Source organism: Varroa destructor, unplaced genomic scaffold (genome assembly GCF_002443255.2).
Source record: "Varroa destructor unplaced genomic scaffold, Vdes_3.0 BEIS01000003.1, whole genome shotgun sequence".
NCBI classification, from domain to species: Eukaryota; Metazoa; Arthropoda; class Arachnida; order Mesostigmata; family Varroidae; genus Varroa; species Varroa destructor.
The window spans coordinates 21047446-21118202 of NW_019211456.1; the positions used below are offsets into that span (position 1 = coordinate 21047446).

At 39.4% G+C, this 70757-nt stretch overlaps 6 protein-coding genes across 14 annotated transcripts in view; 3 read left to right on the plus strand and 3 right to left on the minus strand.

The window, feature by feature from the left end:
* Window positions 1-4160: 4160 nt before the first annotated feature.
* On the minus strand, window positions 4161-7560 carry LOC111247207 (uncharacterized). 2 transcript variants are annotated; one of them, XM_022797870.2, is made up of 4 exons: window positions 7028-7560; window positions 5791-5914; window positions 4784-5509; window positions 4161-4362 (listed from the first exon to the last, which is right to left on the minus strand). In XM_022797870.2, exons 1-3 carry the CDS (start codon window positions 7075-7077, stop codon window positions 4895-4897), a joined length of 789 nt encoding a protein of 262 aa, XP_022653605.1. In that variant the 5' UTR covers window positions 7078-7560; the 3' UTR covers window positions 4161-4362; window positions 4784-4894. The 2 variants fall into 2 exon arrangements, with proteins under 2 accessions (XP_022653605.1, XP_022653606.1); XM_022797871.1 differs by lacking the exon at window positions 7028-7560 and adding an exon at window positions 6741-7017.
* A 16737-nt stretch (window positions 7561-24297) lies between these two features.
* Window positions 24298-32041, minus strand: LOC111247027 (uncharacterized). 2 transcript variants are annotated; one of them, XM_086985250.1, is made up of 8 exons: window positions 31882-32041; window positions 30353-30480; window positions 29907-30003; window positions 28442-28597; window positions 26393-26516; window positions 25930-26023; window positions 25644-25807; window positions 24298-25447 (listed from the first exon to the last, which is right to left on the minus strand). In XM_086985250.1, the coding sequence occupies exons 5-8, from the start codon at window positions 26514-26516 to the stop codon at window positions 24951-24953; spliced, it is 879 nt and encodes a 292-aa protein (XP_086841376.1). In that variant the 5' UTR covers window positions 28442-28597; window positions 29907-30003; window positions 30353-30480; window positions 31882-32041; the 3' UTR covers window positions 24298-24950. The 2 variants fall into 2 exon arrangements, with proteins under 2 accessions (XP_086841376.1, XP_086841377.1); XM_086985251.1 differs by lacking the exon at window positions 31882-32041 and adding an exon at window positions 31613-31768.
* Window positions 32042-32383: 342 nt separating this feature from the next.
* Window positions 32384-40521, plus strand: LOC111247028 (uncharacterized). 4 transcript variants are annotated; one of them, XM_022797555.2, is made up of 8 exons: window positions 32384-32642; window positions 36059-36256; window positions 36505-36573; window positions 36904-37011; window positions 37123-37213; window positions 37485-37538; window positions 38003-38107; window positions 38496-39119. In XM_022797555.2, the coding sequence occupies exons 2-8, from the start codon at window positions 36168-36170 to the stop codon at window positions 38499-38501; spliced, it is 522 nt and encodes a 173-aa protein (XP_022653290.1). In that variant the 5' UTR covers window positions 32384-32642; window positions 36059-36167; the 3' UTR covers window positions 38502-39119. The 4 variants fall into 4 exon arrangements, with proteins under 4 accessions (XP_022653290.1, XP_022653287.1, XP_022653286.1 ...); XM_022797552.2 differs by lacking the exon at window positions 38496-39119 and adding an exon at window positions 39136-40521 and having other exon boundaries at window positions 32386-32713; XM_022797551.2 differs by lacking the exon at window positions 38496-39119 and adding an exon at window positions 39136-40521 and having other exon boundaries at window positions 32386-32642.
* Window positions 40522-43536: 3015 nt separating this feature from the next.
* RpS4 (ribosomal protein S4) lies at window positions 43537-47563 on the plus strand. Its single transcript, XM_086982786.1, has 6 exons — window positions 43537-43581; window positions 44280-44372; window positions 44624-44701; window positions 45091-45369; window positions 46607-46908; window positions 47359-47563. Exons 1-6 carry the CDS (start codon window positions 43537-43539, stop codon window positions 47483-47485), a joined length of 924 nt encoding a protein of 307 aa, XP_086838912.1. The 3' UTR covers window positions 47486-47563.
* A 3371-nt stretch (window positions 47564-50934) lies between these two features.
* Cdc37 (cell division cycle protein 37) lies at window positions 50935-63741 on the plus strand. The gene is made up of 7 exons (XM_022797995.2): window positions 50935-51079; window positions 53094-53277; window positions 53577-53674; window positions 53948-54204; window positions 54734-54893; window positions 55120-55370; window positions 61959-63741. The coding sequence occupies exons 1-7, from the start codon at window positions 51047-51049 to the stop codon at window positions 62200-62202; spliced, it is 1227 nt and encodes a 408-aa protein (XP_022653730.1). The 5' UTR covers window positions 50935-51046; the 3' UTR covers window positions 62203-63741.
* A 2412-nt stretch (window positions 63742-66153) lies between these two features.
* The window catches only part of LOC111246499 (uncharacterized), a 119814-nt gene continuing 115210 nt past the window's right edge, over window positions 66154-70757 (minus strand). For all 4 annotated transcript variants that reach the window (XM_086985248.1, XM_022796191.2, XM_086985249.1 and 1 more), the window contains one exon: window positions 66154-70757. This exon is cut by the window's right edge and continues 447 nt beyond it. In XM_086985248.1, the coding sequence (XP_086841374.1) occupies window positions 70735-70757 (23 nt within the window). In that variant the 3' untranslated portion in view covers window positions 66154-70734.

The window sequence follows — 70757 nt, forward strand, 5'->3', positions numbered from 1 at the left end:
CTCATAACCGACGCATTTCAGAGCTCATGCAAATATGCTCGAACTCAGGCTCCCGCATCGAGGCAAGACTTTCCTTATGGAAAATGTCACGATTAATCATGGCAACTGCTTTCACGGTATCTAAACGAACTTTAACCCAATGAGTTTCGACACTATACCCGCATGAACGCCTTGATCTTCACATTTTTTTTTTCTTCACATCAATATGTCAGGTGTCATTGAAACAAGCACACGCCCTGTGACAAACCGTCAGGAAAACATCAAACGAACATCGTTAGGACACACAACTACAGTAATCATACCTACATGTCCTAGGGGAAAAGTTGCTTAGTTCGTTGCCCAATTGAGGGCACGTACTAAACAGTTAGGTTGTATAGAAGAGGCCATTGAGCATTAACGTCACATATGTGTCATCAGGAAACCGAGTAGGAAAAGCGTGAGTAGATCTATTAACTCCCGCCGGAGATGGGTGATCGACTTTATCTGGCCTTCCTCACGCAGCCCATACTAAGGATTAGATGCTCATATGATTTTGTACGATCGAAGTCTCTTCCGTAGGCAGAGTGAATAATCGCTTGGTTCAAGGGTTAGTCGAACAGCGCCACGAAGTGGTGGATCAGCTTTCGAGCTTTAGTGAGCACAGCGAATCTTATTATAAAATAATTCAACTTTTAATTAAAGTTCGAAACACGTAACTAACCAACTTGTTACTTTCTGTGAAAGTAACAAAGAAAAACAAGCGTATGAAAGCCATCAGCTTTCCAATGAACAACAAGCTACTCCCGAACTATATTTTTATTTGCTTGCCACATACTATAAAAATCTATTTATCTCATATATACATAGAGTATAATTGAACTGACCTCGATGGCTTAAACAAATCAAATCAAAGCGCCTTACCCACAGAATTTCTCACCACAACCAGCAGAGCTTCGTAATCGTGCGTTTTATCACGCTATGCACCATATATTTCTTATTATATCATTATAACATTTAATTTACTAGCCGAGGGGATACCTAGGTTCGATAGTAACAAGTGGAAAAACGGTCTCCCACACAATAAACCGTACTCAATATTATATACGAGTTAGGTTCGTGGACCCGCTCAACGACATGTTTATTCAATCGTACTTGTCGTGCAGTGTACGTCGATGGCGGGGTTTGAACCTACTACTTAGCCATCTCGAAGAGTGTAGTGGCTGCGGATGCACTGGCAATTAATACTATTACAGACGGATATTGCCTACAAGACCAACAATCTACTAGTTGTACGAAAAGCGTAATGTCTTTCTTTTTGGCTGAGTCGGTAGATTTAGAGCAAGCCCATATTTTTGCATGCCTTTCGGAACGTGCTTGGGTGCTAACACACCTTTACGCCCCTAACACACACTCTACAACAATAGTTGTCACACATTTTCTAAACTTCGCGCGAATCGATGCCCTTTGGTTTTATTATAACGTGACTGGCTACGAACACTTAAATGTGAGATTATTTCTGCTTATACCGTTTCGCTAATAACGTGTACGAAGATATTTGTACATTTAGGTTATTTCAGCGCTCGTTGACTCATTTGTCACAAGCAGCAGCACCTGTATCTAGCTACGCAGTGTTCATTCGACGTCGCTAAACGCTGCATCTTCGTTGATGTTCCACTGCCTACCTGATATATCTAACGACTCGTTCGAATACGTCTAGCAAATGAGTAAAGCTTTAGAGCTCTCTATTTCTCTGTATAACGTTATGCTTGTAACAGGGAATTGAACGATCGAAAGCAGCCTGAGCGAATTTTCGTTTTGCTGCTGACTCAGCGTGGCCTGATACAGCATCAACTTGAAACAAGTGGCCGACAAATAACCTTCGCTTAGGTGGAGCGACCTTGTAGCAGAGAAAGTTGCTTCCGCTCTAATAGACATGGACGCACCACTTCCGCGAATCCGTGGTGTATCCCCGCTTCGCTCGGACATCTGGCGGGCTCATTTAAAAATTGTCATCGTCGTCGTTGAGGACTCGCGCGGGACAAGAGGCAAAAAAGGGTTAGAAGGCGAGAAACCTCAGCGCAGCTCAAGACCGGCGGATGGTATATATGCTTCTTGTTCGCGGTAGAAGGCGATTAGGAGAAGTGGTCATTCTGCTGAAAAATTCATGGCGTGGAAAAACAGGCTAAGTAACATGATGATCGAGCACTAATGCAATAGGCGGGGACCGCCGATGCGGCCGAAGTCATGAAGTGTGGTCACGAATTATCCAAGTAAGCAATTCGCTTTGTGATCTCAACTTTTTGCCGAACTATCGCACATGACAGGGCAAAGAGAAAAAAACGAGATCTGTACATATGAGGAAACACAGCAAGGAACAAACTTGTATGGGAAGCAGGCCGGTTCCGCGAAACTCGACCGATCCATCCGTGCATATATATATATATATATATATGTGTGTGTTGTAGTGCGATATTTGAGATAAATGTAGAAAAGGTTATGTCCTGCCTTCTGCACCTTCATTAGTAGCCTATAAAGGTGTAACTGCTTTGTTTTAATTGTCGTTTACAATGGTTGTAGCACGTATATACTGACGAATCGGATCGTGAGGCCAAAAGCCCTTTGACTATGCTACCATTTTATCGCTGGAATCGTAGGTATGGTCACGAGCTAATTTAAAACTTAACTGGAACAATTAAATCTACTTTTACAAGGAGGCCTTTTTTTTTTCCTTTTTTTTTTTATTTCTTTTTTTTCTTCCTTTTTCCCTTTTTTATTTCCTGTGTTTTTTTACATTCTAAATTGCCTTTGCCAAATAGATTTCTAGGAGTTCTTAGTCAATCCAAATTCGCCTATTAAATTTTTTTTAGTTGTTGTAAGAGAATCCGCCGATATTTAATAAATTGGTAAAATTTGGCTGGTAGTCTAGGAACTTGTGAGTGAAAACCGGCTGAATTTACTCCCGAAGAAGTTTTGAAGAAAAGATCAACGCTTGGGTTCAAACTGTTGGTGCTCGAAGGCCACAGCACTATAGAAATTTGTTGAAGATTGATGAAGAGATGTTAAATGAAAGCACAGTACTTCACTAGTGCACACGTTTGAAGAATCGAGGGTGGAGTGTTGACCAGCAAAAACGGTATTAGATGGCGGAGCTCGATTGAAAAGACTTTTCACGAAAACACACAACTGGCATTTTACATGCAACTTATGACAAAACCCGAATTAACCAAACCGAACCGAACCCCGAAGGAAAACAGGAATGCTGTTAAGTTCGAAAACTGAATAAAAATGAATCCCCGTATATTGACCCCGGCGTAGTTGAAGGTGCGTGTGGTGTATTCCATATGCAAGTTGCGAAACCTGAGTCAACAAAAAAACCCGTCTGGGGCGTACGATCGCTATAGACGAGACATGGTTCAGTCTCTACCACCAGGACCATCGAAGCAATACCGGACGAAACAATAGCACCACCCTATAGAGAAATTAAATTCGGGGTTTGTATAGAGTAGCTCTGGACGTAAAGCGATATTGTACTTGCAATGGACATTAGAGGCGTCTGCTTCTGTGAGTGTCTGCGGAAAAAAAGTTATGAATGCAGCCCCTATCTCATGTTTTTCAAGAGATTCCTAGATAGCTTGCACGGTAATTGTTAAGACCCAGCCTGGTTACCTGGTGACAGGAACAAATCTCATGGTCGTGCTTATATTGCTTCTCGGATCGAGTAAATATCCAAAGTCCGCTTCAACCCACTCGAGTTCAACCCTAGAAAGAGTAACTAATAAGCACGCATATATAACTACGAATTTACTTCGAGGTGACGTAAATAGAAAAATTATGTGTGATAATGGTAGACATCTGGCTAATTGAAGACTGCCAGAGCGCCGGGACATGCGTGTAAAAATTTGAATATCCGTGACGCATTTAAAAAAATTACCATTTTAGTTTTACTAATCTTAAAATTCTTCAGCTTTGCAGTCCGCCGGATTCGTTTTTAACGGTCTAATGGTAATAAAGAAAAGTTTGAAGAAGCAGTGTGCCCGCCATGCGGTCGCCAAACATAAGTCAAGTACTTGACGAAGGAATCGCCCTTAGAGCAAGACTAAGCATATTTCCTTGATGCAATTTATGTTATTATTATATCGTTATTTTTTTTGGAAGTGATTTATGGATTTAGTAGATTATCGTCCGGCGTGACATACGTATGTTTATTTTCTGTGCAATTTTGTGCAACCAAACTTTCGAACGCTTAGTCGGAACAACAATTTTGCCAATCAATTGTATTAATTTTGATTTTGTCCGATTATTTTACTCTGTTGGAAAGTCATCCGTTAACCGATATCCGCGCTAGTTACCAACGTACGATTCCATCCTCGTAAATGAGCCTCTCTGGGGACAAAAAAAGTCAGCTTTACTAACAATTCTAGAAACTGACACTTTTTACATCTGTTAGATAATTTCTAAGATTCTGCCCTACGTTCGCCCGCCTGCGTTTCATCCTGCCTATGTGTTTCTTCTATTAGTAATAATGTTCTAATGATACCAAGACGATAGAATTCAGGCTTATTTAAGCCTGAATGATCCCGAGTCCGATGTTTATTCGAATATTGGACTTGGGAATCGTTTCAAGGATCAAACACCCCCTCAAGAATAGAGCGTCTCAAGTATATCAAATTCCCATAAAAATGACATGAATCCTATTATCAAACGGACAGTTGCAAACATCCTAAACAGGTGTCTCATTTGGTGTACAAGAGCCTTTTGCACATCTGTGTACATACATTTTCCTGCGAACGGAAAAAATGCGTACCTCTTCCCATTAGCCACCAGACTTTTCGTTTACAGAAGTAACTCCAAAATGGGGACGAAGACGTTTGAAAATAATAGGTCCCTGTAGAGGTTTCCTGATCTGGCATTATATTTAGCAGAGCTCCTCCTCCGTTCCAGGGTTATGACTAGTGAAGTTGCTATCATGGGCCATAACCGCACCTGTATAGTACACCGTATGACGCTTCGCTGTTGCTGTTGGTCGTTGTGCTAATGCGAACGGCGTCGATTGAGGTGGCGGTAAAAGCGTGGCGGATCGAGCCTGCAGTGGAAGTGTAGTTAAAGGCACATAGGGAACCACTGCAGTACATGTGGTCTCTGCAGGTGCTCCGGACGGATTGACTGCTGTGAATGGCTGAACAGGTCGAGGTAACGGTGGCAGAGTGGGAAAACCCGAGATATTAATAGGCGAAATGCTTGAAGCGCGAAGCGCCTCAAAATTAGGCACCATAAACTTGTTCTTTTGCGCCCTTCTGCGAAGATACATAAGGGCTCGCCTTCGCTGTTTCAGCTCGAGCGCCGCCCTATCCATCCGTTTAATAAGCGAGCCCGTATATTCGATAAGGACATCAATATCGAATCGACTTGTTACCAAATTGTCGTTAGGCTTCCAATGCTCAATTGCTCTTATGTAGAATAGGCGTTCTGCACAGTATGTGCGGTAGCCGCTGCAGTTCCTTCGGTGCACTGGTCGATCGCGCACAAAGTACTAATTTGAAAAGAATGCTTTTGTAGAGATTACGGCATTATTCATTTTATATCAATAGAGATCGTGTTTAGTCAGCTTGTGTCGAACACACAATATGTGTGTACGTGAGATAAAATAGCATGGCTAACACGTGTTCAAAAAGGAAGTTATGTGTTGTAAGTTCTCTTTTCACTAAACGTTCCCTGCGATAATGGAGGCAATGTCGACAGTAATACGTTTGACAACTGAACTATGTGAGTATTACGAATTCTTGGGCATACTCATAGACGTAGTGACTTTACCTTATTTTCGCAGAACATACAGGTTTCCTGCGAATTGCCACACATGACCGTGTGCACCTTCATCAATTCGGGTATGAATAGTCGTGTGCATGCTGGACAAGCTAATGGAGGGCATATACATTCACTGTAAACGAGTGGAAGAGAAATAAAAGATTAGTTTGCCACCTTTTCATGGGTGCATAGTATTTTTAATACGTCATTGATATTTCGATTCGAAAGCGCAAAGTTAACACAAGTGATCTTATCGCTTTGAGAAATTTTGCTTTAGGTTTTGAAGGTTAGCATCCGACACGTGTCAGTCTTTTTTTGCCCATGTTTTGCGACTATGTAGTAACATCTAAATAACACTTGGTCTGGGCCTAATTGTAGAAAGGACGCGAAGTAGATTAGTGCGAAATGCTCTTTCATTCTAATTCTAACGACTGCAGTTATTACTAAAAGCAACTCGTAGGGGTTAGAACCCGATTATCCTTTTTAATAAATAAAGATAGAGCCAACGAGGATGTCGAAAGCTTATTGTCCAAGAAATACCGCACAATTTTCAGAAGATCTGTGTAGTATCGTAATAGAGAGCAGTGTTTTTTTTTAGGGAACTGAAGCCGATGCGTGCGGAGTTATAAGTGTGATAGACATTATCCTGTTGTAGTACCTTTACGGGGAACATATGCAGTGGGCAAGTACTGCATACTTTCTTAGGACATTATAATATAGATAGACAGAGCTAATTAAAATTGCTTTCGTTAACTGTCGTCGCTCGTTGACATTCGTGAAAAAGCGAACTGCAAATGAAGCCCTGTACTGCTAGACATTTTTATGAACCATAAACGATGTAAGCTTCATATGCTTCTATAGTCACTGAGTGTCGTCAAACAAAAAAATGTTTAGTCTTGAAGAAGAAATACATGTGGGATGGGTACAGCCGACACGCAAATGTTTGTCCTACAACGTACAAGGAAAGCTTGGGCGTTATCAAAGTCGAGATTCAGTTGTATAAACGAGATGACGATCGATAGAAATCCTCGACCTGCTGGGTTCCTCTTGACTGCGCGAAGATCAACCGCACATACTCCGTATGTGGTACACAAAAACCCTCATATGATCTTATCATTAACAAATCATTTATTTTTTTTGACTCAGGCTCCGCTGAAAATACTAGTCATGTCGCCTACATACGGCGAAACGCCGCTCACATATACAGGTATGATAAAGGCACGTTCTATCATGGCGTTCCTCATACCTGATTTCTTTTTGACAGTTCTCACACTCAATTTTGTCAGTCCCATCCATTTTGGCATCACGTCGTTGTTTTTCAGTTCATAACAGATTCACACGCTCGAAAATGATCTCGTTATTTCCGTTCAGTAAACGGTAGCTCAATTCCATTTATCCAAATGAAAAAATGAAAATGCGCACTTGGCTTATTCCGAGCCTCTTGCTTCACGACTTACGCATTATAAAGGCCTCTGGACACTATTACCGCTATAGAGGTTGTTAACTGCGCGTTGTAGGCTCTGCAGTGGCGCCACATTTGCATCTATGCGTACGTTGGGCGTTGTAGCTATGTCGTCGGCGTTCCTCTTCTGCGGAAAATACTTCCCTCTTCTTCGGCGGTGTTCCACCGATCTGGTAGCATACTTAGGTAGTGGCAATCATTTTGTGTTAGTCGTTCACCACATTAACTTATAAATACCATAATTTTTTCAAGTTAAGTGCCCAAACACAAGGTCGATTTCTTTTATCTTGTATTTCATCTTAGCAGTCGTTTACGGTGTGACAAAGGGATCCCCCCAGACAAACTTTATTCGTTCTGTTATTCAGGATAACATATCGTTTCAATACATACATGCGTGTGTATATATCGTTTTGGAATCTATGTAGAACTGAAGCGTGCCTCGCTCGGCTGTGGCTCTGTGTACTGTGTTAGGCTATTACAGGCGAGCCCGGCAAATTTTGAAATTATGATTTTCAGCCTCCTAGCAAATGGAATCTAACTGTTCTTCTAGCAACCAGTGAATGAAAACCGGTTGAGTTTGCTGAAGGAAAAATCTTATAGCGTCGAAAATCGATGCTCAATAGTCAAGCTCTTGTTCCTCCAAAGCCACAGCGCCGCGGGAATCAATCGAAGATAGGCGAAGACATTAGGCAAGGAGGCCTTAAGCGAAAGCACAGCACGTGAATAGTGCAAACGCTTCAAGAACCGAGAGTGGACTGTTGAAAACCAACGAGAAAGTGAGCAAATATCGGAGGACACATTGCCACAATCGTCAGGGAAGCTTTTGGCGATAGCAGACCTACAGTCTAAGGGCTTCGTCGGCGAAGACTAGTGTTTCATAAGTCATGTGTTCCAGCTGCCTGGAATATGCGGTCGCTATATGTGAGGCATAGTTCAATTTCTATTGTCAGCCAGAGGGGGACCAGGTGAAGGAATGGGGGCGCCCTGGAGAGAAATACAATTGGGCGCCAATGTCAAGTGGGTTTGTAGGTAAAATGATGGTAGTACTTTCAATGCACATTAGGGCCATCTGCTACTTGACAAAAATGCAACAATCAATGCAGCCGGCTGTCTCGAGTTTCTTAGGATACTGATCTAAATCGGTGTGACTATGGGGCTTTTTCTGTGGAGGAAAAAAGGGCAACTACTTAGCGTACTTACTCCACTTCTCGATTTACTTAGAAAAGCTATATATATATATATATATATATATATATATGTATGCAAGTGGGAAGTATAATGATAGTATGAGCTAGGTAAGTATATAGTATAGAAAAGTACATAGGAAAGAACACGCTTAAAGTCGTCATTTCTAGTTATTTGCCTGTTACTCCAGCGTAATTTCAGGGCTAGTTCACCACCCATCATGGCGACAGTGGTGTACCTCGTGCCCTACAAGTATAAAAAACAACACCGTCAGAGAATCGTGTAATTTGCAAGTGAAGACTTAATTCCACGATATAATACGTTAGCTATGAACCACAGCAGAATTAGAGTTTCTGGCTAATTTATGGATGTGTTGTGTGTTACGTTGTAAATTATTTATATTATTGCAGATAGATAAGAATTTCCAGTAATATGAGTTTGCTGAAAAACTCATATTACTGGAATTATAAAAATGCTTGATAGACTGCTTCAGAAGCAGTGAACTCTAAAAGAACGCTCAGAATCTTCATAACACACTTAATGCTACTACTCAGTTGCGCTGAGGACGCTGATTTGGAAATCTATCCTTATCGTCACTATGAGACTTGATTGTGTTTTATATCTTTCATATACACATCGATCTGTTGTGGCCTTATGCTATGGTTTACAGATAGTATGTTTTTATTTTATCCAAGTTAGCCACACATACAGCGGCTGTACTCAATATAAGAAAATTTCAAGTTGCCTTTAGTACACTAGACAGATTTACAAATAGCTTTTACTTCGTTCGTCATTATTTCTTTTAAATTAAGTTACTCTATTATAAGTTAACTTGGCGATTTGTTCTTCAGATATTTTATAGTTAAAAAAAAATCCTATCCTATTCTGCTAGTTTTAAGTACAATACTGCGAGACCGTAAACAGCTATTTTCGGCTTTGGTACAAGCTGCGCTAGATATTGCAGGAGTGACTATATTGAATATTTTGCATTCATCGCGACAAAGTAACTTATTGTTAACTGTATAGATGCTAGCTAATAACTTATTCGTTTGTTATCATTACAACAATGTTTTGTTTCATGGAGCAGACATAGTGCGCGTAACTGGCCTATAAGCATGATCACGGAAGTTCCATGCAACCATATTGGGTAGAGACACCGACCGTCCCCCATATACGGCTTCCATACGAATGTACGTCGAACTGCATACACTACAGCTAGCTGAAGGTACTCCTGGTGATGTTTTGTTGACGTGGCCACGCGTCTGTCGACGTGCTATCGATGTGAGCAGACGACACCAGTGTCTGCGTAAGGAACAGCATGCCATAGTGGCTAGAATAGTAACCGTGACAATGGTAAGAACAAAGTAGCCCCGATGTGTGACCAGGCCGAGGAAGGTTCCCATCACGCTGACCGCACCTCCGAAACCGATGCATAGTAGATTGCTAATCGTTCGACTGGGAGAGCCTCGCGACGAGACCGTGCGCCGACCTCCACCTACAGCAAACATGTTTTTTTTTCTTTTAGTGTGCAGATGGCAAGCGGTATCACGGACTTAGCTTCGCTTTTATTTTATGACCAAGCTGCTGTTGCTACATAATGTAGTGGGCTGACATCATCGAACATAAGAATAATGACGTAGGGAATCTTGGAGCAATCGTAATCGTGCAATAGTTTATCTGTGGTAGACTCTCGTCTAGCTTGCTTTGCTGTTGGATATAACAGCATGCTTTAACCAGTACTAAAGTTGCCATGAATCTCCGTTTAGATGAATGTTTTTTGGTCTAATATTGGGGGTTTGATGTCGCTGGCGAGATGGCGATCGGTGATCCTAATAACATCAGTTATTGGACTGCTATACCGCCTCTTGATGTTCCAGCTGAAACAAAGTTTAAATCGGAACTTTTTATGTTATTGCATTTATGCGAACCGACGCGTGACCTACAACAACACCAAAAAACCTGTCATAGTTGGACCTCAGGAATTAATGACTGCGTAAGGCGTAAGGCAATGACTTAATTGCCTCCAAAGATAGACTGGCTAAGACGCTTATCCTTTTACCGAAAGATATCTGTCTCTACTTTCACACAAACGTACCGATGTTTTTAGTGCTTAAAGTGCGGTGACGTTAAACAGCTTGATCTATAGTACTCTCAGCAAACCGTGAGGGTCCTTGAAATTCACAAACAACCTGACAAATAAACACAGAAAACGGTTTTAGATTCCGGTTAAACGCCGTAATTTTTAGGAAGGAATTCTATTTAGAGAGTATCGCCTGGTGACCCTGCTGACGCGGTTGATCCATACGTAACTACTGTAAAAACTTTCCGTACCATACTCGATAAGGAGCTATATAAATAGTTTTTGTTGGTACTTAAAATCTCTTAATGCCAACATCAGGAGGTTGATCCTTGATAGTAGGCCGAAGAATCTTCCAACATATTTAATTATGACATATCTAGGATGTTTCATTGAACGTTGAGATGATAGAATAGCTAATACAAGCTTTTAGTTATGAACTGGATTCCGTTAGCGTTCGAATGCACGAGTATATATACTTTGGTACCAGACAGAGAAAAGCACGTCAACGACGGTTTTTATGCAAGTGAATAAAAGCTACTTAGGAATAAGTACACCACAAAATGCCTAGTATTGTTTATCAAGTAATTATTATACGGCCTTATAGTTGGCTGTCTATTGGCAAAATTCACGTGTTTTACTGAAAGAGTTAGTCGAGCATTTTGAGCCTGTCTTGGTGCCGTTAGTAAGGCGCACGAAAATCACAATTCATTGTCACCTTTGCATATTAAAATTACTTAAGGCCCTACCTTCAATAAAGAACACTCCATTGCAAAACCATGCATGAGATTTTCTTACCTGTATATCATAGGAAGGTGCATTGTTTTAGTTTGTCTTTGTTTATATAACGCTCGCACAATCGGTGCACGTGTATAAACTCGATATATGAGAAAAGCAACTTTTGTCTACCGGTTCAAAAATATATTGACGTAAAGTTATCGCAATAGAAGAGGCGCGTAAATGATTTGACAGGATCCACGATAATAAATTAGTAATTTCCTCAGCTAACTATAGTGATCCAGCCAGTGAGCTAAAAAACAGGATCAACTTGGCTGCCTCCGCTGATCAATGCCAGTATCCACGTTGCAACAATTCATTGACCGATGAAGCTGCCAGTGACATCAACAATTCTTGGTTCACGCCGCTTAATCACGGTACATAGATCCGATATGGACGATCGGACAAGAACGATTAGAATGAGCATCTTCGTTTGCGTTAGCCTATTTAGGCAATACGATCTTTGCTTCCCTATGGTCAGCTGCCTTCTGTTGGCAGAGATGCACATATCAGTTGGGGTCAATACAACAAGAATGATTAGGCCAGTCATTCTTCGATCGTTTTATTATAGCGAGTTAACTCTTTGCACCGCCAGCAAAGAGGTCCAGCAGCTGATAAGCAGCATCGCAAGCAAATCGACTAACGGAAAACCTTTGGTCCGAGCGCGTAGGCTCGTTTATATTGTACTAATACATCAAGCTAAAAATCGGTGAGGCAGCTTGAATCCTTGAAAAGGATTATTCATTCGTAGTTAATCATTTAGTATCCTTTTATTGAATTTTATAGTTAGAAATATGAGCGATAACACATGAACCTCATTTGCGTTTCCAAAAAGCACCGTTTCGAGCAGTCACTGTGTTTACTTCGCTTGCTATCCACTGAATGATCAAATCAGTAATGGATTTGTTTTTTCCTCTCCGACATAGTAAGAAAATCACTTAAGCTTGCGCACCCGTTCGCGCCGGGCCACAGAAGCTATTTCAAACAGCCTATTTTCACCGAGGCCAATAGCTGCGGTCCTGCGAGACTCCTTTAGCAAACCAGCATACTCACGTCCCAGCTTCCAGAAAACAGACGTTGAGAACAGCACCCACTACGAGGTTACTCGACTATAGTCGTACGTGCCAAAAAAAACTACATACATCTTTGCTTTGGTATAAGATAATCAGATTTTCACACCAACTATCAGACAGCAGAAAATACGACCTCTCCGAGATAGCGGATGCCAGTGGATTCTCTCTCAGCTTTCGATCAGTAAGTAAGTAAGGGACACGTCGGAAATGCTAAACGCATTTGATATGTCCCGTGAAAGGGATGCCAATTGAGTACCATATCTTCTAAAAGCCTATCCGATACACATATTTTTATCAGAAGCTACCCTTTCCAAGCATACACTACCTTTTATCTAGGTACCAATTGCCATTTGATATTAGATATGAAAAAAAATGATTCATACGATAGATATGAAGAACCATTTTTGCCCTAAACTACTGTTTCACTAGCGTACGTTTTGAATAACTTTTTCCATTATTTGCGTAGATATTGGAAAGATATCAGTCTTAGCCATACACATGACAGCAAAGAGAATTTAAAAATAACTAACGAAATTTATCAAAGCATAATATCCTGAGAAAAAGTCCACTTTGTCAATCGTGTATTCTTGCGTTTTGCCGCGACCACCACCTAGACATTCAACGAACTGGTAGATTGCACGAGCCATACAATACACTGACTTTAACGCACGCACTAGGGTGGCTGAGTAAGTGGAGATGCTGGCGTGTGGCCATCCGACTGCGACTGCTCATGGGTACTCCTGAGAGGACGAACTTGCATGTCTCGTCCCGCACGGTGAAGCAGTTATAGTGTGCACCGGTCTGAGTGGCTCCACCGCGTTCAGGAGCGCACGTTGCACGTAACAATTCTCGGCCGGAAACGTGGCTCTTCACCGAATGATATGGTCCAGGTTAGAAAAAGAAAAACAGTTTTTGCTGAAGGTGGCGGTGGTAGACGACGCAGAAGGAAAAAGCAAGGGAAAAGCAATCTATACTTCAAAGGAACCCTCTGAAGGCCGGCCTCCTCCACCGCGCTGGCCTATATTAGTGCTACGAGCAGCGTCGCTTGGCTTCGCGCGACGTTTACGATAACGACCAACTCAGGCTAGTTTTGACGCGGACTCTCTCGCTGGCAGCAGTACCGTTCGAGTGAATACCAGGAACAGCCCCGGAAAAACATTGGTTATCTGCTCGCTTCGTAGATCCAGGCAAATATCGGCGAACACGCGTACACAAGGTAGCTACACATCGATCAACCCACCGGGCCTAGAAGAATCTGGCTTACTTGTTCATAGACATAGCGGGGACGATTGGCTTGGTAAGCTCCAAAAAACACATGACTTCTAAAAGTCCAGTGTTGTACAGGATGGCGATCGCTGAGCGATACGATACAGTTACTGAGCATAGCCATCCAAGTTGCTGATCTGGAACAATCGAAGGCAAGTAAAAATAAGGAGTGGATTTTAGTTATGATTCGCGACAAGTAACTAAATAGGCAAGCAAGTAAGCAAGTTAAGTTGGCCACAAGAAATCAGCGCTGTTTATCGTTTTCGTCGTCGGAGGAAAATATACGGAAAAAAATTTGCATGCCAGTGTATATTTTCATGCTAGAACATGCTCGACGACAATTCAACAGCCTATTCAAATACCAGGCAGGTACATGTTGGAACGAAAGGTAGTCAATGAAAAAGTAATGGGAAGAAGCGAGCCCCTGCGAAAGAGGAGTTGGGAAATCCAATAAAAAACCGAAACAGTGCTAACGCGCGTTGCTCCCCATAGAAGGATAACCGTAACGGGGAAAGGGAGTAAATATAGGGTGAGGTCGACGGTAATCACAAAGGAGGTCAAAAAACAAACCCCGTGCAGGCGGAGAATGTGTTCTGCCGAAGCAACGGTAGACGTTGGTATAGGAGCACCAAATGCAGAAACTGCCGGCACCTGTTTTACTAGAAACAGAGCCAGTCGAGAAAGGGTGCATGCCTAGCGCTCGTCTAAGAGTAGCTTCTTTCATCCATTCGTTGTCAGTGGAGTGGCTGCAAAGACGAGCCTGTGAACTTACGCAAATCTATGCCTTTTATCTTGCCATCGAATGGAAGGCATCGCCAGAAGGCATAGGCTGAATGCCGACCCCATTGGGAGCAGAAGAAAGTACAACCGAATGGCCACTATCCCAGCCACAAAATTCCCTGCATACATTCGAACGACTTGTATTTGCCATTTTTAGTTCATACCATACTTTGTAAAGCAGAAGGAAACTGAAACAACAGCAGGAGCTAGGGGCCGAAAAAAGATAGGAATACTATAATCGAATACTACAAGCGTAACACCATTAAAAACACTGGGAATATATTCGAGCACGTTCTTGCTCAGGAGATGTGCAGAGAAAAGACATGTGACAATATTCACACTGCCTCCAAAGGATTTTCCGCAAACACGAGTAAACAGTTGTCTGTCTTTCAATTAGATGGTGTCTGTTTACCCTAGTATGCAATGAAGGAGATCTTTGTATTTTGAATATAACGTAGAAGATGCATTGTTCAAGAAGAAATCTTTGTATTTTCATTTCGCGTCTTGACAATGACTCACTGTTGAGAGGTGCAAGTAGTCCAGTACATCGTTCTCCATAGTTAGCAGTACACCAAATCAAACCTTTCTCAATTCAAGTATAACATCCGCTTTAATAAAGATAACTGCAATGATTATTTAAAGTGCAGAGCACTCTGAACTTGGAAGTTCGTAACTTTTGTGCGAAGTCGAGCGAACACGACCAAGGATTCGCGTAGTAATGTCGAAAAGACCGGAAAACCATGACACGTTCCAAGTGCAGGAATAAAGTTGACCTTACTAGTCTTTGCACGGAACATTTTAATCAATCGAATTAGATTTCTAACACATAGTCTGACCCTTTGAAGAGAGTCACACGAAACACAGTCATAACAGAAATTTTAGAAGGGTATTTGACAGCTGCACATGCAACGTGTGTGATACCGGTAATTAGTTCCGTCATCACATTTTCATATACCCACTCGTTTCTTGGACTCATTGTCAGTATGAAAAAAAAACCTGCGTATATTTACTTCACGGTGTCAGTGGCGATGCAAAACTATGACAACAATCAACTGCATTTTTTGCATGTACTTTTATAATCGCATCAGCCACAAGGCGTCCATATGGCTACATTAGCTCACAAACACTTCACTATATGACCGCGCTTCACGAATGCGTGGCGGATTGACCAATTGAAGTACACCGGTAACTATAAAAGCACAACTAGCCACGTTACATGTACATATCCTCCCCCGGAACACAATGCACGTTTATCCAGCGTTGCACATGAGTCCGGTTCTTGCACCAGTAAATCCATCCTCACAAGGCCTGTTTTGTTTTAGAGACGAAGTGGTGGCCTCGAAGGCGCTCTTACCCAGGCTGAAATGCACACCGAGAACGAGTGACGTTTGATAGTCTAACAGCCGAACTGAGGCTGCGTTTAGCCGAGCAGGAACTTGCAAACTTTGACACCACGCTTGCCTTGCCGTCCAGTGGTGCTGCACGCAGAAAGACATTTGCAATTCGTTAGCTTGGCAAGTTGTGAAAACGCCAGGCTGGTTTTCTTGGCGCGGGTGGCGGCAGGCGCTGTAGAGAAGTACCTAGGACCCGCAGCGAGGCTGCCACTAGGGGTCTCTTTTGCTTTGACTACACAGCTCTACTCCGACATCTATACCCGTTTACGCCGACACTGGCCTACAATGACTGTATGCTTGGCGGAGGCGCACGTCTTTACTGATCTTGACTACTTAAACCATTATCCGTACAGCCAGTGGATGTATCACACACGAGTCAAGACACTCTCTCTCCGCCTTTCCTTCTCACAGGTCCTCATATGAAGGCCGCCGAACTTTCATCGCATGGACGATAGAGAGAGTTGTATATGTAGACGAACGCTAGGAAGCCGCTAAACCACCGGCCAAACTCGGAAATGTCGTCATTCCCGCGAATGCTATTAATCGTGCTGCCACCTGACTCTAGCGGCGTTGCCGCCATTAGCCCAGTTATCGGATTCACCAACGCATTGCGTTGACTATCTGCTATCAACATGGACTTGACCTACTTCAGGAAAGCGGCCACAATGAGCGCCAAGGCTGGCCTGTGCCAACGAGTAGAAACGGGTAGGAAGAATGACGGATTGGTGTGTTTCAACGAGGCTAACGGGAGGCAAAGCTTTAAAACACTACCTCGAGGTCCGTCCTGTTTGCACTAGCTGATGGTGATGCTGTTAGTACTGTTGAGGCTTATGCCGCCACCGCCCTCAGAGGAAAGGAACACCGCTTCCGCTGTTGTTGCCGCTAAAGCCGCCCCCAGTCCACCTTCCGCTCGCAGATGCGAACTCGATGTCCCCATCGGATTTGCCTTAATAACTTTCTCCGGGCTTAGGCGCCCCTTAGATTCACCGCCAAAGTGTCTAGGCTGCACAGCGTAAGGCCGCTGCTGTAGCTGGAGTAGTAGACAGTCAGTGGCCACAACAAGTGGGCGCTAAGGCGTTGTTAGGGTAAGCTGCTGGTTGGTCCAGCCTGCCACGTCAGTACTGATGGAGACGATATAAGCAGCTGCCGGCGCAATACTGCTTTAGGAAGTGGTGGAGGTGAAGGTAGCGGAGACGGGGAGCAGTGACTATGGCGGGGGCAGTGCCAGCAGCAGCGACAGATATAGGAACTAGTCAAATGTATTAGAAGGAAAGCAACTGCCGAGAAAGAAAGGAAGGAGAGAGAAAAGCGGTTAATGAATTTTTAACGCGTTTCCTTAGTCCCTTGGTTTCATCTAGCCCGTGTCTCACTTTGCCCTAAACTGCCCTAACTTATTTGCCCCTACGTCCTTTAGCTAATACAAACATCGTTTATGCTGCTGCTAGTCGCGCCTCACCTTCCACTGCGATCGTGCACTATATGACTAACAGTAAGTATCGCGCCGATGTGTGTTATCGTCAAGCGGGGTACGCGACCCGTCAGGGGGTGGAGCCAACTCGAATACTTCGTATCCAGAATGAAAAAACGAGAAGGACGGCCTTGGGCCTTTCTCTCTTTTTTCCGTTTCCTTCGACACTGACCTCTACTCGGTAACGAGCAGCACTGATCAACGAAAAGTTGTTTCTCCGCGAGCCGACGTTGAGCTATTCGTGGCCACGAATTGAAGTCCGTTAGATCTATCTTTTCTGTAGGGGAGCTACGATACCGACGCAACGCACGAAAGTGAGGGAAATAGCCATCACGCGGATCGAACGCCGCCAGTTATCGTATGGCCAATCATTTCCCCGCCGTCTCCTCTTTTCAGCGACCATTGTCAACACCATCATCGGCGTCATCAACGCTTATCAAAGATCATTAAGTTTCAAAAAGATTAGGAAGGCTATACTCGGTTTCTTCTATACTATTTGTCGTGCCTGCTTCGTCGACGCATACACACAATATATCGACCTCACTTACACTGACTCGGAGAATGAAATTACATTTTGAAAATTCTATAGGGTCAATCGAGGCCAGGTGAGTGGTAGAAACACGAATTCGGCTGAAGCGAACCATAACTTAATACCGAAGGCAATTGACCAGATATTTTTGTCCACATTACCATTGAGCGGTGGTTTCATGTTCTTGAAGAGAAAAAATCCAATATTATTGAAATGTAAACACGTAAACCATTAATACAGTGTTAAAATCTGTTGCTATGTACGAATTATCTAGTATAATAATCGTTAGCTCAGTGTAATAAAGAAGACTAATTGAACTGACTAAGAAACAGAGTGTGAAGCCAGGTTCCTCAGTTCAGCATTAAATGTAATCATCCCTCTCTATTATAAGATGGCTAGGCTAATTTCAGCGCTTTCCAGGACCCTTATTGAATATTCGGGACGATCTGATTAGATCCGAGGAAAGATATTCGTTCCGAATAACGATTGGTGCCAGAGAAATTAAATAGTGCCGATTACCAACTCGTCAGTTTACCATTTCTAAGGTAAATTGATCGAGATACCGCTGTTCTATGTTGTAAACTACCTCATCGGAAAGTATTTAATTAAATCGTTGCTGGCGGGCTTTACGGCATTAACATATTCAATGTGAAGTAAAATGGGGGCCTTGCTTCCTACTTTATTTCAGGCAGGTTGAGGGTTAATGCGTTATGCAGGCTGGACCTCACTGCCAATAAAATATGTGTCTAGTTCTAAGGAACTCTCATCCGCTTCTTACAGTTGTTGGTTCTAATGCTTCTATTGTATCTGATAGTACTCTAAATCAAATCATACTGAAACAAATAATAGATTTGCGAATTCATCACTCGCGTTGTGGTTCATCTTTCTATCGAGTTCCCACATTGTCGACCGCTCTAGTCTCATGCGGAGTTTTATCCCTCACTTTTCCAACATATCCGGCTGTTTAAGAGCGTTCCGCATATTGGCGCCTAGTTGTCCTTCAGGTTCCATTATTTCAAGGGTTGCTGGCCACTTGGTCTTTCTAAGTCGCCCTTCTCGATCAATATAATTAGCTCTCCTCCGTGCTATTGCTCAATTGTTTCGCATATGTAGCAAACAAATCCACGGAAATCGGAGCCTATTGCTTGTGTGAACTTCCGTTCATTGGTCCATCCTAGGGCTGGTCTCAACATGGAAAAATCGACTAAGTTGTGCTTGACATTAGCGTTGGCAGTGCTGTTCCAGTGTGCGTATACTGTCAAGAGTTCCTTCCCTATTTTGTACGAATAAATGCAAAAGTTCCGTTAGGAGCTGGATTGTATGATATATAAGTTCTTATATGGGCTTGTCGATACGGTCAGCGATTGTTGAGGTGACGACCCTGATTGCGATTCCCTACTTATCTTTCCTAACATGGGCTATTTACGAAATCTTATTTCGACTGCTCTCATTATGTGCGTATTCCCATGTTACAGAACTGACCGCACTTAACGACAGTACTTTTCGTGGAAAATGTTTCCGTGACGCTGTCATAAATTTACGATTGAATACAACCAATTACCGATTGGTAGTATCCTCAGATCATATCCGTATCACTTCCAGCAATCTATGTCGTTGCAAGGTGGTTCATATCAGAAACCTTCTTATAGGAAATAATTTATATATATATATAATATTACAGGTTCCCTATAAAAATATATTCTAAATTAAATATATTAAATTAGATAGTGTCTAAAGTTGAACGATAGGCTGAAGTGAAAATAATTTCAATTCTACAAACTTAAAAATCACATAACTTGCATGACTGCAGCTCTCTATGACTTAACTCAAACAATGACAATTTTCATGAACATCTTTGCCGTTTGACTCTTTAAGTATCTACCCGCTGCAGTACGAATGAGAATTTGAAAAAAGAATTTGTCTTAACGTAATAGGAAGGCCAATGCAGTAGATATCATCAGAGACTTCTAAGACTACTTCATCAATAGTCACAAATTTACTCTCTATCTCTTTAGAGCAATTACATATAAGTTGTTAGACTGAAACAAATAAATAGTTTGCCTACTGCACGCCATTTAGCACCAGTAAGATTACGTTTGATCTAAGTTCCGGGGCTTTACGAGAAAATTGTTTCTACTGCTGTTCAACCTTCAATTGAGTTATACTGTTGAAGCAACAAAATGAACGACCTATTCGGCATCTATCTGTCCTGTTTTAACTAATACATATATATTTTTATACATTTATGGGGTTTTATGCCTCAAACTGCCGTTAAGCATTCATTTGGATGTCATTTAATTACCTGAGGGTAAGCCATCCGTTCTCAGATTATTCATTTTTAGCAATATGTGATACAGAAGCCTATCAAAATACAGGGGACGACATTATCGTTGCGCCATTTTTTTCTCGTTAGAAGTCCGTTATCATTGTCTGCCATGGCAAAGCAAATCAAGTCATAAATGGCATGGAGGGAGCATACCTGACTCGGGTAGCGTATACGTTTATAAACTTTGAATCATTCAGTTTTTTCAAAGTTCTCACTAAGACCGATGCCCGGGTAGTGTTTGTTCAGTAAAGATCGCTGCACCTCGACTAGGCTATAATATAATCACTTGAAAGTAAAGTAGGTTTGCTATTTATCGACAGCTATTAATTTTAACCTCAAAACTGACATAGAAACAGAATGAGCAGGAAATAATTCTTCCCTTAGGGGCCACCATACATAGGGTGTTATAAAGCAACTAAGAAACGTGCTGCGGGCATAAGACTATTATGCTAAGAAAAATATCACAAAGAAGTGGTACAAGTATTGAATAAGGCCAGCTGATTCTCCTGAATTTCTAGCTCCCACACATTGAAGCGTTCAAAAATTTCTATTGAACTTCATTAGTGCAAACTGCGATATTCAAAGCAAGTCAGCCGGGCTTTTTCAATTAATTTGTCCGTCTCCGTTAAGGCTTCTAAAGAAGATATTGTAGGACGTTTCAAGGCAATGAGCCAGCAGGAGGTATTTATTGAGAATTATTATTAAAACATTGATTATTGGATATCTTTAAAAAAATTCATGTAACAAAGGAATAAGTATTGTGGAGTTGACAAGATGAATCGCATGCTACAGCCGAGAGCCGCCATCTTGTATGTATAAGAAAAACAAAATATGATAATACGATATAGTTCCGTTCTGCTTTTGCTGAAAACTCCACCACCTGCAAAAAAATCCAAATGACCGGACAAAGTGAACCTGAGTGAAATACAATATTTGATATTTCGAAACGATGAGAGATTAGATATAATAAATCAATCAGATATAAAACCTGCCTAGGGGCATTTTTTGCAACAACTCAAATAGAGTTAATGCATTTCGGGTAAATGAGTTTAAATGGGGCTGTGTATACTAGTCCTCGGTTACTTGCTTTAATATCGCGCACATAATCTTCATAGTGATTATATGAGAAACAAGATGTAAAGGCGTCCGACTCATTGCCACTTTCCCATATAATTACTATGAAGATTATGTGAGCGATATTAAAGTATATAACCGAGGACTAGTATGTAGAAACTGGGAGCATGAGGTCACTCTTTCATTAGTCAGAATCTAAATGGAGACAGATACTTGAATTTCCGTCCCCCGATAGAAACATTCGTCAATGGCGTGTTTGTTCAATGAAACTGTCATTCGGTTTTTATCAGGTCTCAGTTCGTAACCTCTACCATTTCGACGCCACTTTCGAATATTCCTCCTCCGAACTAGCCAATCATTTTTGAAAATAAAGCTTTATCGATCTGCGTACGCCCATTGAAATCTCGCTCAAGTGTGCTGCACCTTAAATGTTACCAATATAATTCTTGTGCTGATCGTGGGCCTAAAGTCTCAAAATCCAAGGGCTTAAACAGATTTAAAAATCCAGAAAGAGCACATCGGCAATCGATAGTCTTTTCTTGAAAACAGCTGCTAACGTCTGTACTAACATTCTAGTATAATAAAATAATACAGCCATTTTAATTATTTTTTATTCAATTTCTATCACTTTTCTTGTATATGTCCTACGCTGTCCCTCATGGCTAATATTTTCTGATCGTCTAAAAAGAAATCCACACAAAGAACGCAGATGTCGACTTCAAACAAGCAAGGACGTTTTTGACTTCGGTAGAGGTCATACGTGGTTGAATACATACGACAAAAGTTTTTTTTTTTGTTACGTTCCTAAAGTAGAGGTGCAGCTTTCTGTATTCCGTAAGTTTACATTCTATTTGGAATAAGCTTCCTTGGAGAACCACAAATGTCAGATGAAGGCACTTTTTGGAATGACAGATACCACGCGCAAGCTTCTTTCAATAAAAAAGTTCATCTTTACATATTCTATCTGACTTGCTTTAGCTTAAATGACTTGCTGATTCCAAAATATGTAAAATAAAAGGTGGCCTTTACTTATATATATGTATGTATATATATATGCTTTTTTTACACAGTTTTGCCCACAGATAGCACGTTCCACTACTTTTCGTTCTTTTGCGGATGAGTGTCGTCCCAAAACGGCTGACCCCAGCCATTACCAAAGATACAAATAATAACCGCAAAGAATCAGCTCCTAAGCCCACTGACTCCTTATTTTATACATTTTTCGAAACAACCGCCATATTTGTTGGCCTTTTCTCTCCTTATAATTTGAAATATCCAATCTAGCAAAAGGTACAAATAACCAATTAAAGTCATGGTTCTGCAAAGGAGAACCAAGACCAAATGCGATCATGAGCACTATGCAGAAATAGCAATCATAGACCTTTAGTACAAAAAGTCCTTAAGGCTCTCTCGCGTTGTTATTGTAAACGTATCCCTGCTTTTGCTGCACATACGTTTCAATTTCTGCAAGAACCATTCCACATTCGTATATTCGAGAACCAAACTGCATGGAATCGAATTTTACGAAACGGTATAGGCATTGTTGTCGTGAGGTGGCGTTCGCGAACAAGTAAACAAACGTGGTTGACGTTGACTTGCCGTCATTGCACGCGATCTCCTTCATTCCCAACCCCATAATAGATCGATGTCACTAAAATTGCAAACCAAGTGTTCCAAATAGCGAACTTCACTTTGATAACGTGTGGCTGCGTGGTACTCAGGCTATTGAACCTGTAGAGACTTCCGATAACGCAGACCTTAATGGAAAACCTGTAGTTTAATAAAAAGTTGCAGGTTCCCACGAATTTTCACGTTACCAAAGTGACCTCGTTTTATCTTTATCGATTATTAGGTTAAGTAATGCTAAGTACAGACGAAGCAGAGCTATGCGTTGAAATTCATAACGCATGATATCGTTTAGATAAAGAAAATCATGTTTACAGAGAACATACATAGCTTATGTGGTTGCATGTTGAACATCGGTTGAAAGCTGTCCACAATAAAAATACTCGCTGAAAGCTAAAGCATTAGATATCTATTTTCTTTGTGGGCTTCACAAGTACCCAGGTTGACGGTTCAACCTCAATTGAGACCTTCGAACGAGAAAAGCCTAAGCTTACTCATAGTTCGTCAAAACGACTGTTTCTATGACCATATCAAGTCACTTGAGCAGAATATCTAAGTATGGGTAGTTACTAGCCTCAGCTATTTCGCGTAATTTTTACCAGGAATCATACGCTTTTTTCAAATATTATATACAAATATATATCATGAAGATCACGATATATGAAAACAAATCTTTGTTCAGTGTGTAAAGTTTAAGTAAAAATAACACATCACCCAATGGTATATTTGCCTCTCAGCATCACAAACAAGCGCACCAGCAGGAGAGGGAAGACTGTCAAACTAAATATGTACCAGTGACTTTTTGAAAAACAAACAGGACAATATGCAAAATCGACGAACATTGCAATAAACGCTTGATTCATTTTGTTAAAGCAAATCTGTTATGATTCATTAGAAATTTGAAAGTTTTTCAATCATAGCAGGCAGACCTTAAAACTTCTGAGAAGCAATTAGCTTGCTTTCTAAGAGAATCCTTCCGTGACCGATTGTGTCGCTGTCATAAAATGTACACCAGTGTAAAAACGTCATTAGGTGACTGCTTAGGGAACCATGGCCCAAGCTGATGAAGAGGATTAGGATTCAGTGGGTGAGAGTTCCACAGTACCAGACAAAGCACAATCCAGTGCTGTCTGCTCTGCATAATGCATTTGCCCTTAACCTCCAAAGGAAGAAAGGACTGCTTGGAGAATAATGCCACCAGCCACGTCTAAACCTGTACCGGTATCGCATATTGCAGAGAAGCGCACTGAAGTTCACAAACATTTCAATTCTTTAACTCAAGAAACTATTGCACGAGCGACACTATACTCTTCCAACGTTCTTGATCAATTACGTGTTTTCTGCATCTATCCTAATCTTTGGCCGGGACGTAGCTTAAATCAGGGCCTGGCAAAAAGAAGTACAGATTATTCAGAGGAATGAATTCATAATATATAATATATATAATATATAGATAGTAGTAGTGACAACACTTCCGCGTTACACAGTCCGCTTTCCTTTTTAAAAAATATAATGTATGCGTTCCGTTTATTCATAGTTTTATTGACTTAGAAATTTCAATGTATATCTATACAATAAGCTAGTAAGGATAGTCGGAATGAATTTAGCTGCCGTCGGAATATGAGTCAACGCCATTTGTCGTTATGTAGGTCCGCTGTGGCCCTTACCGACAGCTTAATTCGCGCCTTACATATGATATCGTAGTCATAATAATGTATGCGGTTTAATATTTTTGACATATATGTATATATTTCATATGTTGATATCGCAGCTCACCAGGCGAATAGCTGACAAACGCCCCTAAAATAACCACCCCTTCTCGTTAACACATAGCTCAATCATCATAAATACGAAGGAAACAAACAACTGACTAACATTCACTGAGTTATGCAAAGACAATTAAAATAAAGCCTTACGCATGAGAGGAAGCAATTGAAATTGAAGCTGCGTTGTGTCGTTCTTTTGACATATGGAAAATATGAATTTCTCATTCTATGTCATACTTTAGTATTGTATGCTTGTATCTCCAACAGCATAGAATTTTGCTGGCCGCCAGCGTCCATGGCGGCAGACACACAATCATCTAGTATATCTTAATTATGTGTTATTCTCAAATCAGCTATTTCAAGTGTTTATTGTAACTCCAATGGCTCCGTAGAGCCGTTCTGACTACTAGCCACAACTACGCCGTCTTGCTCAGCTATGGCCGCTTCTACACTAACACCGCCTACGGTACTCAGATCTTGAGCTGAATCGGGCTTTGAGGGGGCCTCCTTAATCTGTTCGTTCTGTTCTTGACTGAGCTCTGATTGCTTCCATTCTGGTATGTCTAACGGTATCAATAGTGACTTTTCGACATCTGATTCACGCGTCTCTTCTTTAACCGAGGCATTATTTACTTCCGGTTCGTTACTGGTATTTTCTGTGAAAAGGTTTGAGCAGTTTTCCAATTTTGCCTGTAAGTCGTTGCTTAAACAGCTTCCGCTCGTGCTGTTGCTTAGCTGATCATGTTCGAGCCGATAGGTAGCGGGTGCATAAATCATAGGCTGCTGCTCGAAATTGTCTTCTTCGACGGGCTTTTTTTCGCTGTCAGGTGCCGCATGTCCGTTATAACTTGCAATATCATCGACTGAAAAAACGAAAACAATTGGATGTATGGATTCGCACACAGGTATAATTTAACTATTGGACTACCTCTCGAATCGTTATCCCGCGTTTTTGATTTTATAATAATATTATGCAAATGCATTGTTTATGCTTGAACTAAAGGCACAAATAAAATGTCATAGATAACGGTAACACTTACGTCAGGAGACCTGACGTACCTTTGCCATTGCAGCTTCCGTTTCGGATCCAAAACTCCTCTACCACCTTCTCTTCGTTCGGAAGTAAACGAGATTTGTCAAAACGCTCGAAGAACTCGGAATCGGCTTCGCTGATCCGAAATAATAGTTCCTCTTTCTCACCCTCAGAACTCCACGATTCGTACCTTTGAACAAAGTGATTTCAGACAGAAAACATCTTTATTTTGGCCGAATTATACCGACTAACACGAAGTAGACAAGTCATTAATCAATGACAAATTACACGCCAATGTTGACTGGGGCTCACCATTCTTTGAGAAGATCCATCCGACACTGGAACAGACTTGGAGGTCGATCTTCAAACTTGGCCCTTTTTAGAACTTGGCCGACCGGCAGCTGACCTGCAAATATGAAAAATCACTGTAAACGTCAAGATACTACAATAATTTAACTATAGTGAAATAAACCATGCCACTGCCACAAGCAATCGGACTAAATTATCAATGCGCATGTATGCCCAATAATGTGTTCCTTATATTGATTACGTCAACTTCATATATATATATATATATATATATATATATATATATATGATTGCCGGGGACACAATACAATGGAGAAAAACGGGGAATACAATGGAAAATATTAGTCAACTGACATTACTACGCACCACGGCAGTCAGACTAATCTATTCTATAATAAAATATCAAAGTGATGTCCCAAGCTTTACTAACTAGATTAAATTCAATTCCATCGATCAAAGCTTTTACCAGGTGCGTAGAGCTCAAGCAGTTCTTGCAGGAAGTCATCCTTTTCGATTTCGCTAAATTCACCAAGCCATTGCACGACATAGAGGAGTTGTGATTGAGGCGTCAAGACCCCGCGATGCTGCATCTGTAAATAAGATTCCAGTTAACGTTTTCTTATTCTCTCTCAATTTGGCTTCGCTTTTGCATTGTTAAATCAGCAACTCCGTAACACGGAACCTGTCACTGTCTCTGCAAAGTGAGCCCAAATGATTCGTGCAATATCTCTATATCATTAAATTTCCATTGACTTTATCGGTTATACTTTGACTATTTCAACGTGTGATTTTTTTTAGTGGAATACTACGCACTGACTCAACTAATGGTGGAACATGACCGTAATGCACGGGCTACATCTTCAAAATCGAGATATCTAATAAAGTTTCTATAGTTAAAACGAAGCACTCTTCAGGATAAACCATTTTATTCGACTAGTAATCAAAATAACTTGAAGGCGATCAATAACCGAAGAGATAAGAATAAACAAAACCCTAATACTAAGGTACAATATCCTAGTAAACTTTCCAGCCTTACCCTCAGGCTAGTCTCCCACTGACGACTGTTATAAGATACGCTTCTAAGCTAGCTTTAAGAGTATGCTGTCGATGTTTATGACTATTGATTTGTGCACATTTGGGATGGAAATAGGTCTAGTACATTAAACACCCTTATGCTTCTATCCGTGCTCAGTTATTTCCGTGGCTTGTATTTGCCTGCTGAATATTTTCGGCTGCGTGCTTTAATTTGACCAAGCGATCCAATGAAGTCGGTGTGTAGCGCGGTGCCGCCACGTCCAAATCTTTCCTTCTAAAATGTTGCGCCGATTGTAAAACATCTTCATTATTCTCCGCTGCTCTACCACTCCGATCTAAGAGAAGACTGTAGGCAACTATTAATGCGGCGATAATACAACCACCGAGGATCATGAGGAAAAATGTCCGACATGACAACGGGATTCGCGATGCGGGCGTAGTTATTGCCGCATGCATAGTCGTCTCGGTCATCTCCGTCCGTGCGAAACGAGCTACGATGAAACCGCAAGAGACGAGCTAGGGAATACGTATTTTTTTTAATACGCAAACTCGACGAGTGATAAGTGAATCACCTTATCAGAATTGGCAAATCTTTTGTGTTAGTGCTTGGCTTCCTTGAAGGATCAACGTATCGAGGCTGAGAGCCTACTTTCAATACGGCCAACGGTGTGCAAATAGCCCATGTATACGAGGAAAAACAAAAACAGCCACTTCATTATTGTCAAGACTTTCGGCTCTGTCGGAATTTTAGCTCAAACCTCTCGTTCGAATGCATGTATTGTATTGCCGTCGAGTGTTTTAATTTTTAACAATGATGTACGCAACATGGCAAACACACGTGCCTAATTATCTGTCGTTTAAAGCGCACTGTAAAGCGCGCTCTACTTGTTTACATATTCATAAATATTATATATATACACTCTAACGGTACTATCTTAAAACGGCGGGGCTGATTCTTTTTTTAAGTTCAATTAGTATTGTGTATTTGTTTACAAGTTATTTATTCATAAAACACGAGGATATGTCGGATGCAGGTCAGCTAACTCGACAAATGCTAATACAACAACAGATGCAGGCGCGTCGACGATTCTACCAGGTCCAGAGGTATTCTCAGAACAATTCTCACACCAACTAATCAGGTCAGATCTATCAATTGGCGAGCAAAAGTATAACGAAACGTGACAACTACTGTTGGCTGTCTTCGAGGGCTTTCGTGCAAATGGAACATTAGGAATACCTGTAAATAAAGGCTCTTACCTGACACTTTCGCATTGGACTGGTTAATTTCGTTTCGGCAGTCGAAGATAAAATATCTATTATTCGGACTTCACATGCAACTCTTCTTAATTACGTGTGTTGGAAATACTTATACACAGATTGTAATTAATTATGAGAAATAAACCAATTCTTAAAAGTACTAGATGTTCTAGAGATAGAAACAGTTATTAATGATGCTCTCATTTAGCATGCTTGAACAAACCGTAAATCCTTTTGGTCTTCAACTGTGCGATCAGACAAGGCCAAGGCTCTGTCTGAATCTGTGCAGAAGGACAGGATCTTGAGCCGAAAGTTCGGTGATAAATATGTGTTTTTCTTCTGCGCTCCAGCCAGCAAAATACTGGTCAAACAAGTTTATCTGTAACAAGTTACGTAGGGATAATAATAAGCAGATTAGGGCTTCTAAAATGTGCTCCGTTCTTAAGTCCTCCCCGAGCAACACAGAGCCGACTGGGCAAATATTTTTATCTATCGAAAACATCCCCCATTGAGTGTATTGTTAATTCGGTTGGTGGCAAACCGAGGTGGAAATTTTTTCCCCATTTTCCACCTGAAGACACAACGACGCACCGCTGGTGAAAAACAGCGAGAGGATCGCGAGTTGCAATCAAATGTACGAATGTAATATTTTTGTGAAGGTTGCACTTCATTTAATGAAGTGCGCTCAACGTGTATTGCATGAGCAACGGTGTTTAAACTATATTGTGGAAGAAGTTAGTTGGTTATAGCTATTGCGGAACAACTGGCCGGTGTTCGATGTTATTTCTACTATAAATATAATTAGCTTTTTACGTCTACGCAATCAAAATACGTTTATTAGAAAAAAGAGGCACGTAGCAGAAGCCTGCGAGTGACGCTGGAGCCGGGCTGCGGCGACACCAAGATCGTACTGTTGTCGTATTGCCGTTACCGTAAATCCAATATTGTATGCGCTTGCCTATGTGAAACGCTGCGTTCTGTGTTGCTTACAAACGGTTTGTACGTCAGTTGATGTGAAGCTCATATTCGTAAAACCAGTATAAAAAATTGTAAAATCTTTAGCGTTAGTAATGTCCCACGAAACAAAGTTAATCACCCCCAACCGACGCACATCAAACAGTCAAATAGAGTCCTTATTTAACATATTATTCAGTAATAAAATTTAGAGAAAAAAAAAGAAAACTTTTTGCACTTTGGTAACGTACCAGCAGCAGAGTCAATACATCAACAGAAACAAAGTTATCATCAACATTTGATGATAACATATCAACATTTGATATGTGTAACTACTTACTATAGAAAAAAATTATCAAAAACCTGGAGGGATAGATTTAACCATTATTTAATATAGTGTGTATAGAAATTTTTAAACATAATTTTTGATGGCGCCTTGAGAACGGCGTTAATCGCAACGTCTATTAAAAGTCGGACAAAGGCGTCTCGGTCTGCGTACGATCTTCATAAGTCCGTTACCAACCCACCCTATTCACATGCGTTACAGTAAACGGAGCCTACCAACAAACATTAAACATGTTGCGTAATCACGTTATAGAAATACACCAAAAACACACTTATCATGAGCAAAATAAATCTAGAGCCAACTGGGCCCCCAGCGAGCATAGTACAACAGGTTGATGAAATAACCGCAAATTAGGTGAGATAGATAAAAGCATGCTATATGAACAGACCTGGCACTGAAATGTGTCAGAAGATTCCGATGTAGTCCACAGAAGGTCTAGCTTTTCGCACAGTTCTAATGCAGGTGATCTCGGTACGTAGAAGCCTCTGCAAGAAAAATAACTTCTTTTATTTTCCATTGAATGACAGTGACTGTAGATCTACTAAAATGATACGCGTTTCCGTGTTATCGTAGGCATGTACGTAAAGCGTTCGTACGTATGTCTGCAAACATAGCGAGCGTATTTTAGATTTAGTTTTTTATTCGTATTCTGTAATGTGCATGTAATGGAATAATGTTGTCGTCGTAGCTTAGCAAATAACAAATTTGGCTGTTAATCCTAGAAACATGTGGTGGTCCAGATTCAAGTTCAAGCATGGGAACACTTTGTTTTGGGCTGAAAGCCAGAAGTGCCGGACGTAAAATTCAAAACAAAAGTGTAATAATGTTATAGACCTGAGATGATTCAGGAATTTGGAACGCTGCTCAGTCGACCACAGTATGAACCAATGGAGCACAACACGAACTTCTAGAGAGAGCGGTTCTGGAGACAAATTTGACGAAGGTATACTCGACATCAGGATCTGGAATGCCAATGAATAAAGATATTGGTAAACTATGGAAATAATTGGAAATCTGCCTAATCTTAATGCTCATTATTGGCTAATTTTGATTCCTTAGGGCTTTCTAAGGTATTTTTTTTTATTTGTAAATAGTTATTGTGCGCGACATTTAGTTATTCTCATGTGAGAAACGTACGATGATACCTGACAATTAAGTCAGGCATTTTTATGTCGATTTATTCTTAGAACGACCTTCACAGGGGGCGCTATGTCATGAAGTATTTTAAACAAGTTATCCTAATAGAGAAACCAAAAAGAATATTGATTGCTGTTGACATATACACGAATATTATTTTTGACTGTTCCATCGTAATGTTAAACACTTAACAAAAAATATGGCATACTATTTATTGTTCTGACAATGAAATGTGATTGGGAAATGCATCTCATCGACAAAAATATTAGCGCTAATAAAGGTGTCAGTAGATAGTAGTCTTCTATTATTGCCCAAACCAGCATAGAAAACTGTTAGAATAGTATCACAAATGAAAGCGATTTTCTAGAAAGAATCAAGCGATCTTAAGAAAATCGTACAATGTTGCACCTGGCCATAGATCATAAAACGAAAAGGTTACCTTTCTAAGCCCTTTCTGAGTATTGTCCATTTCAACTAATCTGTACTGGAGCTCTGTCTAAAACAAGCTGGTGTTTTAGATTTATCTAGGTTATAGCAAGTTCGAAATTGACTATTGCAGACGATGTATCCGTGTAATATTTCGGCCAGAATCGTCCAGTGACTAGATCATGGGCTAACAATAGTAAACACCTAATTCCTAGTAATAAAACTCTAATTTCTAATAGCAGAAGTAATAGTCGGCACTCAGCTCCAATTCTGGGGCCCATAACTGTTCCCACTTTTATAATAAGAAACGGCTCAACAAATTAGTGCAAAAGAACCAATAAATAAATTTCCATTCGACTTAATACGTAACTGTTCGCAATGTTTTACCAGTTCTATGACTACTAGCTTTAGATAGATTACCTCAATGGTGCCACAAAGTTAAAAAAAAACTTTTACGAATTGCGCACATTGGAACCACCTCAGTGAGGTTCCTATAAATTAGAATGTATAACATGTAAGCAGATGTCGTACCCTGCACAAAAGTTCGTTCGTTTGCATTTGGCGTGTTCTCTAATCGAATGCTCATTTCATACGGTGCATTGCGGTAAATACAAATGATCACGACAACATAAATTGTACGTCTCTAGTCCATTTCTAATAACAAAAAGCATCGCTATTAAAACTCATTCTTTTGTGTAACTAATCATGGATGAAGAGTCATTGTCAGTAGATATAAATAAAGACTTCCAGATAGTTATTATCAGTCAGCATGCAAAAGATCACAGCTCGGACCAACTAACCTCATCCCTCACAATGGACTAATATCCTATTCGACGCCAACAAAAAGAGTGAAGCTTTCATGTTTGACAAGAAGCATTCGACTAGATGCCCCCTTTACGCACATATGAACCAATTCAAAATTACTCTTCTAATCTTCTGTGTGGTTCGTTTTTGAGTATTTTCGAACTTATAATAAAATAGATACAATTGCATCGTTCGTACGAAAACCACGAAGCTGATGAATCAACTACTGTGCATTCAGTTTATAAACACTATAGGGAGCAACCTACAGATTGTGAAACATCTGATTCTCCCACCCAAAATACCGATTCTTAAAACCTCAGATGATTAAAATGTGCATTTAGGCCTCTTCCAAATAACTTTTAGAAGTCTTAGCCCTGCAAAAATTCGCTACACCATGATGGCAAGAAACTGTTACAACGACACTGTGTTTATCATGTTGACTGATGATCAGGTCCTTGGTTGCTCTGCGTACTGCATCTAGTGTCATGAGTCTATCAGCAACCAATCGCATCCCAACAGTGCGAAACAGGCGGAGCTCAGCAGTTAGCGTTGCGTAGCAGCTTGCGATCTGGCAGTGGCCTCGGTGTGTTTTTAGGGTGATGCCAATAACTTACTGTTTGCAAAGAGGAAAATAGTGAATGTTCACGTTCGATCAAAACATTCGCTCTATGCCCAGTGACAAGTGTCGTGCGAAAAGTGCTCCCAATTTTGATTTTTGTTTCCCATTTATGCCATTCTACAATTCCTCAAGAACAAAGTAAGTTGGCAGGTGCCTTACTTCGACCTAACAAAAAAAATGACAGATGTCGCGGCCCGGACAGAATCGACGTAAGGAAATGCGACAAGCTGCCAACAAACAACTTTGATTCAGGTCGCTTGCGATGTTGCTAGCCGTACGGGATTTACCAGCTTTTGTCAATTTGATGTGGGACGTGTTAGTTAATTAAAGCTAGAAATTTGTCGGCGACGGAGGCTATGGGCCGACGTTGCGAGATATTACACACTGTTGTGATGCTGCGCACTCGTTCACCTTTTGACTCTTTATGCTATTACAGTTGGCTAATAAATGATGTGACAGTTACTTGATTTTTATACCGTTTGATTAACATGCCAAAGAAGTAGGTAACACTTTTTCGAGGACAATTCGCATTTTGGCAGGTATACAACCGTCTGACCTTAAATCGCCGCAGAGTGTTACCATGATACCATTTTGCCCAATCTATTAATCATATGAATACCTATTTATACCATGTTGACAATAGTATGAACTGTCGAAGTCATCATGTTGAAGGTAAAGCACCTGAGGTCAGGATAATTATGACAGGTCTTATGAGTCATCGTATAATTCAACACTGCTTAGAAATCAAATGGATTTAAGTTTCGGTTTTCATATATATAAATCTTTGCCAGCTTTCCTTACGTGTCATTAGGTCAGCTATTGAGTGGGGTACATCGCATGTGGCATGATTATGCTTGAGTACGACAATCCAATTGTTGTTCTATGACTAAAGTGATGTAAACGCATATTTTAGGTAATCTCCTGCGCGTTTCTTAATCCGACCGCTGCAAAACATCTCTTGTATTTTTATACGCCATATATAAGTTGTCGCAAATTAGCCAACTTATACCTATCCAGTGTTATGAAGTTGTTCGGACAACAAACTTGATTTAAATAATACTGAATTTCTTTTCATTGAATGGGTACAACCGGCTCATTATCGATATAACTGACTTTTCCAATAGTGGTGAGTCATCCATCAATTTTCTTGTTGCGGCTGCTGCTGCTGCTGCTACCTGTCGCACTATCAGATATCGCGGCGCCGTTCAAACGAAGCTTATCTGGATTTCTATTTTAAACCCAAAGCGGAATACATTTTAAAATTTTTCATAATAATAAGGTTATGTTTGTTAGCAGATTTGGCAATCTTGCTGCCTTTTTTTTTTGTAAAAGCAGCGTGATCTATAGCTAACTTCTTTACCAAGCAAGTAAGTTATTGCGTTCAAATGAACCTTAGACAATTTGAATACGTTCTAAGAATACCATTGCAACTCTAACATGTAGAATTTATTCAAAATAATATACCCATTAAAAACAAGACTAGTAATGTACATTGTATTGCACAAAAGGACCTGGTACAGGCCACGAAATCGATACGTTAAGACATTTTCCGTTAGCACTTTGTTTTTAGGTTAAAGTTACTGTTTCAGATACTCGCATTCAGTCGAAACAATCTTATACATAACTCTTTTCGACATGAGACAATACCTAGTTTTGGCTTTCACAGCTAATGGAAGCATATGCGATACTGAATGTGATATCATTATTAATCGCATTTTAATCCGTTAGACTGATACTAGACCGGATAATGAGCAATGTGATAGGCCGCGTCCACTTATTCGCGTATGGGTATCACGTGAAAAAAGGATACATGTTATATGTTGAAAGGACAACTTTGATATACTTTATTTGATCGTTAATCATTGCGATTTCTTTAATAACCTCCTCTATTTATGGAGATTATGTAATATGCTTTATTTTTTATTCTAATCGTGCGTTCTTTTACGTATACACGTTTATATAGAACGAGGCTGAAAAGAAGCTGCTAAGTGTATTTCGGATCTGGAAACCAAAAAGGCATTAGCGCTACTCATTTACGTGGTCGACCATCATGGAGCCGTAGCAAGCGATGGTCGAATTTGTTAGTGGAGATATCTGACTTACCACATAAGCAACTGTACATACTTGTGCAATATAACTTCAATACGAAACATTATAATAAGCGCTATACTTTGAGTAGTTAAACCAAATTAGGATCGGTTTACCGCTTATGGGATTACGGAGAAGTAATCACATTTGTATTATGTTTTGATCAGTCATCTTAGATTGATCGTGGGTAGAGTATACTGTCTATATCGCCCATCTGAGAACCATCAGTCAAGCAAGAGCGTTTTACACAGTTGTTTAGCTTCATTATCATTTTGTCTAAACTTGTCCTGTCGATATAACTAGAACCAGATGCCTCACTTTTAGTCTGGCAGTTCCTATAGTATGCATAAGATGAACACGTCTAGTTAACTAGCTGAAGTATTAGCAAATGCCGAAAAGACACATTCTATGGACTTACTTTTTCCCGCCTTACAGTTTTATGTAACCATAGAAGTTATTTTTTTCCTGACAAAATGGTAGGAATTGTTGTGTTCGCACATTCCTTGCTATTTAACTTCAATGTCTTACAAGACAGTGTCAGGGCGTCCGGTGGAGTTTAATTATTTTATTTCGAAATAAATAAGCTTAATTGTGTTTTCGATTCCTGTCTGCTACCTACTCGTTCTGACATTTGGATTGAGCATTCACATTCTATACCGTAGGTTGCCATATAGCAATCAAATACGATTTTCGCATGTCCCAGTATGATGTATCGTATGCCTACTAACCGGCCTCAGCTGTGATTATTTGGCCTGTGTAGGAATCGAGTTTGCCTACCTATTAAACACGCGAACCCAGTGCGCCGACGCACATGCATTCATAAAATGATATACTCTATAGCAGGCTTCCTAAGTTCAAGTTGATTCGAATGTTGAGCAAGAAACATGGGTGGCGTTATCTGACTACCATTCGCTCTCTGAATTTTGAAACGTTACCTTTTTATAATACCGCTAAACGTACTAAAGTAGTATTACAAAACGTTTTAACTGCGGCGGTGGTAGATATAGCTTAAGAGTTCGTGGGAAACTGACTGATGAAAGTTTACGAATGAAAATATAAAATGTACTCATTGTGTTGTTTTCAGTGAACAATGCCTTAGTGCTCGTTTCGTTATACGGGGCACGATTATTAACAGCGTTGATTAGCTGATATATGTTGAAGACTGATCCTGTTGTTAAACGAACGTGTAATTGGTTCGGGAAAAAACAAACCTATTTTGTCGAACTGTTCAGTTAAAAGAAGTTAGCTTTAAACGTCCACTGAAGCGCTATGAATTAGCGTATGCTCCAGTCAAAGTTTAACATTAATTCATTCGATTAGGTTTTCTCAAACGCTACAAATTGGCGAAAATATGTGAGTATGGAAAAGCAAAAACCCGAATATTTTATGTTCAGCTACTAATAAACACGCATACATGTGAAATAGCGTACTTAACATCTCTCGTAACTTTTGTCACACCTTTTTAGCAATAGTCCGGATTAACTAAATGCGACGTGTTGCTGATTGCGCCTTCACAAGAGCGTGGTAGAAACCGCAACAGGATCAGACAGGATTGCGGAAGCTGTCAGCTTTGAAATGCCGAAATTAGAATACGCCGCTATTTGTCGGGGCTATACAGTTCTAGTTAGCTACCAGGACGAAAGGGGGACTGAGAATGCGGAACGGTACGAAAGAGTAAACAATTATCGTGCTTTAAATGATACTATGGAATATAATTATATTCAAAATTATTACACTTTCAGCATTCGGTATATAGATTGGCATTCACAGGGTAGAAGTAGTGTTTCGTTCCAAAAATAGGCCATGTCCTACTTATATAGATAATAATTAATGGATGAATAGTATCACTATAAATAGTGACACTATTCATCAATTAATTAAAGTGTGTACTGTTTTTCTATTGCGTATTCAGATACCTGACAGACTTCTTGTGTACGTTTAGCACCGAAACTGACATAAAGGCGTCGTTTTATGGCGGTAGGTGAGTATATCATTTTTGATTTGTAACACTAATACGGCCCTACCCACGTTCCAGCGACCCAATACATTTTAATTAATTAATTTAAAATGTATGCAGGCCAATTGTATGTTTTAGTTGAGTAGTCTTTCGGGTTATCTCGGCATATTGAAATGAACTTATCGAGATCTGATTCGTTCCGTTTGGACTTGTCGTGTTCGTGTTCTATAGTGCGAATAAGTGACAGTGCAACCAAGCAAAGCATGGCCTGGCATTATTTCATATATGTAATACTGTTGTAAATGTATAGCTAATAGTGATTTACGGTGTTTCTTGTTTGTCGCCTTATTGCAGCTTCAAGTTCCATCTTGAGGTTCAATCAGGGGTGGTGTTTGCCTGCGGAGCCATCCCAGAAGCGGGGGTACGATTACCATTCCTGTTTTTAACTGAATTGTCCAAAAGGTACCTACCTATACACAATAGATTAGTTCATGTCAAATCGAACTGTATACTGTGATTTAAGAAACAAATGCTTTTGGTTCAAATCAAATGCTGTTCCCATACCTTTATCAGGTTCAACCTCACATCGCTTCCCTCACGAGCATACAACGCAGAAGAGCATGAATTCGATCGGGAATTCAAATTCGTTATAAAGGATATATTGGTAAGGATCTGTGGTGGCTAACTTTTGGTGGTGATTTTTTTTACTGTATACATCTACGCCCCTTCTGATCATGTTTCCTTATTAGACTGTTTGAACTATGATACTAGGCGCTTTTTGATTGCGATGTCTACTGAAAGTCACTCACAATGCATCACTCAAAAACCCTATTTGTTCGCACCTATGCAACCTTCTACAATATATATAGTTTATAAAAACGTTTTTTTAATTGGACCGTTCATTAATGATGACAACTTTTAATTATTTTCTTTAGGACAAGTTCAACTCTGGTAATTCCGGCGACCCACAGCAGGTCATACAGGGACAGGTACGATGACAAAGAGAGTAAAATTCACTGTCAGTGTAATTTGCTTTTAGACATGCAATATCACTTTATTTGAACGTAAGCAATTGTAAAAATACATTGACATAATTATTACCATTAGCTTGATTACTAAAGAGACCCAAAAGGACACTTACGAACCTCAAGGGTTGTTAGCTTCAAGCGACAACTAAGAGCTGTTACCTGTGTTGGATCATTCTCAGATATCAATACCTGAGAAGGTGCACGTGGTACAGGTTAACAAGAAAATACGTTTTGTGTAGTTTATTTACAATATAGAAAAATAAAATAGAATATTTATTAGCCTTCGTTATGCAGTGTTCAATTATTAGTCAATTAGGAGTTAAGCGATTCATCTATATTAGCTAGATCGTTTACGCCAGCTTTATATTTATATCTGTCGTGTTATCTGGACAACTTGTTGATATCTCTATTATGTATTGTCGCAGCTTCATTCTGTGGAGAGTATTATGCACCAAAACATCGCGAAAACTCTAAAGAGAGGAGCCCAACTTGAAGACATTGTCGCTCAAACAGAGGCACTTGAAAATCAGGTATCCAGTTCCTCTATCTTTCCTTTTATTATAAAGGATATTAATTTGATCATGAGTGAAAAATTAGCGCTAGATATTTAATATTCTAAAGATAATGTATGTCTCTTCAACTACAGTGTACTCTGCCTTGGATGCCGATTTAATTATTTACGTTTTGCTACCTTAGATGTCGACCTTGCGGTATGGCTTTCAGCTCTTTCTACTTTTGTTTTTCGTTGCTTCACGTCAATGCAGTTTTACCACGCAGAATAGAAAAGACCCAAAGACTTGACTCTATTCATGCAAAAAATATTTCGTTAGGATGTTTCTCGCTCTCCTTCTTTTAAATTCGAATAATGATTTTCGATCGCTCTTTGTTTCATCTTTTCGACGACTCTATCAATTCAAGACTTAGAGGCAAGACGTCTCGACTTCCATTGTACCACTTGTGCTACGATGCCTGTAGCAAAGATAATTCACCGTAGGCCTTCTTAAGAGATTCAGCTATTTTACGAGAGACATGAAATCTAAACCAGAACTTTGTTAGATATGTCGTTATATGCTTTTGAATATCGCAAGAGTAGACTTGAAGAATTAATCAAATGGAGACTGTAAATATTACCAAGTAAAAGATAAGACAATCAATTAGGTAAACACATCGAACAAAATGTGACGATCTCTGTTAAACAGCTTTGAAACGGATTACTCAACCACAACGGATTACAATTCCCGTACCCATATCAGAATATATTCAGATTGTCTTGTTGAATCATTGTGCTGAACGGCAAATATACATTTGTCATCTTATATCATTACAATGAATAAGAATTTTATAGTGTTGGTTATGTGAATGTAGTGTATTGTAACTTTTGTTTAGTCTGAATATATATTTTCGAGCAATCTTGACTTCTTATCAATAATTAATGATTACTAGGAAGTTATCGGTAACTATGGGCGTTCAACTGTGGACAAAGTGTAAGCACTAGCACTCTAACGTGAAAAATACGACTAATGTATAATCAACATAACGCATTTTATATTTACTACAGAGTTTGACGTTCCGCACTCATACGGTCCGTGTGCGACGCGCTATGTGGCTTCAAAATGTTAGGCTATGGATTATAATCGGAGCTATAGCACTGGTCGTTATCGTTCTGCTTGGTCTCTGGATCGACGGAAAAATCTAAGCACCCAGATCCACAGGCGGATTTATCATAAGCATACACACATCGGAAACAGTAATACCTGCTCTTTTTTTGCTTCACCCACAAAAGTCAAATAGCTCCCCCTCACTGCCAGACCCTTCAATCCACAATTTTGACGCTTGCCACACCTAATCCGCATCATCATATAGGACTGTGCATGAACAAAAGTACGAACCTTGTGACGTAAACCTCTTACATATACATGTATTTTTATATAGTTCTTCTGTACTGCGCCTACATTGGTTTACCAATTCAAGAGCTAAGAGACATTGCATTGTGATTTGGTGTAAGACATTTCAAAAACTAAAATTGAGCTTTCCCTACAAACTAGAAGTACAATCAGTCGTTAACTACACATAGGCCGGACAAAGAGATATAGAGGCAAATCCCAGCCAGCGACAAACAATACCTAATTATACATCCTAAAACAGGGGAATCATGAAAGCAATATAAAAATATGCTAAGTGACAAAACCGAAGTATAGAAAAAAAGAAAAGGTTAACAGGGTTCCTCGGTGAAGAGAGCTGCTATCAAAACAAGCATTGGATGACGATGTAAGAATCACCAGAGCAATGTACTCGAAATATTTAGCGTAATCTATGTTGTTGTCCTTATGATAATTCCGCGTCCGTAGGTACGACAGAGTTTCAAGTAAACATACGAAAAAAATACAAGTTTATCTAATACACTTTGCATTCAGACAAAAGAGAAGCAAAAAAATAAATTAAATATTATTACGGGGCTGTAACATCTGGCGTGAAAGGTTAGTGCTGTCGTTGACTAGTCGTGCCGAGAGTTTCCTATAAAGATGCACCATTAGATTTCACTTGAGTGTGCGTTTGGGTATATATGCAATGAGGGACTAGGAAATTAAGTAAGGGACTAACTACTTAAATGTGCAGCAACCAAGGTGCTACTTATACTCTGGGTGCTGCGCAAGCAAGTAATACAGTGAAGCAAGTGTTGAACGAGTGAACTTAACGAGTAACGGAAAAAAAGTAGTAACAAAGTAGATTAACAAAGTCATTATGTGAAATGTTGATAAAGCAGACGAATCTGCTACAGCGCTATATTAGTACTATGTATAATCAAACACTACAATTCAGATGAAAGCCTGACGTTTGTTTAAGCCCATTTGCTTTTAATGAAAAGAAAATAAAGGAAATATTTGTTATTAATAATATTACTAGTAATAATATTATAATAGTAATAAAAATAACATGTTATACATGTGTATGTGTTTTCACTGTCGTGTTATTTTTTGATATGCTACTGCTTTAATAGTTTTCTTGAAGTATTCGGCGGTTATGCTGCCACAACGCACCACATTCACCATTGTAAACAGCGTCCCGGAATTAAGGGTGCTTACGATTGCATAATCTAACCAATTTTCCATTGGTGTTTAAGTAATTTCATTTACAATATGTTTGCGTAACGAACGTTATTGACGACCACTTGCCATTTTATCGAGATGTTGTTGCTAGGGTATTAAAACGATTACGCTTCTCAATTAAAGTAAATATACAAGAAGTAAAAAGTATCTGAATTTCGAGATTTTCACAGCTCAAACATATGTAAAAAAAAACAAACGATCAAATAATTTTTCAAAGAAAAATGAATTTTTAATAGAACTAATTTTTATTTCAAAAATCTATTTTATGATAGTTGTCTCCTGTCGTGAAAAATATAGAAAAGTCTACATTGGAATGTTTTCGTAATGTTAACTGTTGTTAAGGTACTCGTCTCAAAACTTGGAAAAAATTTTATGCTGAAATTGGGAATTGGCCTCTTGGTGAAAAACTAACGTCCTTAGAAAGAAGTGCTATCATTTTTAAAGTAGAAACTCTAACATGCCAACTAACCTAAACACTTAAAAATAAAGCATGTTAAGGCTTAGAATATTAGGACTATAGGTAGAAATATACTGTGTGCAAAGATCGAAAAACGAAAATTGTGCAAAGTAGACATAATACACCCCATAATATAAACTTCAAAAGTTCACGTCACTTACTTTAATTTGCGCTTCAATTCGTATCGTACAAATCGAAGGAGAGAAGATCTACATTTCGAATGAAATCAATACTAGAGCATTTTTCCTGTGTGCAGGCAGCTATATTCAACGAGCCGTATGAAAAAAAAGTGAAGAATACCTTGAAAGCTGCGACACATACGGAAAAAATTATTTCTACTTCTCGTTGATACCGTGCATGAAATCGTTGACGAGTAATGGGTTGAAACCTTGAGCACCAAAGCAATTTCCTAGTATGTTAGGCTTGGACAATTTTGGTTTTTTTTAAGTGGATGCACACGTGTGGTTGTGTTACGTAATGAGGAGTTAGGATACCTAACCGGATTATAAAATCGATTTTCTTAACATTTGTGTCTTATTGACAAATATTCGATTCTTATATTATGGTCATTTTAGCCGATGCAGCTCCATCGGAAACATCAAAAAGCATATCCTGTGGATCATGATATGTGGGGCGAACGGTAAAAGCTATCGAATGCAGAGGAAAAAAAAATGTTAAATGTTCTGCAAATTGGAGCTTCTGGAATTTTTTTGATCAGTCGTAACAGTGTACAAGCGGAAAAGGTGAACACAGGATACATAGGCTTTTCAACCAATAGGCATAGTGTTTTTCCATACAGAACATAGCACAAAGCACTACTTAAATGCCAAAATAGTACGTCCTAAACTCGAACGATAGGCACAATCTGAAAAACAATGGGTAAAACAAGTGGTCACAACAGAGGCACTACGAATTACCAATGATTAGAGGCAGAATGTAAACAGCACATATAAGCTGACAAATAAACCTCTTCCTCCCTCTAGATACAAGCATATCTAAATTATATAGAACTAGGCTATGAAGAAGTATTAGGCTTCGTGTGGCCCATCTGCGACTTACCAGGAATAGAATCTGACTCTTCGGTATTTTTTTTTTGCTATTCTGGTATATTGGTTCTGCGCTGTTAAAAAAGAATTTTTAAAGCAAACATGTGAGCCAAGTGTATCTGTACATATTATGTAAAAAAAACATGCATACATGCATACATACATACGTACATACATGTAAAAAAGAAAACCTGTACAGACGTTAAATACGTCTTACCAGCGTAAGTTCGCGTGAATGTAACAGACGATACATTTGGGATAGATCCCCACAGAGACCCAGACACGCTGAATTGGGAACTTGTTGGTGAAACCCGGTTAAATCAAATATGCTTCTCTTTTTATATATATATGTTCTCACATTTATATATATATATATACACTCATATATGTACAGGTTCGTTCTACTCAACAGATGTTAAATGCTCTCTATAGATTACTTCAGGTAGACATTAGTAAGCAAACTTCTTACATCAAATGCAACGGCTTATCTATTTCCATAAATGTGAATCCTATATTATAGGGGCTGTTAGGGTCCGAGTTCGGAACATAATAACAAAAGGTAAATAATAATAAAAAAAACGTAAAGAAATAACCACATTTCCGCATTTTCATTGCAGTAAGTGTCAGTGCATTACAGCTACATATATAACTATTATAAAAGAGATAGTTGTTCGTTACTTTAAAGGCGATAATAAACGTACAAATGAACACACTAATTTTCTGAGCAATGTAAAAACCTCAATCATCAAAGCAACCTCCGTTTTGATATATGGGATTTTTGTCAGGCTGCTCACCAATCCGCTTGCCTAAACATTATGGACCTTTTAAATTATAATAGTTGGAGTTCTATTTTCCGACTTCCGTAACTTTCAAGAGTTAATCTCCGACAAACAAATTTTCGAAAGAAACCGACCCAAACAGGTTATGGCCGGAAGGAGCCGCATTTGGCGAATACATCTTGATCCAAAAAAATTGAACAAAATTTGGTGTTGAACTTCCGAACCCGATCGGAATATTGGTTTTTACTACCCTCAAAACGTTACTGTCATGCAACAAGATTATTTCGCGACTTCTTTGATCGGAAAAGCCTTAAAAACTCGAGATACAGCACTCCTTTCATACCTCATCAAACACGCCAGAGGACCATAAATACCTTGCTGGCTGGTCAAGACATGAAACTGAGTTAACAAGGGGAAGTGTGACAGTTAACCGTATATGCTAATTCTATTTATGGGAAACCCATTTTCCTGTTTTCTCATCTTTTCCATAATGTTCAAATGATTCGAAGCTGCTTGTTGATTAACTGATTAGCAAGTTCCTGCTCAGTTAGGTTTAATTCTTACCCAACAATGGCAAAAGTTTCTTATCCTGTAGCGCATCGGGATCTGCAAGCCGTGAATAAATCGGAGTGAAATTTGCTTCACGGAATCTGGCAAACAATAAAACACTCGTACAGATTTGGGTTAATACGTTATGTTACTTGTTTAATACTTATGGGCATTTGTAAAACTGAATAGCACAGAGTGACTGAAAAGACACCGTCGGTACTATTCGAACGTCTATTCTGCTGTCAACAGGTCTGAAGTACCGCTTAAAGGCAATAGCAGCAGACGTAAAACCACAAACATTTAGATACGGCTAACAGAGTAATCATATGTTTGAAAAGACGTACAGTGTTTTTAAAGCAGGCCATCGCCCAAATTTTCAAACGATCGTCACGTGTTTCGAAGTGCAAGTGTTAATAGATAGCTTTCTTTATTGCGCAGATCATGCAATATTTTATAAGACGTTGGCCAGACTTCAAGCAACGACTACTAAAAAACGCTCAGAATATAGGATAATAGTGAATTTGGATGTCCAATGCATGAGCTTTAATTTGTACATGTTTTGAAATTTGCTGGACTTTTTTTTTTACCCCAACTCTTGGTGATTAAAAAAAGATTAAAAAGCGTATTTTTTCACCCGACTGCTTTTTCTAAAATTGGCGGCTTAGTCCCGAGCGAGTTCGCCAGACGCCGCCATCTTAGTTTAGCTAACAACAACATTAAATGTTCCGGTTTCGTTCTTTCCCTTTAGGCTGCGAACATGGTAGGTTCGTGCACCGAGAAAATCTGTAAAAATCACTCAAATCTGCCAGTCAGGCACACTCATATCTGTCATTATTGACACTCCGGTGCCTCGATTAGTACGTGCAAGTACAAAAGTTCAGTAATTGGTAGTGATATCGAGTGAAAATGTGGTGTTCGATTTTACAAAATATGCAGCTATCTGGTAACCTGTGCTTTCTAACGTAAATACTAGAAATTGCAGTTCTGACCTGCAGATTCAATCATACAGTCATGCACATTACTCCACTAGAGTCGCCATTGAATAAATCAATTCCGTTTAAATAATGTTATTGTAAGATTTGTCTACAAATGGTTTTGTTCTTTGCAGGCTCGCGGACTTAAGAAACATCTAAAACGTTTGAACGCACCAAAGTCATGGCTTTTAAGCAAACTCGGAGGAGTCTATGTAAGTAAGGCCTGGCTGAAATATATCATCTCTGTCTAGTTTATCTAGTTTAATTTAATGTTGAAAATTATTGAAATAAGATTAGGTGTTGAAACAACCTCACTGAACTTGCTTTTTGTGTGAAATATGGCATCCGTATTGTCCATTGTTGTTAGTGCTGCATTACCGTCGACTTCTTGAACGAAGAACTACTGGCATTAAAACGATAGGCAGAATTTTATCAGAGTTTACAATTACGAAGTAATGTTTCAAAGGACCAACGTACAGATGAGGTAAAAAAAGATGGCGATCAAGTTAAAGAAAACACCATGAGCAGACACATTAATGTTTCCAGTTACGTGTCGCTAGTGGTGTTTAACTTTTTACCGTTGTGATAATTGTATCTGTAGGCTCCCCGGCCGTCGGCTGGACCTCACAAGCTTCGAGAGTCTCTTCCCATGATGTTGATCCTTCGTAACAAGCTGAAGTACGCATTGACTGGTTCAGAAGTGACGAAGATTGTCAACCAGCGCCTGATCAAAGTGGATGGCAAGGTGCGCACTGATGCCACCTTTCCCACTGGATTCATGGATGTTATTTCTATCGAAAAAACAGGAGAGTTTTTCCGTATCCACTACGATGTTAAAGGACGTTTTCTTTTACACCGCATCTCTGCCGAGGAAGCCGAGGTAGGTTTTCAGTATGTTATGCTGGTGGTAACTTGCCCATAGAGTACAGTGGTAAGCACGACTCTCACTGACGCGAAGAATTCGTTTCCGGGTCAAATTTAGATTGTCTGCGACTTAAGCAAAATGCTGATTCTAATCTGATCGACCAAAAACTTGTGTATCTGAAATATTGAGCGCCGAAATTAATTTTCTATTTAAAGTCTAAATGTTCCAGTTTGATCTGAGTGTCGTTAGTCTAAATGGATATCGATGACAATGTGGTTCTGTTATCTATATTGTATTGGCATTATAATTTAATTTCTTCGGGTTACATTATTATTAGCTGTTGTGATTCATATAAGAGAACGTGGGAGACATTACTGATTGACCTCGTGCATAGCGTCAGTCGAGTATTTTGAACGTCTCCCAACAACAATGTCTGCTTTTGTCGTTTTGTGCTTTTTACTGAAGCATGTAACTAACCTACGGTCGGTACATAAAATTTTTCGCAATAACCACTAAAATTGTATGATGGGAACAATTTGGTTATAAACAAACGCATAGTTTAATATTAGTCATTACTTTGAATTCACGTCGGCATTGAATAATGATTTACTTATGAGGTCTGTAACTTAGCTTTGTGAATTCTTAAGATAATTCACGGAGTTCAAGACAGTACCGATAGTAATTAATTCGTTATTGTTAGGATACGCTTTCATAATTGTATCCTATCTATGCTCGAGTGATACAGTCAACATTTTTTTGTGTTTTGATCTCGTACTCCATACGATTCCTTACAGGGACTATCGAAGCTGTTTTATGTTCCGCTCAGAACAGAAATGGTCAAAAAGTTCCCAATAAAAAATGACCCCAAACAAGGTCGCTTGACAGAGTTGTTGAAATCTGCCGAGCATTACCCACTTGGTGAACATATGTAGTGTTTTCACTGCATGCACGCTGATTTTATGAAACACGAGCGTTCACTAACCATTTCAAAAACTATCTAAGGCTATTTTTTATTCAGAGCAAAAATATTCAAAACGCCTCCGAAAAGAATTTTGAAAAGACAACATACAAAATCACCTCACTCTGCTAGCTGTAACGAACAAGCATTTTTACTGAACGTTGCCTAGTAGCAGAATCGACATTAGGTAATTATTTGGGTTGATTTTTGCGTATTTAGATGTTTGGTGTTTTAGACATATGTATACCCATGCATATATGGCGTTCTGTTTACGATTTTAAACTCTTATTTTAGTACAAGCTGTGCCGCGTCAAGAAGGTCTGCCAGGGACCTAAGAAAATCCCCTACCTCGTTCTTCACGACGGCCGTACCATTCGCTACCCTGACCCTCTGATCAAAGCCAACGACACCGTCAAAATCGATATTGCCAGTGGAAAGGTCGATGATTTCATTAAGTTCGATTCTGGTAATGTTTGTATGGTTACTGGAGGTCGTAATTTGGGCCGTGTTGGGGTCATCACCAGCCGGGAACGTCACCCCGGTTCATTCGACATCGTGCACATCAAGGATTCAAACGGCCATGCTTTCGCTACTCGGTAGGCCATTCCTAATGTCTTAATTTCAATATACTGGAAGATATAACATAGTGCGTTATACGTGCTTGCTGGGTAAAACCGGGTAATCGCATGAGGCCAATTATATAATTATTGCGAAAAGCAGTTGGAATAATGAAGAAGATGGTGCCCACTAAAATAATAGAACACCACATATTTTTCACTCGCTTTTATGTATTTAACTCAGTTTCGTTTAGTGAATGGTCATGGTGTCCCGCCGGACCTTGATAGCCCAGTTCGACGCAAAACATGCCCTACTGGGTGAGAAAGGCTCCGATATGAATGTGCATCGTCGGTCGCATAACGATCCATTGTCGACGTTGTGCATTGCCCACTTTGCAAACAATAATTTCAGGTTTCTCTTGATAGTTAGTAATTATATAAATTGCATTATATATATCTTTTATCTGATTTTTGACGATCTCATTTCAGCCTGTCCTACATTTTCGTGATCGGCAAAGGTTCGAAGCCGTGGGTTACTTTGCCTAAGGGCAAGGGCGTAAAGCTGTCGATCGCAGAGGAACGCGACAAGCGACTTGCAGGAAAGAGGGCGCACTAAAACCGCACAGTGCGGTTAACACTTCAAACCATGGGGAGGCAAAAGCCGCCATTAAATAAACCTTATGGCTTCGTAGTACTGATATTGTTTTTCTTTTTTAGTGTATTTGTTACACCTGATTTATATTGTTTAGGCTTGTCGTATATCTTCAATTGAGTTCGGTTAATACAAGTCACAATGAATAAAATTAGGCAAAGAATCTTTGAAACTCAATTTACTGAACAATATAGTAGTATAAGAACTCCATTTATCAGTAATTGTTTAGTCCAATTTTGTTGTAGTCTTATCTGGTGAATACGAATTGCGATTTTAATTAACTATAAATTACCTAGCCCTATGAAGAAGTCTTATATATTAATATAATAATATATAATATTAATATAATATAGATATTAATTGAAATGTCAAACAATTTTTTCCTGTGTTTAAAGGGTTTCATCATTCTTTGATAGTGGTTCCTTGTAAGAGCATTTTCATCAGAAAAATACGGTAGCTATGGAGTTGAAGAATATCCACGTATCGCCTGACTGTATATTGTAACGATAAAGAATATCAATGATAAATAGATGCTCCTTTAACCATCAATAGAGGACAAAAGCCGTAGCACCTTATTCAGCGTGGTGGTTTGGACTCTGGATAAAAAAGTCAGGGGTCGTTGTAACGAATTTCGCCAATAACATATACTACACAAAAAATGTAAGTAAAATTCAACCATCAGCCTAGTTTTCATAATTCTGTAATAGCAACGAAGCCTACGCCAAACCGAACGTAGATCTCGAAACCGACCAGTCGTTTATCTCTGGATTCCTGCTCAAACTGTAGTTTATGGAGGAAGATGCCGACATGCGTAGACCATCGATCAAGACATCGATGGGATATCGGTGCCAATGGGTGTAACTGTGGTTGCATTTAATTGTACTAGCAGCGGCATTAGGTAGAAATCCTCGTAAATGGTGTAGATGCCAGAAACAAAAGTGTTTGCGAAAGATTAATGTCCGGTAACGCTGTCGAACTTGACAAAAGAGAGGCCAGATAAATAACGAATACCGCACAGAGTTGTCAATACCGTACTATGGCGATGAAATATATTAGCGCCTCTGCTGGTACTGATGTACCACGACGCTGATGCAATACGAAATGGTGGTTAAGCGAGGTTTCATACTTAAGCGATGTACTTCACCTTAGAGTCCCTTATATGTAGTTGGCCACTTAACTGGTCAGACCAAATGCTCAATACTACAAAGCCTACAAAAAGTGATCGTATTATGTGGCGCAGCATATAATTTGATCGTAGTCGGATCTGGAATAAGGTAGACAAAATGCGCCTATGTGAGCACAGGAATAACTAGTGGGTGTAGGATTGTTGTGTGAGTGGGAACATCACCTAACTCCTGGAGCTTTGCAAAATTTTAACTTGTTGCGGAAGGCATTATGTAAAAGTTATTTCAACCTTGATCGGAAACAATCCTCACCCCATCTAACTTAAGATATCAACAGGTTGTACCTTATTTATATAAATAGCTTTTTTTATTCTCAAATATCATACGGTATCTATGCAATACCTATACAATTTTGTCGTGATGAAATTAATGTAACTGTACAGTGTATTTGATAGACACACTTATCATACAACGATATAACAATCACCCGTGAGAATCCCTGGTGTATTTTTTAAAATTAAGAACGCCCTAATATCAAAAATTCTGATTCGACGAGAGCTAAAAACACTATATACATAAAAGTTGATAGTCCATAATTTTAACAAATGCCATAACGTCCTGTGGTTAATTGGTGATCACGTATTGGGGTTTATGCCAAAAGTATAAGATCGCGGCTAAAAATACGGCTCTATATGCATTTTAGCGTATTTAAATTTTGCTAACTCAACGATCTCACACAGCCTTGTCACTTCCCGAGGTTCGAGATTTAATGGGTGTCCAGTACACGCTGCTGTGGTTAGTAGTAGAAATGCCGGCCCATCAATTTCTTCTATACGGAGTGCTGCAACGGACGAGGCGAATAATAAAGTTTAGTATGTCGTGAAAGCGAACAAGTAACGTATTAGGCACCTAGCTACCCAGTGTTACGAAGTCCGCATGAATTCAGTATATTAAGAACGGGTCAATCGAGTTGTACGAATACATGATTCTTGCTATATAATCCCGATAATTTTCTCTTTGTGTAAGTTTTTACAATGCTAAATCGCAACATTATCAGCGTTGTAATGAAAATGATCCCGGTCATTTGTGCCGCATAGCTCCAGTCAGCAATTGACTCACACCTTCAAGTTGGTTCGCGTTTGAAGTCTGAACGTCTATATGTACGCAAATACCCGCCTTGACTAATAACCTACCTCGGGTGATACGCGTATTCGAAGCGTCGTGGAGGGCAACGAAGGCGCAAACCTGTTCCACTGACCAATCAAACGGATCGGTGGGCAATGCTCTTACAGGCCCCGGCGGAAACAACAGTGTTCGTTGTGGCATCGTTTAATCCTCACAAAGTCTTAAGAGAACTACATCTCACGAAGAAATAACCTGTGAATGGATGCGTAACCCACGAATAACAAACAGTGAGCTTGAAAATACAGTAACCAAGACTATGTGTTTCAAATAGCTGGCGAACCTAGTACGTCAAATTTGATAACACCACAATAAATGTTTCTCATAGTTTGCGTTCATACTGCTATACATAGACTTTAATGCGAATGTATTATCACAAAACACGTTGACACAACTTCTGGATTTCTGCAAGACTTTATACTAATACGCATCCTAGGCCTGCACAGGTCGCAGTTACAACTTGAGTTTTGTACCGAATGTGATAGGAATTTGGCCGGATCGTGAATTGTGCGCGTCAATTCTTAATAACTCATATGCGACGAACCGAGCTCACATCATCGCTAGATCAAAATAGAATTATAAGAATGTAGAAATGTATTGACCCCGTCAACAACATTTTTTAGCTGCTTATTTACCCATTTGTTACGAATCTGTGATACATCTTTATCTGCTATAAAAATCAACTATTTTCATTTGTGATACTGGTTCTTACATTGACAAACTGCAATTTTTCGTACCTCTGCTCTATACGAACTATTTAGAAAACCTATGTAACTTCCTTTTTATTATCCAAGAAAAATCACCGTTTCACTGGCTCATCTCTAACAAAGTGGGTGTTCAGTCTACAGCGCTCTGAGACCCTTCCCGATGAGCGTCCGCTAAACAGAAAGTGCTAACTACTTTTTATTGCAAATAGAGACATCTTTATTTAAAAAAAAAAAAAAAAACATGATTAACTTCGGTCCAAGTTTTGTTGTGTAACAGTAATGATAGTTTTCATGCAAAAAGATTTTTTTAGAAATATTATTAAACTCTGTCATTATTGTAGGCGATTGAAATTTTCCCGCCAACAACGACCTTCCAGTAGTTTCGATTTACTGTTTGCAGCTCTCATTCTGCTGAGAAGTGCCGAAGTTTAGGGTGCATTATCTGCGCCAAGTCTGATATCGAATTTTCGCAGTCCATTTGTGTGCGGTGCCTGCCTTTTGTGCCAGGAGAAATGGTCGACTACAGCAAGTGGAAAAAGATTGAGGTAAGCCGTTAATATTAGACCCACATGACATACTTCGTAACTCCGAGATAGCAGTACTGTCTATGAATAGTAATATTTAGGTACTAGGATAGCCAGCTGCACTGTTTCCGGCAACTGCGCGCAAGAAGTGTCGCTTATAATGAACTCTTTGCTATTATTCTGATATCTGAAGTATTATTAAAGGTTTTTTTTATCGAAGTTGTAGAACTGAAAATAACTACATGTATAACTACTTGCGGGCGTAGCGCTGATATCAATTCAGGAAAAGCAGTTTTGAGTACACGCGATTCGGAGCTTTTCAGTGTTTTCGTATTACATTTCTGTATAATTCTTGAACTTTACCATTTTATTACTGGGGTTATGAATGCTGTTGACAACGCTTTCCTGAACGGTCGGGTGCGGGGTTCCGACATCAAGAGTGTTAAGACTACTCTATATATAGAACGTTCTCGATAATACCGGTTAAGTCTACAGGCCAGTCAGTAAAATTAAGCACTTAATTTCGACTCGAAGTTTTAAGGTTTTTTTAATATCTGGGTATGGTGTTCCCTCTGCGACTACAAATAACATTTATTTGCATTATGTGCAAACATTTTTCGCGAAAGTTTTATGAAAGCATCATTTTTAAGTGGCATCTAGTGTTATTGTAGCATTTGAATGCCAAGTAAGTAGCTTTGTGTGAAGTAGTGTACTGTAGTGGCGCAATATTAGAGACATAAGGGAACGTCTCTTCAATGTCTGCTTAAGCCTATGAGATACGACTAAGGCCGAAATGAGGTCTAATTGGTTTCTTCTACCTTAAAGGTGTGAATGACGTAAGCGCAAGCCCACCTACTTCTAACAATTATTGCTATTACATGTTTAATGCACCACAGCAGGATTTTGTGCTATGGCTTTATTTCGCGTGCACTGACACTAGTGTTTTGTTTAGTCACTATGTACAGTGATACAGCAGACAGCTTTTAAGAAAACTACGCATCGAGCTTCATTTCTTAATATTAAGGTTTTCATAATAATAATAATAAGTGTCGTTTTGCTGTTAAAAGTTAATAAATAATAAAATAAAAAGGTATCGTATGAGGGTTTCAATTAATTAAATGGGATATAATATGACCTGACATTGTTTGTAACTCTGTAAAATTGCTCGGTGGCGAGAGCGATCAGCGAATCGACCTGTCGGTATTATCATGGTGAATGCTTCACCGAAAATTCCTTTTTTAAAACACAGTTAAGCGCCCATCAAACATCGATGAAAATTTTAATCTATGTAAATCTAATCCGATCATAACCTTTTGGGAGCTCCATAGAGTATCCTGTATCAATTAGGAACTTGATTTTACATTCAAGGACATTTTTACAAGGACAGTCAGAACGTTACCTGAAAGAAAGCAAGGCAACGAAAAAAAGCTTTCAATTTTAGTTGGCTACAGTGTTTAAATTTTAAGCTAATCTATGAGGTTAGGTGTCTAGCATTTGAACAGATTTACTCAACTTTGCTTATTCGTTGTATTTTACGTAGTTTTTTTATTATAGGTGCTACTATTAGTTTAACATTAGGTTGTAGGTTGTTAACTGAAAAATGATGTTCTTCGCTCTCTTCGCTCATGTTTCTTTTCATAGCTTTTAATTTGGTTAGCTGATAGGAAACTCTCCTTTATAAAAACCTTCCAATAAGATTGGTATGTAACCAAAAAAGCGCACTCGACTGGGCAAATTCGATCAAAAGGCGGGTTGAAAGAGAACTGTTGGGTAGAGAAATTGACATAGATTCTTTGTAGGCAAAACAAACTTATTAGTTGCTCTTACAGCATTTTGAAATCGGCAAAAGAGGTCAAGGTTCACTCTCATTATGTCTTGTAAAACTGAGAAATGAGAAAGAGGTTTTCAATTGCATATGACATTTGCCCACCAGCAAATTGAGAATTTCCCCTGCGTCACTGCTTGGATTATGTTAACTAACCCATGAGTTCCATGGATTAGTTAACTAAACATCCTACGATGATGTACTTTGCAGGTATCAGATGACGAAGACGAGACTCATCCGAACATCGACACTCCTTCACTCTTTAAGTGGCGCCATGAAGCTAGAGTCGAACGTGAAGCTGACTTCAAAAAACGAAAACAAGATTGTTTGGAGCGGCTAAAACGAGCTGAAAAAGAATTAAATGAGGCGAAGAAAGCGTGCGAAGGACTCAGCGGTACGAAGTCGTCACTGGGTTTAATATGCTGTTTATATTTTTCAACACAAAGTATAAATTTAGTATTATAATTAATATCAAGCCATTGACTTCAATTCTTTATTGGCTTTTTTCATTTCTCATTGTTAGTTATATCGCATCAAGCACAAAACTGTGTATTATAAGGACATAATAAAGAATTCAGAAATCAGAGTATTTTTTGAGAAGTTAAAGAAATTAATCACTCGTGGAAACGAATGGTTATTATAACATGTTTCTGACTGATCGTGTAATCGTTCTCGTGCGCCGCATTCTTTCAGGTAAAGAATTGGATGCAGCAAAAAAGGCTATGTTAAAGGTCTCTAAAAAACACAAAGAGTGCTTAGAAGATAAGACGAAGATAGAAAAGGAAGAGAGGGTGAGTAGAGTTTTTATCCAATACTTGGCTATGAAAAAGGTGTTTTAGCGTATCCAATTGCTATTTTAAATGCCTTTATACCTAATTCGATAACGCTTCGCGCTATCCTTTCTTAATATTCGATGCTAGATTGCAAATCGTGGTTCAGCATATAGTATTGAATTTTATTCGTTGAAATGCATTTTATTAGTTTGATAGAACCAGGTATTATTTTTGAATAACATCAGTGCGCTAGACTTAATATTGTAATTGCTTTTGCCATGTAATTTGCAGCTTCAACCGCTAAATGTTGACTCGCTTTCAAAGGACGGCTTCCAACGCACTTACTTAAACAAGCCTAAACCAAAGGACAACTCAATCGATAACCTGCCTGAAGAGGAAAAAGAACGTCTTCAGAGGGAGTTCATAAATGAACACGAAAAGGAGATCAAACAGTTTGGAATGCTCAGCAAATTTGATGACTCGCGACGATTTCTCCAAGAGAAGCCGCACTTGGTCTGCGATTGGTCGAATAATTATTTAATTATTTGGTATGCGTGATTTGATGATTCACTGGACACGTTTTGGTTTTGTATTATTCTTTTACATTTCTTTTTGAAAAATCCGCGTGAAGTTTCGTGTTATAGGGAACTGTAGTGCTCTCAACAAAAAATCTACGGTATATAAAATGCAACTTTTTTAAAATGTCGATTTTTATTGTTAATTTGTCAACAAGTATCAAATAAGTCAATGAGTTCATTAGTTTGTATTAGCTGAAGTAAGTCTCTAACGGAATAACATTTGTTGGTTGGAAAAAAATGTATTGTTCCGCTGATGAATGTTGAAGAAAGATAGACGTCCTTAGACCTGCACTGAACCCGAAAATAGATCAAATTCATTTTTTGACGACAACGGCTTTGATCGTTTCTGGCATACCATTAATAATAAGCGATTAGTTACCAAAACTGTACGTTCTTAAGCCTTTTTAAGCCTACATAAATAAAACATGATCTGTTTTGTGTTCTACAACAAAAACATGCACCGATCTGAAAACCGTACTGGCCTTCATTTTTGTTTTAGGTGTCTTAATCTGGAAATGGAAGGAAAGAGCCAACTCTCTCAACACGTAGCCCATCAGTCTACTTGTCTGAATTATATTCTCGAACTCGGACGACAACTTGAAGTTGATCCGCGAAACTGTGTTAGCTCGTTTTTTAACCGTATCCAAAATGCGGACAAGGTAACGAGTTTTTACTGCTTTTAGAAAATGTAATGACCGAATTGTCTTAAAAATTATGAATGATGGCGCCCAAGAAAGAGCTTATTTCTGAGAGTTTGATCGCAACTGTTTAAATTCGACACTATACAAGGAGTTCAGCGCTAAGGTAGCACACGTGATAAATATTGGCGGTCTGCTGTTTTCGTTCTATGCTAATAAGACTTGCTTTTTCTGATTTCAAAATTAGGTTTATAAGGACATGTTTGAGGACGAACTGAAGGCGCTCAATGGGCGAATTAAGAAACGAGCACAAGAGAAGCTCGAAATTGCTGTGCGTGAAGCCGAAGAGGAAGAGAGGGAACAGCGAATGGGTCCTGGTGGCCTTGATCCCGTTGAGGTCTATCAGACGCTTCCTGAAGCAATGCAAAAGTGCTTCGATACCCGCGACCTGGAAATGCTGAAAGAGGTCATTTCGAAGTTGGACACCGCTGAAGCCAAGTAAGTACATCAGGTAACTGTGTGGTGAATAACGGAAATATAAAATGGAGTAGTCTATTTTTAGGTTTAAGCTACTGTTAGGAAAGGAAATAACTGAAGATTACATTATTTTTTGGTGCCTCTTATACCTGCCATACTTTTATTCTTGCCATATAGTTATTATTTAATGAGCTCACTCCCTTACGAGAAGCCAAAATTTAATAATGAGCTCACTCCCTTACGAGGAGTAAAAAATTACGATGCCAGAGTTCGCACGACAGTATTTTGCATAGATCTTAACAACTAGATCAAGTTAAGTGTAGAAGTCTGTCGATAGAAGAGGTCTGTCGAGATATACAGAATAATTTTGGATGAAAGAGGTTCCACTTCTATCGTGAAATATCTAAAATATATTGATCGCTACTGGTGCATCACTAAGTTCGAAAACAAGACGACGGACCGATAACATCAAAGCTTTTTTGCTATTATAATTTACCAGATTCTGTTTTTATTACATGTTAGCTATTTTGCTTTATGCTAGAATAGTTTATACTGGTTATTATGGGAATATAATACACATTTTTATTGCATTGTGAATATGCTGTATGTGGTAGTCTTTTGCCTAAATCAAGTCTTGTTGCCAGTTCATCTATAGGATTGCTTTTTCTTTTTAAGCGAGTTGTATTCCATAAATTCTGATGTATTCGTAAAAATTGTAAAATATGTATTCGCTGGATCTGAATGCGAAAAAGTGAAGATGGGTGGTAGACTTTTTTAAAAAAAATCCTCGCCATTTGGAATAATTGATTCGTAGTAGGCCTTCGACGTTTGCGGGACTAATGTTGTTAAAAAAAAAAGCAAATCTACAGTTGTATAATTTGAAATGTTTCTATTTTAACGAAACCAGCTCGAAGAACAGTACATGACTTTGTTTATACATTGCTTACCTCAGTGAAGTAGACTTGGATTAAGATACTGCTAAAACTTCAAAAACACAATGTAGTGTGACCTCGGACAATGCGTCTTTTTTGTTCTACAACTATATGTACAATAGCATTGTAAAAATACTGAAGACTTTTGCTGCTTGAGCGAATCAGTGGAACTACAGTAATAACAAATACAATAATTAACGATAGTTGACTCGCAATTCCTTAAACAGATTTCATATTGACCAACAGTATTGGATTATCGATTCATTTTGCTATCCATTGAAGCAACTTAACAGCACATAATAGTAATAGATAAACAGAAATAGATAGATGGGTATATTGAACTTAGTCAAAAAAACGGTAAAAACAAAAACGTGGGTGTGTGCAGTATATATAGTTATCAACAACAGATGAGCGATTATTTTTCTGTATTGGAATCCGTCACCTTCCGTTTACGATACGTATTTAATACGATTAACAACGGAGCAACAAAAGGACAAGTTCCTTGTTGTTCACATTTTTATCACCAGGCGTTGCGTAAGTTAGTGTCAGGAGCATCTCTTGGCTGATCATGCGAAGTTGCTCGTCTACTCAGTGAATTCTCGCGGACGACTAGCACTTGGCAATTATATGACACCGAATATTCGACGAAGGTATCGTTAGCAAATACGATTGATCTGTTAGCGACCTGCTTGTGTCGTAGCTTGCACAACAAACACTGTGCTCTTACGGCAAGAAAAAGCGTAGAACGTGGGCCGCAGCAAGCTTAGCTCACTCTAGTTAACCGTGTGAAAAAAAAATGAAAGTCTTCTTGTAACAAATACTTGCATTGGATCAGTCATCAGTCAAGTCAGACGATTTTTTCATTTTTTCGACTGGCGGCCGGCTACGGGCGCGAAGTTTTTTCACAAAAGTAACCTCGTTGTAGGTTCTTAACTCTGAGAACGAGCCAAAACATAGAAAATTAGACAAAATCGCCCTGGTTGATTTTTCGTTGTTGTGAATCGGTAGCGCGGTAGTGGACTTGCGGTAAGTAGAGAGAAAGTAAAGGTCGATCTCTTTGTGTCTAATTACTGGTCATTTAAAAGATTTAACTGTTCACGCAATATGAGTCCGATAGTAATGCTAGCCAGTGATGGATACCTATTGCTCATTCAATGATTTAACCGTATGCGTCACTTATTTTTATAGATGAAACGTTATGCACGGACATGCTGTTTAAATTGCTGCTATCCGTGAGTGATGTGTATGAAAGCGACTGAGTACTTCCGAGAACAATTAAGGGCTTATCTCGAAAAGCGAAGAGCAGGACGAAAGTGTTCGTTCTAAGACGTAACTGCCTTCAATACCATGATTCAAGACATCGCATACTTTTTCTAAAAGCTTACGTTAAGCATAAAACTACAAGCGTCAACGGGGCTAGTTTTGGTTCTGTCATATGTAGTGTGGAAATCCAGACGCATTACTGTGTATATCGTTTCATGTACATGCTGACATAATGTTTGTTTTCTTTGTTCATTTGTCTTAAGACAGTGTTTTAGATTCATGATCTAAATCAAGTGGCCGCATTGGTTTATTGGCACGCCAGTGAAGACTGCGCAAATATCTTGTGCATTTCCTGAATGGTTCGGTTGTTCAAAATGTCTGAATACATCTATAATATTTGACCCATGATTACTGAAACATTTGGATCAAAAACAAAAATACGACAGCTCATCTGTGTATGGCACTGTAAATAGTTTACTACCGCAGCAAACGTGTACCTATTTATTCATTGTGTTGCTCAACCAAAACAGTGACAATGACGATAATTAACTATCGTTGACTTGTCCGCAGTGTTTTACGGTATTTGTTTACTATATTTATCAAATATTTCCGTTAGGTTTACTGTTCTTGTGTTCGTACGGCTCTATCGTTCTTCCGCTATTCGTACAGTTGCTCGTCATGGTGTCGTTTTTTTATCCCGAATAAGCTGTGCCACATTTTCTACAATATTTACGCATGTGATCCAGCTACCGGTATCGGCTGCAATAGCAGACAAAAGTTTCGTGAAGCGTGAGGCGAAAGATGACACATGCACATAAATTCGTATGGGCGCACAGTTATCTGCATTGCGTTTTATCAACCAGTACCACACGTATTTCGGTGTGGTTACGACATATAGGTGTATAGAATGTTGCTTCTGCGATGTACTTACCACAATACATTCACACTAGTATTTGTATATCTATATAATTTTGCCTTTACGTATGGCCGTTACTGTCATGGTTATTTTAATTACACAGATTCGTAGCTCCTTATTAAAGCTGAGATTATTTGGAAAAAGTGTTTAATGATACAGTGGATATTGTAATCGTGGAAGGCTCTCTCGTCATTTGTACATACGCTAGTGCTGATGACGGCAGTCGTCTCCTTCAGTGTTTTATCCTGTTTTCTCTACGGCAGCGGTGCCCTTCGTTCCACGTGTTCCTGTTGTCATTTCATGCCTGCTTCGATATGCTTGTGTAAACCATCTTGTTGTTGTTGCTGCTGCTGTTGTCGTACGCGGTTTATTGTGTGCGTGTTTGTTCGCAATGAAGGTTCACACGCTTGACAAGAAACACCGCATTACGATCGCGATGAATCCACTGCTGGTTGATCTGTTGGACTGATATGGGCCAAGCCAAATGCCAAGTGAGGTTAATAAACCCACCCAATGAGCAAATGCTCTAGCCTGCCTGCTTGACAGCCAGCAGCGAAGCAAACGCGACCGGAAGGGGGATTTTTTTTAGATTAGAAACGCAAAAACTGGAAACTAGTGAACAAGCTGAGCTTTTAAGGCAAACGAATATATATACTAATTACAAAAAACTAAAACACAACGTCGCAGGCCAATAGCAATGTGAAATATAAACGGTAATTTAAAGAGCGTTTCCTAAATAGAATCAAAAAATCCTGGTCGCTCGTTAACTATTTTCTTTATTTAGCAATATATAATATTTAGCTTATATAGCCTTATTTAGCTACGTTGTGCTGCATATTTTTCAGTGTGTTTTAAATGATTCTGTAAATGTTTGGCTGCAGTTGATTACACCTATTTGATATGCAGTATCCGTCGAGAAAAAAATCATCCTAATTCTAGTTCTAATCTTCGAAATAACCTAACACTTTGCGATTCTATAGAGTAACACTGTTAAAGTAAAAAAAAAAAAAAAACAAAGAATAAATACATACATAGTTTGAAACAGCAAAGAGATCGGTCCTGTTATTTTGCTGATTGTTTAAAAGTAAATAAGATTTGGAAATAAGAACTGGAAAGCAACAGGGTAGAGGTATTCATCTTCCAGTGCAGACAGTTTGTCGCCGTGTCGTTAATGGCTATCGCTATTTGGAGATGACGTGTGTACTATTATACATCTACGTATGTACCTAATACGTAATATCTAATTCGTATACATACTATGATCATCCCAATCAGTCAATTGTCGAAGCACATAGTAGCTATCGCGGCACTGCCGTTATGGGTAAACATCTCTAGACACGGCCAAGACTGCCTAACAGCAAAAATGGATAACAACAAATATGACCGGCATCAGTAGAAATAATTACTGGCCATGTATGTTTTCACCATTAAGACGACTTCGTTAAGGAGTCAAGAGGAAGGCTTGGAAGAGCCAAGAGGCTGTGATTTCTTCGGTTATAAATATGCGATACTACCCTTGAGCGGATACGTTACAATAACATGCAGCAGCCGAATGCCATCGTCATTCATTATGAGGGAAACATGCATGCACCGATATGTCATACTGATTAATAGTAACGTTAAAGGACTGAAAGGAACCAGTAGGAAAAAATGCAAGGCGAGCATTGGAAAAAATTGCACTCAGGAGGTCGTCGAAACGAAAGCTTTTAACCATGTGTGTGCTTGCGGTAGTGGTGGGATCTCGTCACATCTACCAATGCGTATCGATTCTACGAATGTAAATTTCATTAGCCTTGTTTTAGAAAAGTTTTGTTAATGTAGCAGCCAGTTAATGATATCTCATGCTGCATACAGTTAAATGCTGTTAACGTACATCAAGAATAAACAAGCAGTTTTTTGGTTAATTCGGCATAGACACACTCATCGCGTGCCCTTCATCAACAGAACAATGGGCGAAGTCGTTCGCCAATCTTGCAACTGTGTAGGATCACGTTTTAATGGCATCCTGCTCTCCGTCGGCTATAAATGTAAATCAGAATTTTGTCCCAACTTTTCTTTTATTAGATTTGTCTCTGAACTTTTGCTTCATTTTTACTATTTACCGAAAACATTCGTTGTATCCATTTACAACGCAATGGTTTTTACGGCTGTTTGAATCTTCGCAATGTTAATCTTTTCCATAACCCCGTATATTCATACGACCCTAATATTCGATCGTTACTACTACGTTGAGTATATGAGAAAAATGGCCCGTGCTGTGTACGTAACATTGTGTACTTCATTGTACATCATTGAATAAAAACCATAGGCAGATGCTATCTTGAGCAAACCCCCTTGCAATGACTACTAAGGCGCACATACGTTTTCTTAAATAAATTTTAAGTATCAAATGCCAAACATTGCATGGAAATGCTGCTATTGAAGTCGACGGGTAAATATTACCAGTGGCGAATGTGTAGAATCTCGTCGTGTCTTTCACGACATCTTGTAGCATATACCTTCTTATACCTTACGAAATTAAGAATCTCAAGGATTTTCATCCGCGAATCTGCGTGCTTCATCACGTCGTAGCCAATTCACCTCAATGAGTTAAAGGCACAGCAGCAGCAACGAAGAACGAACGTCTACTATCAGTACAATCATCATTCCGGGACGCCGCTATCTCCGTGCTTCTACTGCAGTGTTTGGTGCTTCTGGTGTTATTACACTGCTCCAAACTCAAATTATATCGCATAGCCTTCTGTGTTGATAGTGATACTATTGCCAAGTTTGTTTTTGTCGTGCTTTCTATCGCTCCAGCATTTGTTGCCCTTGATTTTATGAAGAGATGTTGTTACTCTTGTTTGACGGAACATAAATTGTATTAAAGCAATAAAAGCCTGCAGTAGTAAAACGCGCTGTTGAGAGCGATAAGCCTCCGTCGTAGCAGCAGCAAAACCAGCAGCAATGGCACCGAGACGGTTACGCAACGTTCGTTTCCCCCTGTAACACGAGGATGACAACGACGATGACAACAACAACAGATGTATCTGAAACAGCACTGCGAAGAACAAGCAGAAGATGCGATTAAAGACAGAAATGAATATCAAGTGCTCGAGCTAAAATACATCGTCGCTAGTAGAGATTGGTATCGCTGGTTAGTCCTTGCGTCGGCGACAGTGGCAGTGGCAGTGATGGACTTGGTTGGTTTTCCATTTTTCGAGTCCCCTACTACGGAATAAGAGAATAAAAATAGAAAAGCTCACTAATGGCAACGCGACACTGGTGTAGTTTTCCTGTTACCGGCTTTCATGCTTCTACAACAGCTCTTTAGCCCAATGTGTCCATGTTGGAGGGCAGATGTCGCCAATTAGTCAATTCGTTTTTGGCTTTTGCTATATGTGTCATGGCGATAAAAAAATGATCTGCTTACAGATACTTTAGGAAACCACATAACCGGGATTAAGACGCACTCGATGGGCGAGGTCTTAGTATTTGTGATTATGGTTTGACTTTCAGGTACCACATGGAACGCTGCATTGCTTCTGGTCTTTGGGTAGCTGATGCTTCAAGCGTTAAGGACGATGACGATGAGGCAGGCGATTGTGCCAAGGGCGATCTAAAGGAATCTGCCCCGAAAAAAGGCAAGGAATCAAAAAACGAAGCCACTGGACAAGCTTCTTCATCAAAGGACGGAGCGAAAGGCGAAACAGAAGTAGCAAAATCGTCTAATGAAGGAACGGCCGCAGCATCAACTAACTGAATCATTTTCAGCTATCGATTCAGCTGTAGTCGATAAAAGATGATCGAATCAATGGTAATGCACTTCCATATAGAGGCATGTAAGTGCACCTAGGTATTCCGGGGCACTATCTCTTCTCCCCCGTATTGGTTGGTTATACATATACCCTCGAGCAATTATTAGATTTTCTGCTCTAAGTAATTCGAAGAACCAATGTACTACGGGAAGCTTACAGGAAGGGTCATTTAGGAAATGCGAATGTACGAGTAGAATATATAGTAACAACGGAAAAACTATATGTCGGTTTAATGGACAAAATGGTTGAGTACGATGCTACTTCCAATTAATTTACTTAAACTGCTGGCAATAATAAAGCGACACGTGCGAATAGATTCAGGCCCATGGTATTCTTAGTTATCCTTTTGCACGATTTAGTCAACGATGGCACAAGAAGTTATGGGACGGGAAGGCAGTACTGTAAGACGAGTCGAAGAGGATATTGTTGGCTCCACAAAAATAACATCTTCAATATACATATATATATATATATATATATACAAACAAATACGAAATATATTGTGCTGCATGTATTGCGGCCAGGTATATATTTTTGTGGGGAGGGTAAAGTTTGTGAGCTTGTCCGTGACTGCAATGAATAGCGTCCCTAAATTTTATTTTATTAATATTTATATATTCATTGTATTGTGACATGTCTACGGGTACACTTTTAAAGATGACAATACACATGATCTTCCAACATGCGGCGTCTTACGTCACAAAACGTCAGCTGGGTGCAGAGAAAAAGTTGTAATGTTTTCGTCAGAATTAAAGATGATGAGAGCCGTTGCGGATGCGCTGACAATGCATTGCCTACTAGCCGTCCTATTCTCGATAATTAAAAAGGTAGGAACAACGGGGTCATTATCTAAAATCAACATGTGAAATACACGGGAAGTACCAATAACCATGGCAGAATATTCGGAAATTTTGATAGTTTCAATACTATTACTGTCTATTTCTAACAGCTAAAATTAAGAGTAAGTTAGTCGAAGTACTACTACTCAAGATTACTGTGGATACGGGAAAAAAAAGAAAACAAAGAAAACTATAGTTGTGCCTAGCTGAATGGGAACAGGAACGCAGTCACATGACAGCTGCTGTATAGATACATTTGTGGAACTAAACGCGAAACGCGGGTCAAGAGATTACATTAGATGAACGAAAAGGAGCTTAGCGGTAGTGTTAGGTAATGCAGAATTCAGAAGCGGTTGCTACAGTAGTGAAAGGTGTGTTGAGATGGGCTGCAATGTTAGTTCCTAGAAGGACAAAAAAGATTGCATCGATTCGATAATAATGTCAAATTATGTGAAAAAATGTTAAAAAAAAAAAACTTAACGAAACACAACATGAAGACACATAGATAGATAGATAAGAGTGCGCTAAGGTCAACTGACGTAACCTGAGAAAAAAAAACTGCTGTTGTATACACAATTTGTAAAAATAATACAAATAAATTAGTGAATAAATTAGTATATACATACTATCCCTGCATAACGGCAAGGCACTCGTTTCTTCATGTTGGAACGGAAAAGTAACATGCTTTGATAGAACGCTGTGAACGCAAGGAAGGATTTAAAAAGTTATTTAGCTATTCGATGAGTAACTGCAAATTCTAAACGTAGAAGACAGTTTCTTTGGTGAATTCGCCATGATTCGAAATAAATTTGTATCGTTCCATTCGCGATAATCATACAATAGAGCTACAATTTCGATTATTACACCAGTATGGAACGTAAGCAAGGGTTTACGTGTCTGAGAAATACAACTACTTATTTCCCTATACTAGACTACTAGTATTTCTTGGAAGGCTACCGCAATATTAGATTAACGTTAATCTATTAGGATCTTTTATAGCATTGTAGGGAACTGCTATGGCTTTGAAGAAATCTGAGTTTTTAGTTCCCTGCTGCTTCGTTAGCTGCACATGAATATTATATGAATGTGATCTGGTTAGGGACTGCTCTGGCTTTTTACATTGTTTTAGCTGTCACTGATTTCTATAAATTCTGTCAAAGCTGCTTTAATAACTGGAGGTCGAAAGTTTCTTCTGTCTGGAAAACTTCGACTTGCGACGAAAACCTTGCGATAGGTTTTTAAACTAATATTTAGTCAATTTCTAGGAAATATGCTAAAAGCAATCGGCTTATCTTTTATGCAATGAACATTGTCATTGTCATGGCTAAATACCGAGGCTACACTTGCCGATGTTTAACTATCCAATATGTCTTACGTCAGTTTACTATTTCTGTTTTCAACTGAAGGTATAATACTTAAGGATGTTAAATAAAAATACATGATTTTGCAGTTACATTCAAGATCGTGTGCGGTTACATTCAAGATAAGCCGCTATAAACACTTATCAGAATAAAGGACAAGCCGTACGATATTGTCCATAACACCATTTACTTCCACAACAACAAGTCTCTTCAGACGCGTTTTGGTTGAAATAGGGTTTTTTACTCGTAATATATTTTTTAGCATAAATGAAATATCTAATTGGAAGAATCAAATTGGACTACTACGCACAACAGTTTTGCTGTCAATATTTGTTTTCAAAGGAATTTACCCACTGCGATCTGAATGCCCGTGAACGTGTCAGTGCGTAATAGTAACAGCATTATAAACGTGTAGTACGAAATTCCAGGATATACGTAGGTTCGCTGATCTTCACATAATTTATCGAGTTGAGTTGATGTCCGTTGTGCCATTGCGACTTAGACGATCATTATCATCGACATCATGACAATGATCATCATGCTAAATAGTTCCCAAGCCGGCTACCTGGCGGACGAGATATTGAAGCATGCATGCGCAACTGTTATGTACCATCGACTGTCACCGTCACCTAGTATATTGCAATATCGTGAGCATTGATGGGCGCGCTTCCGCCATCCGCATGTCTGGTTTTGGGTCCGTTTGGTTCTTATTCGTTTTCTTCAATGCTAAATGCTTCCGCGACAACTCTCTAGGATGAAAATACGAGGATAATTTATTGTTCGGTTACTACTGGCTATAGCTATTGAAAAGTCGCCGACAATCGGTGATTCGCTGAACACTGAACCGAAATTAGCAGTGGATGAATTAACGAATAGACTGAAGCAGTCAGGACCAAGGAAAACGCATTTAGCAAAATCAATATTAGCAATGCTTGTTTATTAGTTGGCACTTGACGTTGACTGGCATCGCCCCTCTAAAACCTGCTACAGATAAATTTTTGTAATAACTAAATTATATCAGTGCTATTTCAGCGCCCTTGTGTTACTGACAACCGTTGCCATATATAGGGTAAACTAACGTTTTTTTCTGAGGCACATTCTTGTCTTAAGTGGTAAACTTGATTCTTCTTCGGTTTCTTACCTATACTGAACCCGTCACTGATTCTGCAACCGTGAGTTTGTTTTCAGTGCCCGATCCAGCCGCAAACTGCGTGGACTTTTGTTCTTAGTTAAACGAAGACATCGATGACCAACCAGCCGAAGTCAAGCGAAGCAAAGCTAATGAGAACAAAGATAGCATGTAGTAGTACCCCTTTGCTCGCTTATTTTCCTGCTACGGCAGCCTATACATCCGTGGCCTCTTGAGAACTTGCCACAACCATCACTATAGCTATCACTTTTGCTTTTTTGCTTCTACAGTCGAAAACCTGGGCAGGACCGGCCGCTAACCAGCAAGCAACTATCCTATGCAATCCTACCTGGTTGATTGGCGTCCTTCTGCTATCATTGTATCACTATCAATAAACCCAGACACACACATAGACACGCACTTTCCGCGCGCAATCAGAGTAATCACGGACCAGCGGAGCGAGATTACTATTACAAGCGGTAGTAGCAGCCTGCATAGGCGAGGAAGACCCAGACCCGGTTTATACAATACGAAAGTCAACAAAGAAATAGAGAAAACGCACGCATACTTAGTCAGACAACAAACTGTTATCATTTATTTGATTATATCGTTTTTTCACTCTCCTCTCTTGTTTTTTTATTTATTATTACCGTTATCGTTTTGCTCTGCATTTTTTAATTCTTGCTTCAATTTTTTGTATTTTACTCGGCTGATGACCCCTCAAATAGCTAGTCAGCTGGCTTCCATTTCAATATATTGGTTTATTTCCCATTTTTCCGTATCGCACGTCTATCGTCATAGAAAATCGCGGCGGTGGCAGTGACAATTTTCTGCTGTTGTCATGTTTGTTTCAATCGGATCGGTGTAGCCAAATACTTGTTGCCATTCATCCGTTCGAGACACGCACATAGTGCGACAGATACCACCAACAGCCAACGGTGGGCTACGACGATGTCCGCAGCAGATACACAGTTGAGTTGGTCATCATTGACCACCGCGATCACTAGCGCTAAGACTGCTTATTGTTGCTGGCTAGTTTTTATTATAAGATGTTCTTTTTTCAGACTGTTCAATCTTTTCACATCGTAATCATGATTCTTGTATTCGTATTTCCTCTAGTCATCATCATCAGCGTCTCTGTACAGTGGATCACTACAGGCAACGGCGATGCCGCCTCGGCACGGCCGCGTCCGTCTATTTACAAAAAAAAAGTGTGTAAACCTGTATGCCAATGTGTGTATATTTGTTTCATCACGAGGCTACATTTGTCCGTATGTATAGTATGTGTTTGTCTGTTCTTGTTGTTGTGGGCGTATCTGTGTGTCTGTGTGTATGACCATCAGGGTACTTTACCGTCAATGGTTCAATCACCGCTGCTATCTTGTGATCATCATAATAGATCTGTTCTGCCGCGAATCTTTTTCGACATCTGCGTTTTCCCTATGCTCCCACTTTTGTTTCGCCATATGTCACCCCGTTCACTATACCCCTTTTCGTACTGATCAATTCAATGAACATACAAATTTAACTTTTTATTTTTTAATTTAATTTAAAATTTAACTTTGCTACGTATTGGTACCACATGCATGCATGCATGCATGTATGGGATAAAGCATATTTTTTTAGTTTTAAAACGCTGCCTCTTCAATTCACAGAATCAAATTTACCTCGCGTCTCTCTATTTTCCCTCTATCTCTAACCTCTATTTTCGTTACTTCTAGATCCGTCGTCTAAAGTCCAAAACACGTCTAAAAGTCACCCCTATATGTGTACCTTCCAACTACATTTGTAAATTTCCCTCATATTTTGCATCCTTCTGCCAGCTTCGGCTACCTTTTATTGTTATATGCACCTCGTTACTCTTTTTTTGTATCATACGTTTTGAGTGGCTTTAGTTCCGTTATACTATGTACAATAAGTTGGAAAAATAGCGCGACGGTTATTATGCGTCGAAGAATCGTATTTGCAATTAATACGGTATATGCCATTTGTCTTGCGATGTCGACCTATTGTCGACAATTGAGTTGATTCATTTACACAATTAAATTTTGTGAGTTATAGCCATTTTCTCTAGCGTTCCTTGTTAATTAGATTACTCGTCTTCTTATATGAAGTACTATGAACAAGAAAATTGGCGCTATCGTAGGGGTTGCACAAACGAGACATGCGTTCTTTCGAAGTGCGTTGCGACGCCAACCGGTAGCGTCTTAATAGCATTTATTAATGTATTAACCTTATGGGGGCAATTCAAGAACATTTCGACGGGATGATTCAGAAGTGGGCAATGCAGGAGGGGAGCAAGGGGATGAGGTGGAATTCATAGTTGTCAACCACGTGGAAAATCGGACTGATAGAAACTATTCCTCATCTTTATGTCTAGGCTACCATCATCAACGCGGTTTATAGTTATCGTATCTTTCTCATTGTTACTGTGCGATGTCTCATAGGGATATGAGGACGTTGCGAGAAAGTGTTCAAAATATTAGTGGTGCATTGTAGTTGTGAGGTTACCATTATATATTGTTGCTGGAAGTTTTTGGTCTTTGTAGAGATTCTCATTTTCGTTTATATTCTTAATTAGATATCTGTTTCGTATCAACTGTATAAATATCATATAGAAGGAAAAGCTGTGTGTGGAGGCAAAATCTCAATTGTGGTAAGGGGTTTCACTCTGCTACCTGCTACCCTTTTCCAATGTGTACATTTGTTTGTATCTCTTTCCATGTCATTTCGAAATATTGAATGGGTAACTTCTCTTTTGTTACCGTAATATAGAGAAAGTTCACAAACGGTGTGATTGCAGCAGTTACAGACTGATATCGTATTGAATGCTTTATTCAATAATTGTAATGAATGTTTGTTGTTGGTTGTTGTCGTCTTGGCAATAGTAAATGAATGTGTGAGCTTGGAATCTTTGTCTATGGGGATTTGTCAGTGGTCGATTATTTATAATTCTTTCGTGTACGTTCTTTCTATAATTATCATCAGTATCATCATCAGTATTATAGTAAAAACTAGGTCGAAAGTGCTCGAAAGTCTCACTGTGCTATTTACATAAAAGGTATCATTACGTCTGTCCACTTTTTGGTGGCATCGAGGAAGTTATCCGCCTCAGATGAACATCAGAATCACCTCGTCCTATACGCAGTTGTTCGGTTTACTAGTAACCCCTCGAGACGATCGACTTTGGAAGCAGCGTTGACCCAGCTGGAGCTAATCGGTTCACGTCGAACCATTAAAAGTCACTTCCAGCATCTCTCCTTTCTTTCAGCTGGCCAAACCACAGAAAACCCTTAAGGAACTGTTTACCTCATAGAAACAAAAATAACGACATTTTTACATTCTATCGAGTGCGCTCGTTAGTTTAGAACGCCCGAAATGTTTCTCAAAGTGCTCCAAGATCGAACGTCGCGGGCGGGTGAAGTCAATGGTGACTCGAATCGAAAATATGCGCGCTTGAGGAAACCCAGAAATGCGCACATTGAACTTCTTGTAAGTTCAATGTGCGCATTTCTTCATTTTTTCTTCAGCTGGCTGAGTCAAGTGACAGACTTAAGTACATACAGGAAGGTCCCAATTATCTGTTTTGTTTCTTTGTCTAAATCTCTTAGTCATTTACACTCTTGTTGTCTCTGGCATGTTTATAAAACGTATGCTTTACTCGATCTCTGCACTAATTTTATTTTTCAACTTCACGAAAGCTTTTCGAAAGCAATGTATTCAGATGTTCTCGTACCTTCTTTCCCCTTAGTTTCTTTTTCTGTGTTTATGTACAAAATCTACAGAACAAACCCGAAGAGCCGGATCTAGGCCGTATATATATATATATATATATGTTTGTAGTACGGCCATCGAGATTCGACTAGGAACAATAAATAAACAAAAGAATTTCTTTAATAATCGTCTTTCATCTTGTTCTTTGCCCTTTCCTCTCCTTCTTATTATAGCAAGATAATAAGTAATAATAACGACAATTATCATTGTAATAAATACTGGAGACTGCGCGTTGGCAACTGCGCGATCACCATACGGAACATGGTCGCATGATCGGCAACCGTCCGAACGGTACCCTCGAGAACGCATCATTTCATTTTCCTTCATTATATTATGATTATTCCTTATGTTTCATTTTCTTTAACGTGGTAGTGTCACTGGCATTTAGTCGTCTACGAATGGTCGCCATATCTCCGCTTGCTTCTGACCGATCGAACTTAATCTCTCTCCTTGATACTTGCGATACTCCTTCATGGTCTCTCGACTTTAAGATTTGTTATTAGTAATTACTGTCTGTTCAATGATCTTGACGTATCCTTTAGGTATTTGCTTAACGTCTGTTTGCTGAATTTCATGGTCCTCTTCTTTTTCTCTAGTCAACACGTGGTTGTCATTATCATCTCTATGGTCGTTTATCGCTGTGGATGTGTGGCTATCCGCGTATCTGCCATGCCCGCGCCGCCTATTTTTAGTCTCCTGCACTCTGCCTATGCCTGCCAGCCTAGTGATTTATCTTCTGTCTTCCATAGTATCACAACAATATATACAACGACTATAGCTCCCTCCTGCTTCGGAGCCCGACTGGTGCCCTGCACCCGCCTTTGTGCTCATTTCCACTATTTGCTTCATTTCGATTGTTCCTGGCATTTATCTGCACTTATTTTCAGTAAAAACACCATAATCATCGTATCCTTTATGCACTAGAGTTGTTTAGCGCATACCTTGTGTTTTCTATACGGCATCGGTATCTTTTCGTTCTTAAATCTTGTTGTCCTTTTCGTCCTGTTCTTCACCTTGTTCGGGATATTAATACACATACAGCCCTTACGATCCCTCTCTGTGCCAGTTCAGCTTGCGCCAGGCGGCCGGCTTTCGAGCCAGCTTCGCCGTTTCTGCTTCGAACCGTTTCCTGCAGTCCTATATTTAAAACTTTTAAGATCGACGAAAAAGTAACGTTGTCAAGATAGTAACACCATTTATGTAGGCCTTCGCCGTTGTCACTGTAATGCTTCTAGCCCCCTGTTGAGGTTGCTACGGCGATGATAAAGCCGAACGTTGAATTCGGGCCACCCGAGCCCAACAGAACAATGCAGTCAATTTTTGCCCACAGATATTTTTACATTCCTCTTAATTTAGTGAACTCTTTTTCTTGTTTCAGCAGTCCTTTTCATCTGATC

What these genes read in the sequence shown, in the direction of transcription:
- LOC111247028 (XM_022797552.2), top strand. Translation starts at nt 36,168, where the DNA reads ATGCCGAAATTAGAATACGCCGCTATTTGTCGGGGCTATACAGTTCTA. An exon ending in GGGACTGAGAATGCGGAACG is followed by an intron (nt 36,257 to 36,504) that starts GTACGAAAGAGT and finishes TTGCGTATTCAG; the next exon opens with ATACCTGACAGACTTCTTGT. An exon ending in GCGTCGTTTTATGGCGGTAG is followed by an intron (nt 36,574 to 36,903) that starts GTGAGTATATCA and finishes GCCTTATTGCAG; the next exon opens with CTTCAAGTTCCATCTTGAGG.
- Cdc37 (XM_022797995.2), top strand. Translation starts at nt 51,047, where the DNA reads ATGGTCGACTACAGCAAGTGGAAAAAGATTGAG. An exon ending in AGATAGAAAAGGAAGAGAGG is followed by an intron (nt 53,675 to 53,947) that starts GTGAGTAGAGTT and finishes TGTAATTTGCAG; the next exon opens with CTTCAACCGCTAAATGTTGA. An exon ending in AATAATTATTTAATTATTTG is followed by an intron (nt 54,205 to 54,733) that starts GTATGCGTGATT and finishes TTTTTGTTTTAG; the next exon opens with GTGTCTTAATCTGGAAATGG.
- LOC111247207 (XM_022797870.2), bottom strand. Translation starts at nt 7,077, where the DNA reads ATGGATGGGACTGACAAAATTGAGTGTGAGAACTGTCAAAAAGAAATC. An exon ending in AACTGTCAAAAAGAAATCAG is followed by an intron (nt 5,915 to 7,027) that starts GTATGAGGAACG and finishes ACTCGTTTACAG; the next exon opens with TGAATGTATATGCCCTCCAT. An exon ending in GTATGTTCTGCGAAAATAAG is followed by an intron (nt 5,510 to 5,790) that starts GTAAAGTCACTA and finishes TTTTCAAATTAG; the next exon opens with TACTTTGTGCGCGATCGACC.
- LOC111247027 (XM_086985250.1), bottom strand. Translation starts at nt 26,516, where the DNA reads ATGCAGCATCGCGGGGTCTTGACGCCTCAATCACAACTCCTCTATGTC. An exon ending in ATGGATCTTCTCAAAGAATG is followed by an intron (nt 25,808 to 25,929) that starts GTGAGCCCCAGT and finishes CTTTGTTCAAAG; the next exon opens with GTACGAATCGTGGAGTTCTG. An exon ending in CGGAAGCTGCAATGGCAAAG is followed by an intron (nt 25,448 to 25,643) that starts GTACGTCAGGTC and finishes TCGTTTTTTCAG; the next exon opens with TCGATGATATTGCAAGTTAT.
- RpS4 (XM_086982786.1), top strand. Translation starts at nt 43,537, where the DNA reads ATGGCAAAAGTTTCTTATCCTGTAGCGCATCGGGATCTGCAAGCC. An exon ending in GCAAACTCGGAGGAGTCTAT is followed by an intron (nt 44,702 to 45,090) that starts GTAAGTAAGGCC and finishes TTGTATCTGTAG; the next exon opens with GCTCCCCGGCCGTCGGCTGG. An exon ending in TCTCTGCCGAGGAAGCCGAG is followed by an intron (nt 45,370 to 46,606) that starts GTAGGTTTTCAG and finishes CTCTTATTTTAG; the next exon opens with TACAAGCTGTGCCGCGTCAA.